Source organism: Trachurus trachurus (genome assembly GCF_905171665.1).
Source record: "Trachurus trachurus genome assembly, chromosome: 1".
Classification (NCBI taxonomy): Eukaryota; Metazoa; Chordata; class Actinopteri; order Carangiformes; family Carangidae; genus Trachurus; species Trachurus trachurus.
The window spans coordinates 36,444,799-36,516,887 of record NC_139891.1 but is presented as its reverse complement, the minus strand read 5'-3'; the positions used below and the strand labels follow the sequence as shown (position 1 = coordinate 36,516,887).

Below are 72,089 nucleotides of genomic sequence, written 5' to 3'. Positions count from 1 at the left end.
TCCACATGTCACAGTTTGTTCTCCCATAATAAAGTTTGTGACTTGTCTGCGTGATGCAGCTGCTGACAGATGCAGCTGACAGTGACGTTTCCTCATCACTAAACCTGTGAGCCACCCTCTGGTCCTCCCTTGCTCACGTCGTGAGGACAGGACAACGTCTCCTGAACAGGCTACATGTCTATTCTTTCTGTTTTTCTCTCTTCATTTCTCACCACCTTGTTTCAGGTTTTGCTCGTAGCCACGTGAAACGGTGCGCCCTGTGTCTATTCTCTCGCTCGCTCTCTCTCTTTCGCTCGCTCACTCCGCATAAAAACGAACGTCATGAAAACAATAACTAGTGAGAAGAATACAGATGCGTAAAAACCATGTAATGGAAACATTGTTAAATTTCTCCTGTGAGCACAGCTGGCCCACAGCCACAGTGGTCTAGTGTTAACCTGTCCAGGCAGGTCGGTCCTGTCTACTTTTTTAATGTTAGAGTCATTAAAGCTACAGTTGGTAAGTTGACGAAAGTGAAAGTAAACTCCGCAAATTAGCCATAAACGCACCCACAGAAGACATACCGTATCCATAGCAACCGGAGACTCCATAACGATCTCGCCTCTCTCTCACCCAACACAGGGGGAGGGGGGTTGACAGAAGTGAAAAGAGGGAGCTGAAGGTGTATCGTCTTGAAATTTCTGACCAAATCGCGGACTTTACTTTCACTTTCGTCAGCTTACTACGACGTGTACGAGCTGCGATTGGCCGCTCCTCCTGCTCCCTCTACCTGATTGGAGGAGAATCGTCGGTCGCGGTGGATTCTGGCAAATACGATTACAGGCTGTAGGTGGAGCCAGAGGAGTTGGATTTTGCCCTAAATTACCCATTTAATGTCCAACTATCAGAATATAGTGACAGTTCCAGCAAATATGACTGAATAATTGTTACCAACTGAAGCTTTAATGCAGTGTTTTCAACCTTTGGGTTGGGATCCCATGTGGGGTCACCTGGAATTCAAATGGGATCGCCTTAAATGTCTAGTAATTGATAATAAAAAAATTATTAATTAAATAAACTAATTAGGTATTTTTCTTTTTAAAATTATGATTAAAAACACCACAGACAATCTTTGTTTGTGATGTCAAAATGGGGTCATGAGCCAAAAAAGGTTGGGAACCACTGCATTAATGCAAACAAACCCATCTGTCTTTTATTCCCTCGCCCAATGAGAATCAATAAGAGAATCGATAAGGAATCAAATCGATAAGCAATATCGATAATGGAATCAGAATCGCAAAATTCTTCAATCAATTCAATTCAATTAAATTCAATTCCCATCCCTAATCATACTATGAAGTCATGCTGTTCATGTATTATAATGTTGCATATTTACTTGACCACAGGTAGATGATGGGATGTTTCATTTCTTTCTTTTTATACATATTTATATATATTTTTTTTTGTTTTTGGCTTTTTCAAGAGAAGTTAACAGCTCAACATAAAGGGACTATGCACGAAAAACACACACAAAAATAGACATGGTAAAAAGAAGAAAAACAACAAAAAACAGACAAAGATTTACATTTTGCAGTTGCATAAAAAGAAAAAGATTAGTACATTATGATGGGCTGTGAGGCAGATGGATACATGATATGACGGAGTAAAGGTCCATTTCATCTGGGATGCATTAAGGAAAGAGGCCATCGCTCCACTGTCAAGGTCTGGGATGTTTCACTTCTAACCCAGCTTGTAGCTGAAACATCATGAATCAGTTTCTCCACGGCACATTTTAGTTATTTAGTTTTAGTTTTTAAACTCAAATCTCCTCCAACTATAAATGTCACAGTCAGAAGCCGACTGATGCTGGAGTTATTTTATACAGATTGTATTTTATTTTGTATTTTTTATTATGTTTTGCATTTACTGTACAGTAATCAGCAAACTGATCAAATATCTGAAACATGATTCTCTCTGACGTTGAATCAACTGATTTCTGAAGATAAGATAAGATAAGATAAGATAAGATAAGATAAGATAAGATAAGATAAGAAGACTTTATTGTCCAATGGTTTAAAAACACAGTGGAAATTTGCCTTTGGCATCTTGGTAGTCAGCCAACAATAACAGCAGGACACATCTAGCACAGTAACAACAAAATAAATAAACACATGAAATACAATAAACACATGAAATACAACAATACAGTATCATACAACAGCTGCGGTTTCACTGTAGCTCAGAGTTCACCTGAAGATGCTCTGGTTCAGGGTATCCACTGCAGACGGCACAAATGACTTTTTGTACCCTGCTTTTTTAGCTAAGGGAACTCTGAGCCTCCTTCCCGATGGCCTCAAAACAAATGCAGAGGTTTTTTTTATTTATTAAGTGATGCCAATACAAGACAAATGGAGGACTACAAAAACATACCAAGACAGAGCAAAACGAAATGAGAAAAAAAAAAAAGCAGAAACAAAACAAACCAACAAGAACAACCAAAAATCCAAAGACAAGTGTTAAACTGGTGCAAACAGTGCTGTACATATATGGATACGTATATGGTGGAGGATAGTAAACGTGTATGTGTGCGCATCCATGTGAGTGTGTATGTGTGTGTGTGTGTGTGTGGAAGTCGATGTTTTGAAACTGGAGCAACTAGTGTTGCTCAAGACAGAGCATAAGCAAGGAGAAATAGAAAGATGTGAGATGGAGAAGAAAAGAAAGTTAAAGTGCTGCTCTATGATGAGGGAAAGAGAGAAGAAGAAGAGAAAGAAAAGTGAGAAAAGTAGTAGTAGTAGTTTTATTTGTCCCCGTAGGGAAATTGAGTGGAGATAACGGGGAAGGTGAGGAAAAAGAGAGCATTAAAAAAAGGGAGGGAGGGAAAACAAATGCGGAGTTGAGAGGGTGGGTGGTGTCACTGTAAATTTGAATGGCTTTTTTGGCCATAGAACGATTGTATATTTCCTGAAGCTGCATTTTCTTGTCTCCTGTTATCTTACTGGCCTGGTTAACTACCTGGGCCAACTTATTCCTGTGTCTGACTGGGAGGTTCCCATACCAGGAGATGATATTAAAGGAGAGAACACTCTCAGTGAGTGACCGGTAGACCAGGGTTTGCTTACTGGCGTTAAAGCTCTTCAATTGTCTGAGAAGATGCAGCCGCTGTCTTGCTTTTTTGTAAATGTTGTCTGCATTTCCCTGGAAGGTGAGGTTGTTGCCTATGGTTGTGCCAAGATATTTAAACTCACTGACCTGCACCACACCCTCCCCTCTCATGCTAACAGGCCTGAAGATAGACCCTGTGCATTCTGCTGCTGCCCTCTCTCCCAAACACATCTCCTTGGTTTTACTGACATTAAAGGGATAGTTCACCCAAAATTCAAATTGCACTCATTATCTCCTCCCCCTCATGTGGACTAAGTGCTGGGAGAAGTTTCAGAGTCCTCCGTGGCTTCTCTGAGTTACAGGGGGTCTCGGCGTAGCAGTGCATGTCCATATAACGGTTGCAAATGGAACTGTCTTCGTAACAAAAAGACACACCAAAAAACATCCAAATACCTCCATGCTGCTCGTATGTAATGTCCGTCTTGTATTGAAGCCCTGAAATGCGAAATTGTCCAGAAAAAAATTAAATAAGTCTATATTTCAAGCTTGTTTTGTAGCGGAAGCTTCTCGAAGCGCCTATAATATAGACTTATTTAATTTTTTTCGGGACAATTTCGCATTTCAACAGTGCCACTGTTACAACCTACCCCACTACCGGGGTAGGTTGTAACCATAGGGTTGTAACACAACCTGGGGTAAATTGTAACAGTGAGATTAAAAACTAAAAACTAAAAACTAAAACAACACTAAAGCATCTTCCTGTGGTTCAGTATGAACAAAAAAAAACCCATCACTGACGGCTAAATAAGCAGTGACAGTGGTGTGGATCCTAACAAGAACATATTCTGATAATACCAATGAAGGGTGTGTATGAATGGAAACCTTCAGCAGGAGGTCAGAAGCAGCTCATAATCCGGGTAAAATTCCAGGAAAGATGGTGACACTTAATGACACTTAAAGCAGATATCAGTGGAATGTTTTTGTTAATATAAGTCCTAAATAGTCCTATTTTCCGTCAGCAATCACTTACATGAAGTATTTCAGCCTAAACACGAGTCTCTCCGTCACTCTGCTCTGCTGTAACCCGAGGAGAAAATTTTCCTTGTGGGATACAAGTGTTATCCAATGAGGAGAGAGAACGGCATGAAGGGCTGTGTGTGCAGCCAAGGGATGCGCGTGAATGTGGTGACGTAGCACGAGGACCAATTGATGCCTGACAAGGGCGGGGGCTGCTAACTCATGGTGCGTTCAAGGAAACTCGTACTTTGTGTTTTTCCTTCCTGTGAAGTCATACCAGTTCGATCTGGTACGAGTTCACGGGTCAGAAGTTACGAGTGGCCGTTATAGGGAACTTTCACAGACAACAGGATGGTAAAAACACGAGCTACGGGTTACCTGGAACGCTACCAAGTCGTAGTTGTGACTTGAAGCTGTAACTTACGGTTTCAAAAGCCTGCCTTGAACGCAGCATTAGCCGAAACGGCCGTGAAGCTGATATCTGCTTTAATAAAACAACAAAGATAAAAGGTGTAACAACCATCCCCACCCCTGTCAGCCATTGTGTGACCAGCTGGACCAGCATGGTGGTTTGATAAACATTGATTAAATGACTCACATTTTACCTAAGAACCTGCTCTTTCATCTTATACAAGTTACCTAATTGACCTCTGGCTAAGCCCCGCCCCCTCCACTCACTCGGACAAACAGTCAACATTCGGTGACAGTTGCTATGGCAACAGCTGTCACAGTAGGAGACTTCACAGGAGACAGAAAGATTAAATATCATCTGGAAGTCACCAAAACTTCACTTAGCTTTACTGCTATGGCTGTCGGTTGCCGCGAAACACCGATAGCGACGGGCTAATTAGTGTTAGCCTGTCTATGGAGTTTTACATTATACGTTAGCATTAAGCTAGCGGACTTTATGCTTAGTTGTGATGCTGGCTAACATCTAAACATCTCTGACAATATGTTGCCTCAAATACGTTGTTGACTTAACTTAGAACAGATGTAGACATCCTTGTTAAGTTTATCCACGTTTAGTTGGTGTTGTGGTCTACTGCATAACTTTATCCAGAGCAGACACTTCTCTCGGTTGAGATGTGGCTTGGGAAAAGGTAAAAAAAAATCCACCCCGTCGCCTCTCAGGATACCTAGTGTCAGAGTTACATGTACCCCATGCACACCGTTTGACCATTTTAAACTTAAAATGTCAAGAAAAAACATATAAAAACGAATGAAAACTGACTAACTGCAATGTATTTCAATGGACGTGGAAGCAGAGAATGTCAGAGTGTATGGGCTAGCTATGTGCACTGTGATTGGCTCGTCGCGTTTGGGGGCGTGGCTTAGCCATAGGTCAATTCAAACGCCAACGGTATCGATACTAGTCACAACCTGGATTTGGTCTAAAAGCTTAGTTTCTGACCTAAAAAAAATGTTTTGGGGCTGGGCTGGGCCGGGCTCCTTTACTGTGGAACCAGCTCTCTCCATGGGTCAAAGAGGCAGACACTCTAACTACATTTAAGTCTAGACTTAAGACCTTCCTCTATGACAGGGCTTTTAGTTAGGGCTGGTTCAGGTAGCTCTGAACCATTTTATAGCTACGCTGCTATAGGCTTAGATTGCTGGGGACACATCTGGTTACACAGAGCCCTCTCCTCTCCTCTCCTCTCCTCTCCTCTCCTCTCCTCTCCTCTCCTCTCCTCTCCTCTCCCCTTCTCTCCTCTCCTCTCCTCCCCTCCCCTCCCCTCCTCTCCTCTCCTCTCCTCAGTATATTTTTGAACTGTCATTTTCTGTTGTACTTTGTAGTTTGGCCTTGGTGTCTCGCACTCTCTCTGTGTTTCCGCAGATCCACCGGAGCTCCATCTCTCTGCACCAGCCGCCGCCTACATCGCCCCCCTCCCACCCCTTCCCCTGCCGTTAGACCAGCCTCCCCTCCCTTCCCATGGACCAGTCTGCCACCCAGTCCTCCCATCGAGCTGACCGGCTCTCCCTGCCCCCCCCCCTCCCCGCACTAGAGACTGCCTTCATCAACCCCTGCTAACATTTCCATATTCCGCACATTCTGTGACAAACTGTAAACTGTTTTCTTGTCTGTAACAACATCTATTGCACGTCTGTCCGTCCTGGGTGAGGGATCCCTCCTCTGTTGCTCACCCTGAGGTTTCTCCTGTTTTTCCCTGTTAAAAGGGTTTCCATGGAGTTTTTCCTCAGTCGATGTGAGGGTCTAAGGACAGAGGATGTTGTTACGATGCCATGTAAAGCCCTTTGAGACAAACTGTTTGTAAAAACGGGCTATACAAATAAAATTGCCTTGCCTTGCCTTGCCTGTAAAACCTACACACTTCTTCATAGAGCCATTCAAATTCATATGCAATATCAGTGAGGGAGTGATAACACATGATATTGATCACATCACTCTAATGTTATCCCTTGTTGGTAAAAGTGATGCTGTTACAACAATCCCTTTGTTACAGCCATCCCCGGTCTCCCCTAGTGGAAAAACTACTTGAGCTCACCCTACCAAATCATGTATGATGTGAATGGCGTCACTGTCACCAAACTTCTTCACACCTTGAACAGCGTGAACAGCAGCTCCTTCACTTAGACTCTTAGAGCATCACACTCTTCAATGTTCAACACGTCACACAGAAACCTGAACCAGTGAGTTGCATCCAAAGACTGGACAAACCCCAACCAGCTGTTTAAAGCAGGATTCTCCACAGATCCAAACAACGGCTCTTCAGTACGTGGACATTAGATTCCTCTCGTCTCTAAAATGTGTATTTTTGACGGAGGGGCCAGGAAAGGCAACAACAACAGGAGCAGAGCCAACATTCATCTATCCCAGCCTCCATGGAGCCTTCATGGAGAAAAAACACAATTAGAAACACATTTCAGAATAAATTACCTCTTGATGGCTGAGCGTGTTATTTATCTAAAAACAAAGAAGACTTTCTGCTTGAAGACCAGAGGACCAGATGTTCCGACCACGAGGAAGTGGCCGATGCCTCACAGGCTGTGGAGAAACCAGCTGATGACAACTCTCAAAGGAATTTTAAGCCGAAAGCAACTTGACTTGGAAGACGTTTCACCTCTCATCCAAGAGGCTTCATCAGTTCATCAGTAGCTACATGAACTGATGAAGCCTCTTGGATGAGAGGAGAAACGTCTTCCAAGTCCAGTTGCTTTTGATTTAGAATTCCCTTTGAGATACTATGACCTGGACAAATGAGAATATGCACAGTCCCCCAGCTGATGACAACAAACTGGACCACAACTGTTTAAAGGAGTCATCACCTGGTTTTCTTACGTATCCAATCCCCCTTAAATTGCTTTGAATCAATTCTTAAAACCTATAGGAAACATAAAAAAAAAAAAAAATCAAACATAGAGCTTGTTCTGACACTTTTTCATACGGCAACTTTCTCTCGTGAGAGTGAGCGCGAGGTTTTGACTGGTCCGGATGTTCATTGTATTAATATGTAATGAGGCGCGCATTGATTGGACGCAGGAAGGACAGAGCCGGAATGGTGGCTGGCCCAGTGGGTTACATGCAGGCTGTATTGGAAACCGCATATGCTGCTCTGTCGTGTACCGTAACCATGTTATATAACTTCATACAATAAAAGAAAATGTTATTGTTTCATTGTAAAACATGTATTTATTGATGCAAATGTGGTGATTTCTGTATGTAGGCTACAGAGCCCCGGGGCAAAGCTGCTGCTGCTCTGTGTGAAGCTTCACTTTTCATTCAAATAGTTAGATTTCATCAATGAGACCAACATTTATCTCCTAAAAAGAATTTAACCAGTCGGCGGTAAACCTCTACAAACCTGCGGGTAAGTTAATTAACGATTGTTTCCTCCCCCGGCATGACGACGTAGGTCGGCCGGCTAAACGAGTCACTCTCCGCTCCTCTGGTGCTCGCTGCAGCTCGCTGCAGCTTCACTTCTCCCAACGCGGAACAAACTTCTAAACAGCCGTCATTTGGATAAACTAACCGCACATTGGGGATCTAAACCCTTACTTTCTCACATGAAAAAATATTAAAACTTAAAGGGACAACGAGGAGTTTCTATTTGGTTATAAAAAAGTCTCACGTTAATGTGGATGAATCTACGTTAGAGACAAAACGATATCTTTATCGAAAATGGACCATTAACAAGTGGTGTCTCTATGGTTATTTTGTTATTATTAGTGGTGGTGGAAATGCTGGTCGAGCCGACCAGCGTTTCTTTACTTTCGGTTTCGTGGCGAGTCATGAGAATAACGCCGCCGAATCTCCGTTTATGGTGGGAACTACGACGGTATGTGATCGTCTTCCAACCTCTGACTTTAATTCTTGATGAATGAGGCTCATAAATGTAGTGTGGAAACACTTTGCTTTTCCAAAACTCCTTGTTGTCCCTTTAATAAAGTGACGAAATAACAGAGCTACAGTGGGCCACTTTCAAACCCTCAGGCAAGTTTCCACTGAGGTCCAACACCAGTATACATGTTTTGGGAAGGAAGGAAAAATGTGATTTCCGGGTGATGACTCCTTTAAAAGAAGCAGCTGTGTCTGTTGTGAGTTACATTTCTAACCATTTTGTTTTATCTGGTTCAGTTCCTAAAGTTTGGTAACTCTCTCTTTACATGAGGGCAGAGGAACAGCCGAGCTCCATCACTACAGGCCCGCCTTCAGATCAGACTGCAATGGTTTAAGTCCAACTGGAAATAGTTTTGTGGAGCTGCACTCTGTCCAAACACAGAGCAGCTGCTTATCAGATTCAGAGTCAGAGTCAGAGAGCGGGAAGCAAAACTAGTAACAACTCCATGGCAACACACAGTTCACATCATCCATGGCAAATTATTCACAGGTGGTTTTGCAGTTGTGCGTTCAGCAGCCTGATGGCAGACGGGATAACAGAGGTTGTTGCGTAACGGTTTGTTTTCTGCGCCGGCATCAAATGGCCGGCCTGAAGGTACAGTATGATCAGAGTGAGGGGACAGTCTGTCTGCTTTCTGGACCACCCAAAGAAAACCAAGGTCCTTAAAGGGATAGTTCACCCAAAATTGAAGTTTCAGAGTCCTCCGTGGCTTCTCTGAGTTACAGCGGGGCTCCGTGCAGCACTGCATGTCCATATGACGGTTGAGAACGGAGCTCACTTTTCTTCGTCCAAAAAGACACACCAAAAAACATCAAAATACCTCCATACTGCTCGTCTGTAATGTCCCTCTTGTATTGAAGCCCCGACATGAGAAATTGTTCCGCCGGTCAGTGCAAATCACGAGAGATTTGCACTGACACAGGTAGAGCAGTGAACCGAGACACTGGGAGCTTCCGCTACAAACAAGCTTAAAATATAGACTTATTTAATTTTTTTCGGAACAATTTCTCATGTCGGGGCTTCAATACAAGACGGACATTACAGACGAGCAGCATGGAGGTATTTGGATGTTTTTTGGTGTGTCTTTTTGGGCGAAGAAAGTTGGTATCCATTGACAACCGTGGACCCCCCCCGTAACTCAGAGAAGGCACAGAGGACTCTGAAAATTCTCACAACTCTTGTTGTTGACATGAGGGTGAGTAGATAATGACTGAAATTTGAATTTTGGGTGAACTATCCCTTTAACTTTAGTATATATATATTTGTACGTCTGTACTATTTGAACCTCTTCACCGTGAGTGGTGTTCGGTTTGGGGTCGACACTGGATTTCCTGAGATCTATGAAAATTTGTCCTGAAGTGGGTTTACGTGGAGCTTTCAGACTTTTTAGAGACAAAGATGAAAAATGTTGGCAACAATAAACAAATCATCTCCAATGACAACGGTACAACTCAGGATATAAACATCTCAGAATTTGTGAATTTGATTGTGTTGATTGTCCTGATTTCTTCCTTTTTTCCCCCCACATAAGTCACTTCAATGTTTAAGATTATCAAACAATTTGTAGTAAGTAAGTAAGTTAAAAAAAAAAAAAAAATTTAGTTTTCAAATGATGATTTAATTTATTAGGGGAATGCAGCTCCAGGTCTCCCTTCTTGGAGACTGAGATGGACTGAGATGTTTTCGGACTCTCGTCAGACCTGCCGTCCCCTGGTTATCATGAACTAACTGTGATAAAACACATTTTTGTTGCTCAGTGTCACTGTCCACACCCAATAAACCAATAGAAGCCAGGGGCGGATCTAGGTTTATGGGCGATCCGAGGCTTAGCCCAAAGGGAGGAAAGACAAATATCTGCCTTTTTTTTTTTTGCTGTGATAGGCCTACTGGACATTTCAACATATCAACTTTAGGTGGACAAAAGCGTTGTCCTGACCTGAAGGATCCACAAACAGGTGTTACATCATAAAAAAATTAAATATAAAACAAAAAAAGTGTTAAAACTGACCATAAGCTAATCATAAACTACTCAAATAAAAATGATATGGCAGTGCATGTAATCCTGATTGACATCAGCCTCCCTACCCACAGCATTACGCTTTAAAAAAAGAAAAGAATCTGAATTTAAACTCAATTTGTCTGACGTACATTTTACACAACTCACAAAAAGTTAGGGATATTTGAGAAGAACATCCCTATAAAAAGTCCATGCTACAGTGATATTCTATCATGAGGCCTTTTAAGTAGAAGGATGCAATGGTCATTTCTGTGTTCCTCCAACATTCAACCTGAGCCCGGTGAGAAGAGAAGAACCGGTTCTGTCACGCTGCCTAGCTGTTACCATGGCGACAGGCGGGTGTCAGGTTCAGTTAATCTCTTTGATTACAAGTTATCCTGAGTGGGTTCAAGTGGGTTCACGCGCTCTGAGACGATCGATCTGGATCAATACTCAGCTCATCACATGGTTTCTATCTGTTGGTTTGTTTATCTCAATCAATCAGACTTTATTCATAGAGCCACAAAGTGCTTTACATCATAACAGCAGATAAAACAAAGCAAAACTAAAACCCAAAGTCACACAACTACACACACACACACACACACACACACACACACACACACACTTTCTGTCATTTACTGTACAGAGCTTGAATGAATGCAACTAGATTTTCTTTCTACTGTCTCCTGTTCTGCAGTAGTTCTGTCTGTCCCTGCATCGCCACAGCAACGTAGAATGTTTAGGCAGTTTACATCCCATAAACCAGACACTATACTACTTATTTCCTACAAAAAATTGTAAACTTTCTTTCTTCTTTTTTCCCACTTTTTTCTAGAAACGTTTTTGGAGAAATTGTACCACTCTTTTTTCCAGAAATTTCTCTACAATATTTTCACAAATGCACACCATTGGCCCTAATGTGAATGTACATTGACTAAAAATGTAACGTTTATTTTTAGGGTCCTTGATGTAAAAAGGTTTGAGAACCACTGGTTTAGGCTGTTTACATCCCATAAACCAGACAACGTCAGATGTCTTCAAACAGACACCGAGGGGTTTGTTCTTGTCTTCCAGCTCCGTTTACCAACATGTCGTCTTTCTAGAAGTGAACAAACCCCTCGGAGTCTGTTTGAAGACATCTGACGTTGTCTGGTTTATGGGATGTAAAACAGCCTAAACCAATGGTTCTCAAACTTTTTACATCAAGGACGCTAAATTGACATTTAATTAGACCACGGACCACGGAAACACCAGAAATACACAGATATTTGTTCTGAGACTGAAGAACGTTTCATTTTTAGTCAATGTACGTTCAAATTAGGGCCAATGGCGTGAATTTGTGAAAATATTGTAGAGAAATTTCTGGAAAAAAGTGGTACAATTTCTCCAAAGACGTATAAACATTTCTAGAAAAAAGTGGTAAAAATTAAAAAAAAAAAAAAAAAAAAGTTTACAATTTTTTGTAGGAAAGAAGTAGCCTAAGATTTCTAAAAAAAAAAAAAAAAATCTCAAAAACAATTCTAGAAAAAAGTTGTAAAAATTATATATACAGTATATAAAAAAGTTAATTTGTTTTTAGGAAAAAAAAATGTTTCTAAAAAAAAACGTTTAACATTTTTTTCAGGAAAGAAGTGGCAAGATACTAAAAAAAATACTAAAAAAGAAAAGTCTCAAAAACAATTCTAATTCTAATAAAAATTCCAAAAACAATTCCAGAAAATAGTGGTAAAAATTCTAAAAAAAAAAAAAAAAAAAGGTTTAATATTTTTTTTAGGAAAGAAGTGGTAAGATTTCTAAAGAAAAAAATCTCAAAAACTGGGTCTCTTATTTCACGTAGCCTACATAGACATCTTTGCAAAAAATGTTTCTATGTATTATGTGTTGTGGTTGTATTTTTTGCTTTTTTTTTGGCACAGCATTATGTGGGTGTCCATTAGATTTCTATACATGTTTTGTATTATTGTTGTTGCATTCATTGCCACTTGGATGGGGTTAATTATCCTGTTTACTGATGTTGTCTTGGCTCGACTCCCTTTGTTTGTGGATGGACACGCCCCCCTCCAGTCCCACACACCTGTATCTACTTATCCCTCATCAGTGTTTTGTGTCACCATACCCTGAGGAAGACCTGTGTGAGGTCGAAACGTCGGTCCTATTTTAATAAATTATATTTTTCTACATCAAGGCTATGAGTTGAGCGACTGCTTTTTTCTTCCTTCACTCCTTTACTGTCTGTGGCTCAACAGGGACGTGGACGGAGGACGGAGAGTCTGGTGCATGAAGAGACCTGCAGCTGCACAACAGCTGGAATGTGAAGAATCCCTCAGGTGTGTGTGGGCGGAGCTTCACTGCTCTGTCATACAGTATACTACTATATACTCACAGTATATATATCTATATATATATCTATACTACTCCTCTCCGCTGAAGACTAAGGTGAGAGAGGTCAGAGGTCATTCCTGTCTTCAGTCACCAGGGCCGTTGTATAGGGGAGAAAGGTGATGGGCCCAGCGCCCAGTGGGGCCCATAAAAAACCCCAGTAGTCTAATCTTTGTATGACTGAATTATTCTGCGTAAGACCCTGACTAATACTCATAGTACACTGTAAAAACTCAACATCTTTCCAAGAATATTTGTCTTATTTCTTGTCCAAATGTCTTATTTCTAGTCAAAACTAATCTCTTTCCACTTAAAATAAGACTCATCACCTAAAAATGAACTTGTTTTTAGATCATTTTCACTTAAATTCACAATACATTGAAAAATCTGCCAGTGAAAGTAAGTTTTTTGTGCTTGTAATAAGGAAGAAAAACTTGCTCCACTATCAGATTTTTTCTACTTATTCCAAGTGAAAATCTGCTTGAAAGAAGTAAAAAGTGTCTAAAAACAAGCTACTTTTAATATGACGTGTCTTATTTTAAGTAGAATGAGATTTGTTTGGACTAGAATTTACATTTTGACTAGAAATAAGACAAATATTCTTACTAAGATACTTGAGTTTTTGCAGTGTAATGCTGCATTAGCATCAAAACAAAGAAGGCTAAAGAAAAAACGATAATACATACGTAGTCTAAGAAAAAAAAAGGAAAAGTTAGGTGGAGGGGCCCACTTTAGTATTCTTTAAGGGGGCCCAGAATTCCTAGCAACGGCCCTGTCAGTCACTACGGAGGCTCAGAGGGCTCAACCCACTGCACCGGTAAAACAGGATGAGAAAAAAACAACTTCTCTCCTCCTCTCAGCCACTCCTCCTTCTCTCTCTCTCTTCTCTTACTCTCTTTTTTTCTTTTTTTTTATTGTAAATTGATTGTGGTTGACAAACATAATATAAACACATGGGCTGAGGGGAGAATAGGGTCAGCAAAATGAAGTTACATAACATCACAGAGAGCAGGAGAAGACAAAAAATAAATACATTTCAGGTTATAGGCAAACACAAAGTCATTTCAAAAACATGAAAACAAAGAAGATAAAACTAATACTAGAGTCTTTATGGCTTTCTTATTTTCAGACTGACTAATTATGTTGATGTATTGCTTGATTTCCTTTTAGAGACAGTGATTATTTGATTAGTGAATTTGTGGTAATGGATATGAGCTTTGGCTAAAAATAATATTAAATTAATTATATAATATTGGTCTAATTGGGAAGACGGGACTGAAAAGAAACCAAACAATACTTTGATAGTCCAGTTTTTGTCAATGCCTTCTCTTAACATATCTTTATTGACAACAAGAGTATATACACAGGACTGAATACAGAGATGAAATGAGTGTATACAGCATTAATACACAACCAAACCATCATAAATCATAACATTTTTTTTTTTGCACACTGGAAGGCCAATGGGAGACTAAGGTGCCATCATATGCAGACAGTTCCAGGAAGTTTGGCTTCTTAGATAAAATAATTAACAAATGAATCATATAAAACTGGGAGGTTTTTTTTGTTTTTTTTAATCATATTCAGTGTAGCCAAATAAAACATTTTTCCAGCATGAAATAAACTGGGGGTAATAATGCGTTCTCCTCTCTCTCTCTCTCTTCTCTCTCTATTCAATTCAATTCAAATTAGCTTTATTGGCATGAATGTTACAAGAACTATGTTGCTAAAGCATCAAGAATCAGTGAAACAAAACAAATACAACTCACAGAATCAAATATATACAAATAAAAATAAATAAATAAAAAGTATACTGAATACCCTATGCATGTGTGTGCTGATGAAGTGTTGTCTCTCTCACAACAACACAGATTGGGTGTCATTAGGTAAGTTGTTATATGAAAAATATACACTAAGTTCATATTAAATGATCATGATATATATTGTAGAAGCTAAAATATATTTTCCCTGCCATTTGCTGTAGGCTTGACGTCATTGCGTTGATGATGTCATTTGCATTCACACATTGAGGGGGTGTGGTTATTTTCTTTACTTAGTGAGTGTGTGTGTGTGGTGGCGGGAGTTTTGAACACAAAGAGAGAGAGAGAACTAAGCTCATATTTTTTTGTTGACCGTCAATTTACCATCATTTTCACCTTATCATCTCACCAGTATCATTATTATTATTTATTGAAAGGGCACGTATTAATTTCCCTTTTTGATATAACTGCTTGTTGGCTCTTTTTGATTTTTGTCACAATAAACACTTTAAATTCATCGTGGACCCATGGAGTTTTTGGACGCGTCACAAAAGAGCTTTAAGTTCCTCAGCGGCTGAAGTTTATTGAAAGACAGCCACAACATATATAATAATACATAAAATAAAGAAATGAAAAACAACAATACACGTAGTACCATATTAAAGCAGAAGTAAGCGATCCGGTGGTTTTTGACACGAGTGAAGTGTCACACAAATTAAATGAACTGAGAGTTTAGAGAATGTGATTTCTGTTTCAACAAATGAGCCAAAACAGTGGAGAAAAACTCTAATGTTGATGTCAATAATTATGATGTAACCCTGACAACCAGCCACATTAAAAAAAAACCACCTGACTATATTTGATATTATTTAGACTAATGCACATACCAGTTTTAATATCTGCATCCTGTCTTAAATAAATATTTTGTAAAGCTTACAGACAGAGGTCATAGCTACCTTTTAACGGCTTTTTTATTTTCACAATCACAGTGACCAACATATGCAGACAGTTCCAGGAAGTTTGGCTTCTTAGATAAAATAATTAACAAATGAATCATATACAACTGGGAGTTTAGTTTTTTTTAAAATCATATTCAGTGTAGCCAAATAAAACATTTTTCCAGCATGAAATAAACTGGGGGTAACAATGAGTTCTCTTCTCTCTCTCTCTTTCTTTTTTCAATTTCAATTTGTTCAATTTCAATTTGTTCAATATAACAAATATACAATATGAAACATTTCTACATATACACATACAGTATTAGACATTTCAATATTAGATAGTATATATATACAATATTACATATTTCAATATAACAAACAAACAATATTAGCCTACATATACACAGGGCCGTTGTATAGGGGAGAAAGGTGATGATAACTCTAGGGGCCCAGCGCCCAGTGGGGCCCACAAAAAAAACCCAGTAGTCTAATGTTTGTATGACTGATTTATTCTGCATAAGACCCTGACTAATACTCATAGTAATGCTGCATTAGCATCAAAACAAAGTAGGCTAAATAAAAAAAAAAGATAACCGTAGTCTAAGAAAAAAAGCGGAAAAGTCAGGGGCCCACTTTAGTATTCTTTCAGGGGGCCCAGAATTCCTAGCAACGGCCCTGCATAACATTATACAATAGGTATAAATCAGGTAAAAAGAGGCAGAGGCTCTCTCTCTCTCTGTCTCTCCCTCCCCCTCTCTCTCTCAGCCCCGCCCAGCAGCAGTCATCAGTGTGTAGTTGTAGTCAGTTACTAGTAGCCTATAATTGTCAGTCCTGTCCTCTCTCTGTGCTGTCGGAGCTCCGCCAGGCTCCGCAGCAGCAGCAGCGGGTGTAGATGCAGTGTCATGCCGGGGCCGTGTCCTCTCTGAGCGGGGCGCTGCTGCTCGGCGCTCCGCTCTACCTGTGGCACCAGACCCGGAACACGGCGCCCTACGGCCGCTACGTGCCGCCGGTGGCCCGGTCCCGCTGCTGCTCCGCCCGGCTGGGCTGGTTCCTCCAGGAGCTGCCGAGCTTCGCGCTGCCGCTGCTGCTGCTGCTGCTGCTGCCGCCGGAGGAGCAGCAAGGGGCCGGTTCGAGCACCGGGAGGACGCTGCTGCTCTGCACCTTCATGCTGCACTACTTCCACAGGTAAGAAGAAGAGAAACACACTGAGCAAAGAGCCAATCAGCTGCTGCGGTCTGAGTGACAACTACAGGAAGTCACTGTGTGTAGTGTTGTTGGATCAATAGGTTATAATTTATTTTATTTTATTAGAGTTAAATATTGTTGTATTAATGTGAAGACAGAGATAAAGCGTTAATGTTCTGTGACCACTGGACAACTGCGCCTCCTCCCCCTCCTCTTATTCCCTCTTTTTATTCCCCCCCTCCTCCTTCTCCTCTTCTTCCTCCTTCCTCTTCCTCCTCCTCCTCTTCTTCCTCCTCATCCTCCTCTTATTCCCTCTTCTTCTTTCTCCTCCTCCCCCTCCTTTTCCTCTTCTTCCTCCTCCTCCTTCTTACTCCCCCCTCCTCTTTCTTCTCCTCCTTCTCCTTGTTCCTTCTCCTCCTTCTATTCGTATTCCCTCTTCTTCCTCCTCCTCCTCCTCCTTCTCCTCCTCTTCTTCCTCCTCCTTCTCTTCTTACTCCTTCCTCTTCCTTCTCCTCCTGCCCCTTCTCCTCTTCCTCCTCCTCCTTCTCCTCTTCCTCTTCCTCCTCCTCCTTCTCCTCTTCCTCTTCCTCCTTCTCCTCTTCCTCCTCCTCCTTCTCCTCTTCATCTTCCTCCTCCTCCTGCTCCTTCTCCTCTTCCTCCTCCTCCTTCTATTCTTATTCCCTCTTCTTCTTCTTCCTCCTCCTCCTCTTCTCGCCTACTACTCCTCCTCTTATTCCCTCTTCTCCCCCTCCTCCTCCTCCTCCTCCTCCTTCTCATTCCCTCCTCCTCCTCCTCCTCTCTCACGGGTCTTAACCACCTGTGTGACACCTGAGCCTCATTACAAAGTGTTTTGACAAACAGGCCGAGGAACAGCTTTTTCCCCAGAGCACGCACACACACACACACACACACACACACACACACACACACACACACGCACACACACACACACACACACACCGACTGAAGGCTAAAGTGAAACCTCATCACTCTCTTCTCACCTAAACACCTTTTAAACATCTTGTTTTTAATTTAGTTTTAACGAAACAGTAAACGTCCTGGTGACCTTTGACCTCCAGTCACCCGGTCGGTAACGTGGTGATGCTTGTCGCTACCCGATCTGCGACGCTACCGGATCCGTGACAAAACTGGTCTGCGCATGCGCAGACCGGCCGCCATCTTGGACAGCTGCCTACGGCAACTCCACTTGGACAAACTTCATTTGGGCACTGCCCGATTTGCGTACATGCTTTAAGTTCTGTGAATTTAAAATACGGTACTGTGAAAATGATTAAAAAATAAAATAAAATAAAATAAAAACCGCGTAGGTCCGTCATAAGACAGCCGCGGCAGACTCGTTTATTCAGTGAGTGTTGTGGTAGTTGTGATTGTTTGTGGTTGTCATGGTGATGAGGCCGGCGAGAATAGAGGACAGTAAACATTAAAAAGTCCGCCTGTGTTCCTGTTTTCTGAGCATCAAGATCCTATTACCACCACAACCAACCCTCAATTTACATTACTAATAAAGTATTTAAAAAATAAATAATAGATAAACCGTCTGTGGCGACGCACATAGGGCAGTGATCCTAAGTCAATTCAACTAAGTTTGTCCAAGTGGAGTTGCCGTACGTGGCTGTCACGGATCCGGTAGCATCGCGGATCGGGTAGCGACAATGCTCTCTGTCTGAACAGTGGCTCTGCTGTGGTGAACCTAACGACATCCCTGTGACAGGCTGTGAAATACCAGCCGTTGCCATTGGTTACACTGCAAAAATTCAAACTCTTACAAAGATCATTTGTCTTATTTCTAGTCAAAACAAATCTCATTCTACTTAAAATAAGACTCATCACATCAAAAGCATCTTATTTTTAGACACTTTTTACTTATTTCAAGTCTATTTTCACTTGAAATAAGTAGAAAAATCTGACAGTGGATCAAGTTTTTCTTTCTTATTACAAGCACAAAAAACTTACTTTCACTGGCAGATTTTTCTACTTATTTCAAGTGAAAATTAGTTTGAAACAAGTGAAATGATCTAAAAACAAGTTCATTTTTAGGTGATTAGTCTCATTTAAAGTGGAAAGAGGTTAGTATTGAGTAGAAATGAGACATTTTGACAAGAAATAAGACAAATATTCTTGGAAAAATGTGGGGTTTTTGCAGTGTACTGTGACATGAATGCCGCTGAGTCAGCAGAGCCTGTTGTTGTAAACCTATCAGGGATTAAGCTGGGACATGTGGTTATCCTGTTGGGGGGGGGCTGTTTGTTATGCAGCTCCACTGCCTGAACTTAACGCTGCTCCTTTGTTTGCTGTCTCACATTACTGGACAACCTAATTAATCCAGGTGTGTCTGACTCTGACCATTGTGATGACTCAGACACACCTGGATTAATCAGTTTGTCCAGTAATGTGAGACAGGAAACAAAGGAGCAGCATTAATGCTGCGTTCCAGGCAGGCTGTTGAAACCGTAAGTTACAGCTTCAAGTCACGACTTATGACTTTGTAGCGTTCCAGGCAACCCGTAAAGGCCTTTGCACACCGAGTCCGTTTTTTTCGTCCGATATTGCCACACGTCAAAAAAGAAATTCAACCTCATGTTGTGTGTGTCGATCATGTTTACACACCGAGTCCGAAACTCAGTGTGCAAAGACCTTAACTCGTGTTTTTCCGACCTGTTTTACCCGTGAAAGTCACTATAACGGCCGTCAAACTCGTAACTTCTGACCCGTGAACTCGTACCAGTTCGAACTGGCACGAGTTCACGGGTCGGAAAAACACGTGTTACGGGTTGCCTTGAACGCACCATTAGTTCAGGCAGTAGTGGAGCTGTGCATAACCAGGATATGGACTATTAGCCCTATTCGCACGGGATTAGTATTACCTGGGGACGTGATTTGTAAATTACTCCCCTACGTCTGTGTTTCTTGCGGTACATTTGCGCAGGATAAGTGAAGTCTGTATTTTTACTCTAATTTACTGACATTAAGGCTCCGATATGACGTCAAAGCTGCACGTTGTAACATCCGCTGCTGTCACATCCATGTGCGAAGCAAATGTAAATAAAATGCAGAAGCAGCAACGTGACTTCGCAACAGTGCAGTTGTTGTCACAGTAACGGGCCGTCACGGCATCTGTATTAAAAAGCCGCCGTCATCCATCTCAATATCCTCCGAAATTTTGCTCTTTTTATGGATCTGAGCTGTTTCTTCAAATGGGTCTCCAGCACCGATACCAGCCCGTGTTTGCACCTAAAACGGTGTCAAAATTGCCGCACATAATTTCCACTGCAGCCTCCATGTTTCAACCAGGAAAGAAGTAGAAAAAGGCGCACAATAAAAAAAAAAAAAGCCCCTCAATTACTGAGATGCAGATTCGCACAGGACTAGTTTCACCACGGGACGCCGGTCTTTGGTGAAATATAGTAGGTCATTTGTGGGGGAATTTTTACTTTACAAATTACTGACATGGCGCATTCGCACGGGATTAAGATCACAGACGTCCTCCGTGATTATTACAAATTACCAGAGGTCCCCAGGTAAAACTTATCCCGTGCGAATAGGGATTAACTGTGCGTTCACACCAAAAGCTTCCAAAGCGTCAAAACAAAAAAAAGTCAATTCATTTTCAATGAGAGCCCAGCGACACTGAGCGTCCAAAGCGTCACCAGACGAGAAGTTGAGCCCTGGTTAATTTTAGGGTAATTAGCTATGGCGGCAACCTGTCAGAATAGAGAGGTCCTTCGGCTCCATTTTTTGTAAATGGAGCTGGAATACAAGTTAGTTAGACCTATAGTTACTTTCCCCCATAACTAGTAACTGAATTAATTATAAAAGTAATTAATTATCAGGAACTATTGCGTCACTTTTCTTTAAAATAAAATGCACAAATATGTCATATTACTTGGACTCGCCCCCCTAACCTCCTGTTTATCTCCTCCAGAGTTTTTTTTTGGTTACTGTTACTGATAAAAGTCGGCTAGTGTCGTTGTTCCCATCACAGTGATCGGTGTTTGTTAACGCTGTGTTTCAGGACTTTCATCTACTCCTTCCTGACCCGAGGACGGCCCCTCCCCCTCTCCATCCTGCTCTACAGCGCCATCTTCTGCTCGCTCAACGGCTTCCTGCAGGGACACCACCTGCTGCACTGTGCACGGTTCGACGACACCTGGATGACCAGAGCTCGTCTGGCTGCAGGTGAGTCACAGCAACAGGTCATATCACACTCTGTACCAAACATTGGGACATTTTAAAGCATCTACAAAGAACTTTCCTGTTGTGTTGATTTTGGCGACCCCTGTGGACAACAGCGGTAGTGTTTTGCATTCACCATGAGCTCTAGCGCGTAGTCGTAACGGTGCTTTCACACCATAGACTGTAAAAAGAATGGACGTAGCATCTGTGACGTGACCCATTGGTTTTGGGGAGTCGTTTTTGTGACTCAAATATGGCGGCCTGAACAGCGCCATGTTGGATTGGCCGGCCGAGAACCCGCCCACTGGCCTCGAAGCAGCTGTCCACGGAGCTGCTCGGACCTGTCACTCAACGTTTCCGCGCCCTAATTGGCCAGAGTTTTAACCTAATAACAGTAAAACGGTAGAGTTAAAAAAAAAATTCACCCCCCTCAGAGTGTGTGCGGGGGTAGAAACTATCGATTGAGACGAAAAAACGTTCTGACACCAGGCTTTTAACATGTTTGTTGAGGATGTAAAGTCGGCGATTTTAACATGGGGGTCTATGGAGAATGCTGCTTTCTGACACCAGCCCCCAGAGGAAGAAGAGGGGATTGCAGTTTTTTGAACGCAGAAGTGAGCTTCACTTCTCAGACCGACAACTGCCCCCTTGACCAGAACGTATTCTTGATGTTGCATTCACATGAAATCGGGCAGACGTCAGACAGACAACAGACGCTGCATGTAACAGGATAAACAAGTGGTCCGCCAGCACGAGGCAAAACAATACAGGCCTGACAACATGTTGTCATGGTGATGTGGTATTGTTTTACCGTCTTTCTCTGGTGGAGTAAAATGACATCCGGTTGGTTTGCCGACGGCCGTCTGCCTGACTGCACCTGAATGCAACACCAGAGCCTCCGTCCTTCCTCACACTACACAGTGGTGACAGTTTTAACAGGCCGAGCCCACAGCTCCGCTCAGTTTCCGTGGTTACCTACGGTCACGATGCAACATGGCCGCCTCGGTTCGGTGCGTCGCCCACTTATGTATTTGTAACGACTTGTAACAACTCATTCTAACGAACCAGAAAGCTTTCATTTGGATGCAGCTGTGATTCACCTTCAGTGAAATACGGATTTATGAAAGACATGTTTGATTTTTGCTAATAAAAAGCCAAATAAGTTACATACTGGGGCTTTAAAGGGATAGTTCAACATTTTGGCAAATTGGCCGTAATCCCTATAGTCATAGCAGTAGGTTTGTTACCTTTAATTGTTGGTGCAAGCTATTTTTAGAATGGCGGAGCAGAGCCGTGAGCTGCTCAGAGCTACGCTACGGAGGCTCATTATGGGATTTCTTGGTTTCCCTCATCAAACACACAATCCAACAACTCCACAACGCTCTGGTGGACAAGTTGTGAGCTGCACATTCACCACGCTATGAGATAATAACACAACGTTACCACACAGAGTTGTTTTAGAGGGAAATTCAGAGGTAACGCCAAAACCCTGCCAACAACGTGACACTGAAAAAACATAAAATTGAAAATGAAAACCAGTAGACAGTGTAAAAAAACAGACAACTTTTATTACAATGCCAAATTCAGTTTTCAATGCCAAATTTTCATGTCAGGTTCAGAGTTTTTTTTTACTATTTAGAAACAGCTGTGGCCTCATCCCCTGTTGTAGGTCAAACAGAGACATCGGCAGAAAGCAGAGACGTTTACATAACCAGTTAAAAGTTCTTTGTAGCTGCTTTAACAGAACAAGTTGATTAAGTTCACACAAATGATGAATTCTGTATTTTAGCAGCTAATGGTGACGTGATTATAAACACATCTGTGCAGCTGTAATAGAGCAATTTTAGTCATGAAACTGAAGGATTCAAATATAGTAAAACCACACGCACACACATCAGAGAGCTGACTGTTGGTTTACTTCATAAGAAGCTTCCTCAGGCCAGTTAGCAGCTTATTGACTCAGCTACTCATCTGTTTGCCAACGAGCTAACGAGCTAACAAGCTAACGAGCTAACAAGCCTGCAGCCATCCAGGTGCCTGAACTCACCGTCTTCTCTGTGGAGTCCTTCTGGTGTTGGTGAACCGCAGCCTTTGAATACGACCGCTCTAATCACTCTAATAGCTTTAATAATTATAATAGGCCTACCTGTAATAATAACCATCAACTCCATTGATTTGCACTTTAGCCAGGTTCAGGCGGCGTCGGAGCTGGTGAAGTCTCCTGTCAGGAGCACAGTGTTGGGGAGTAACGAATTACATGTAACGCCGTTACGTAGTCTAATTTAAAGCAGAAGTAAGCGATCCGGTTGTTTTGGCTAATGCTGCGTTCCAGGCAGGCTTTTGAAACCGTAAATTACAGCTTCACGTCATGTCTTACGACTTTGTAGCGTTTCAGGCAACCCACTCGTGTTTTTCCGACCTGTTTTACCTGTGAAAGTCACTATAACGGCCACTCGTAACTTCCGACCCGTGAACTCGCACCAGATCGAACTGGTACGACTTCACAAGTCGGAAAAACACAAGTTACGGGCTGCCTTGAACGCACCATAACGTCTTGTCAGCCAACGGAGTTAGCAGCCCCCGCCCCCGCCCTCGCCCTCGTCATGGATCTATTGGTCCTCGTCCCTACGTCACCACATTCAGGCGCATCCCTTGGCTGCACACACAGCCCTTCATGCCGTTCTCTCTCCTCATTGGATAAAACTTGTAGGATACGAGGAAAGTTTTCTCCTCGGCTCAGAGCAGAGCAGAGGGACTGACAGACCCGTGTTTCAGACCAAACACTCTATGTAAGTGATTGCTGTCGGAAGATATAACTATTTAAGACTTATATTAACACAAAAATATCGCTTACTTCTGCTTTAATTACAAAATGTACGTAATTGTAATCCGTTACATTACTGTGGGAAAATGTGTAATTAAATTACAGTTGCTTTTATAAATTTCCATGATTACAATAGTTACATTTGAAAAATCATCACAAAAACTCGGATTTATCAAATACTTTTTTCATGTCAACGTCCTCCTTTCAAAGCCGCAAGTTGGATACTGACACGTGTCTGACCCGCGATGATCCACACTGGCACTGTTGCACCTCTCCTAACGGTGCGTTCACGCCAAACGCGATGGACGCGATGAACGCCACAACTTTCCATTAAAAGTCAATGTAAATGACGCGATGAACGCCACAACTTTCCATTAAAAGTCAATGTAAATGGCGCGATGACACGCGATGGCGCGTCGGGCGGCGCGTTTCGGGCGATACGAGCGACGCGATGAAGCGATGACGCGTCCATCGCAGCCATCGCATCATCGCGTCCATCGCTTGAAGTTGAAAAATTTGAACTTTTCAAGCGACATCGCGTGACGCTGTGCCGCGACATCCAATCAGTGTTGATATTCAACCACGTCACCGACACAGCTGCAGACACACATTTCAAAACATGGTGGAGAAGAAGAAGATCACTGTGGCTGTAGTCTCTCACCAGACCCTCCTACAGAGAACCTGTGGCTGTGTTAACTCTTTCGCGACCACACTAATTCCTCAGCACATCCGCTCAGGACCACATGTTTTTGGCTATTTGTTTACCTTTTATCTCACGTCGAACCGAACTCTGTACATCACCTAGAAACAAACGGTCTTCACGTGATTGAAGAGTGACTTTACAACGTTTCGTTCGTGAGGACGAAGTAGAAGAAGAGAGCTGGGTTTCTCCAAAAACGGAGCTCCCGCTCTAGTTTCAGAGAAAAACGCACTTTTGTGTCAAGTGGCAATCTGCTCATTTTACCGCTACTCTGCAGTGTGGCATGTCTCCTAAATCATTTCTACGGCTAAATAAATATATTTGTAGGTAAATCTGGGGGGTGTGGCAGCTTGGAGAGCAGCGGTGCAGCGGTGCGGGTCTCTGGCCGCAGCGCAGCAGCTCCGTGACACTGCTGTGTGACTGGCCGGCGATGAGTGCTCTGGGGCGGGGGCGGCCGGTCACAGCACCCGCTGCAGAGCGCCCGCTCTGCTGCACAGCGCCGTGAAAACAGCCTTGATAACGGGCTTTCAGATCCGAGTCTCCAAACCATAAACGTTTGTAACAGCACCGGTAAAAGTCGCCACATTTGTCGTCGGTCGCTTTTGTCAAAAGACGGTTTGGAAAGTCGCCAGATTCAGCGAGAAAGTTGCAACACTGTAGCTGACAGCCGCACAGCGCTGCACGCTGTCCCCAGAGCAGCGTTCAAGGAGAACGATTACTCAAACAAAACCAAGATCACACAGTTTATAAAAAACATTATGTTTTGATTTTAGTTTAAAACAGTTTTACATATCAGAGGACTACCATATTCACACACAGGGTACCTCAGAGTGTCTATTATCGTAATCTGTAAAAAAACGGTTTTGACGAGTTTACTCGTCAATGGTCGTGAACGTTCGGCAGGCTGTGACGAGTTTACTCGTCAATGGTCGCGAAAGAGTTAAAAAAAAACAACAACAACCCCGGGGCTGTGTGTGTTTTCCTCAGATCAATAATACACATCCATGGCCGTTTCCCGGAGCTTTATGACACGACGTCGTACTTTTACCGCGGTCGTAATAAAAAAAGATATGCCTGCAGAGGGTCAGAGGACCTACAGCTTCCTCCTTGTGAATATTTCATATGTATTTATATTTATTATTATTTCTCAGCCATGGTTGACGAGAGAAAGAAAATAGCGGGAGGTGGGTTGCATCATAGCGCGATGAAGCGATGGTGAAAAATGTGACAAATATGTCAAACGACGCGATGCTCGTGTTACGGGCGATGGCATCGCGTCCATCGCGTTTGGTGTGAACGCACCGTAAGTGGGCAACATGAGAAACAAGGTGCGCACAGCTACATTATTTCGATGTCATCCCAGACTGTAGCCTACGTCGGCCATACGCTTGTGTAGAGAGCGCGTAAATGTGAAGATGTGCCGCGCAATGGAGATATAAAAAAGGAACATAGGCTACCGCGCGCACACCAGATGATCCGCCGGTCGCCAGAGTGGTAATATCCAAGTAAGTAAGCAAGCAAGTCAGATAATTAAAGAGCAACTAAACCCCTCAGTTTTGAATGACGTGCTCTAAGCTTGAAATTCAAAAAATGCCTTGATTATGGACGGGACTCAGGAGCACTCTCCGATCCCCCCTCCCCCCTGCGCCCCATTCACACCCGCGAAATCACACAAAGGAGAAAAAAAAGTAATAAACACACATCAACACTTATGCTACAGTGCTAACGAGCTACTAACGAGCTACTCTGACAGCACTAGTAGCGTGGACACTACTAGGAGAGGACGCCAGAGCCGTTAGCGGCTCGTTAGCGCCGGCCGGGGCAGAGCCGCTAATGATTCCCATCCAGGCAGCTGTTAGCAGCCGTTAGCGGCAGGCAGCAGCCGGTGCTGATTGGTCGGGGAGCTGGTGGACGGTGACGAAAGCTGCCTCCAAAACGTCATCGACCACCATCTCAGCCAATAGAAAAATTCAATTGTAATAGCCGTGTTTCAACCCATAGAGGGCAGTCACTCTACATTTTTACTACAAAATACACCAAATTGAGTATTTTGACTAAAATGTCAAAAGTTGGACCAGAATCAATCGACAACACTACCTTGTTACAATTGGATATGTTCTGGGACGTTACGTACTTTGTTTTTATACTTCAATGACGTTCTGAGATATCATGTATTCTAATTTAGTAGGCTTGAATGCACATAACCTGATATATGTGAACATGAAGCCAGATATTGTGACTCTAGCCTGATAAACAAGGACATAATGTAACTGCTGAGTTCTCTTAGTCTGTCAGTTAGGTTTGTTGCATTAGATACATGCCTGAACAACAACACACACATGTTGCTTATCACATTCTGAGAACATGCTGAGAACATCCAACCTGTGTACGGGGCAGGCCCAGCCCAAGAAGATAAATGTGACCCATTTCCTGAAATCTGGACTCACTCCTGACCGAGATCCTGCGAGAGCTCTGTCACTCTGAGTCCAGCGCTGATGTACTTTATCTGTGACCTGAGTAAACTCTACCACTTTTGTACGAAAGACTTCTCTGGTTTGTTCTTGGGCTTCCAATACAAAGAATCGGGACTAACAACCTTATACCCAAATATATTTGTTTTCAGCAGAAAAAAGTGGTTTAGGGGTTTGACATGGCCCGCACCAAAAGGTGGAAAAGTGACTATTTTATTTTACCGGACCATGCCGACGCTCTACGTATGTGACTCGGTCTCCGCTGGCTCTTGTTGAGGTGAAGGGTTGTACGGATGCTGCTGTAGTATTTGTGGACATTTTGCAGATATGCAACAATCTGCACTAATGGTATGGATGTCATAGCTGTGTGCCTCTTGCTATACTGTTAGTAGGCTAATACTTGCTTGTTGCTGTGAATATCAAATACCATTGTGGTGCAAAGAGTGTTTGCCAGAGGTGAAGATGTTGTTGACATCTTAAACTGTCAATGTTGAATCTGAAGAGTTACAACTATACCCTTATGTGTCTATAGGTCTAATGTAAAGTATAGCCTACAGCTGTTCTCACAGTAAAAAGAGTCTAGTATTAGCTGATACTGTCTTTATGTTGTCTTAAGTACTGCTGAAAGGTTAACCGTTAGGTCTGAAAGTGTGAAAATGGTTAAAAGTTGAGAGCATTCATTCAAAATTAAGAAAAGTTATTAAAATGTAATCAAATGTAATTAGTTACATTACTCTGATGATGTAATTGAAATAGTTACACTACTATTACATTTTCAACAGGGTAACTTGTAATTGTAACCAACTACATTTCCAAAGTAATCTTCCCAACACTGCAGGAGCATCAAGCCACGTTTGGGAAATGCCATTGAATACATTTAAATAAAATGAATTTGACTTCCTATCTATGACTTTTTAATCTCATATTTTATATTCTTTTATCTGGTATATGGTTTAGGTTGGTACCAGCTCCCAGTGTAACAGGCTCTTCCACCTTCAAACACGTCATATACTGTAATTGAACTCATCCTCACTCTAACGTTCTAACATTCAATAGATTTTGCAAAGTATGATGAACATTATATTTACTGGTTTGGAGAAAAAGAAGTTGGAGTTGCGCTCCAGAGTGAACAATGACACTCAGATGACATGATCTATCTATCTATCTATTTATCTATTTATCTATCTATCTATCTATCTATCTATCTATCTATCTATCTATCTATCTATCTATCTATCCATCTATCCATCTATCCATCTATCCATCTATCTATCTATCTATCTATCTATCTATCTATCTATCTATCTATCTATCTATCTATCTTCCCAGGTTTCCTCCTGTTCCTTGTGGGGATGATCATCAACATCCACAGCGACCACATCCTGCGCAACCTGAGGAAACCTGGAGAGATCGTCTACCGGATCCCCCGAGGTACCGGTCCACTTAGACCCAGATCCACTTAGATGAGAGTAGCAAGTGAGGCCACGCCCCCATTCCGGTGAAAACAAACTGCTGGCTTTGACTGGCGGTAAATACAAATCCCGCCGTAGTCCGTCTTGGTTTGGCCTGGAAACCTCCTGCAATAGCTAACGTTTGTCAGGCAGACAGCTATATCACCTCGTTTTACCGAAAAAAAAAAAATTTAAGGAATGTATGTCCATAAATCTTACCGGAGAATGAGCCCACTCAGCGGCGAGAGGTGCGGTATATAACGCTGAGTGAAACATGTCAATCAACTGTCGCCTTAAATCAGCGGTTAGAGCAGCTACCTCGGGTGCGGGCGGCCAGGGATCGAAGCCTGCACTATTTGAATTGTTTTTTTCCCCCTTGTATATTAGCCCACACATTGAATTTTAGAACGGACCTTCGGAAAATTTCGGAATAGCGGACCCTCGGCCATTTTTGTCCATTCTTCGTACGGCCTGAAGCCATAAATCTCTTCTTTTCCTGTCCCACTCTCTTAAGGGGAGGAGGGAAAATCTTATGTTTAGGTTCTTTTAAGTTGTTCAATGAACACTATACCACACAACAACTCTTTGGCATTGTGGTTTTTTGTATTAGCGCCTATGGAACACACTGAGGACTTCTCCTTTGTTTTCACCGGCGAGGGGGCGTGGCCTTTTACGTGACGTAGGGTTACTGTCTTCTATCAGATCCACATCCGATCAGACCCACTGACCCTGTTCTGACCCTGTCTCTGTCTCTGTCTCTGTGTCTGTCCCAGGCGGTGTGTTTGAGCTGGTGTCCGGCGCCAACTTCTTCGGGGAGATTGTGGAGTGGTGTGGCTACGCCGTGGCCGGCTGGTCCTTACCCACCTTCGCCTTCGCCCTCTTCACCGTCTGCTCCATCGGGCCCCGAGCCGTGCAGCACCACAGGTCCGTACAGACAGATACCACCACCACTACACACTCACTACAGGCTGTACTGCTTTGACCTGTGGCACTTAAAGGAGAATTCCGGTCATTTTTGAACCCTAAATCGTTGTCCTGATGGTCACCCAGTGTTGGTGGGAGCAAAAAAACGCGACTAAAATTGATGCAGGCAAACCAGAGTTACACCATGGCTACCCGGCGCTAGGGATAGCCACAACGCTAACCTATGGGGGCAATTGACCTATGGCTAAGCCACGCCCCCAAACGCGATGAGCCAATCACAGTGCCCATAGCTAGCCCATACACTCGGACATTCTCTGCTTCCACGTCCATTGAAATGCATTGCAGTTAGTCAGTTTTCATTCGTTTTTATATGTTTTTTCTTGACATTTTAAGTTTAAAATGGTCAAACGGTGTGCATGGGGTACATGCAACTCTGACACTAGGTATCCTGAGAGGCCACGGGGGGGATTTTTTTTACCTTTTCCCAAGCCACATCTCAACCGAGAGAAGTGTCTGCTCTGGATAAAGTTATGCAGTAGACCACAACACCAACTAAACGTGGATAAACTTAACAAGGATGTCTACATCTGTTCTAAGTTAAGTCAACAACGTATTTGAGGCAACATATTGTCATAGATGTTTAGATGTTAGCCAGCATCACAACTAAGCATAAAGTCCGCTAGCTTAATGCTAACGTATAATGTAAAACTCCATAGACAGGCTAACAGAAATTAGCCCGTCGCTATCGGAGTTTCACGGCAACCGACAGCCATAGCAGCAAAGCTACGTGAAGTTTTGGTGACTTCCAGATGATATTTAATCCTTCTGTCTCCTGTGAAATGTCTCTACGGTGACAGCTGTTGCCATAGCAACTGTCACCGAATGTTGACTGTTTGTCCGAGTGAGTGGAGGGGGCGGGGCTTAGCCAGAGGTCAATTCTTTCAACCACAACAAACACTCAAAAAAACGATCAAATATCTCTGGTACATGACTGGAATCCTTAGAGACACCACTGAACTCATATAGTGTACAGTATAAACAGTATAAACTTTGTGTTTTTGCATGTAGTCCCTCACATATTCCGGAACATGCGCTTCAACTGGGAGCAGCAAAGTCTGGTAGCTCTGAGTTTTTGAGTTTTTACTCAACATTTGTTTTATTTTTGTTGTGTTTTTTGTTATCTACTGATGGATGCTTCTCTGGGGAGAAGAGATTCTTCAGAGATGAGCTTCTTTCATTGAAAATGGACAGATCTGGAGGACACCACCATCCTGTCCTCAGATGATCTGAAGAGGTGCTTTTGTGGTGGTTGTTGTGCTGCTGCTGGTGCAAAGTTAAAGGCTTGGAGGTGGAGATGTCCTATCAGTCCTTTCTGAGGTCAGTCATCATTGGAAATATCAACTCTCTGCCCAACAAGAGTGATCAAGAGCTGGAGATATTGGTGAAGACTCAGAAAGTAGACATTTATTTTATTTTTTTCGAATCATAACAACACTTGTGTACATCCCACCTAATGGCAACTGCTTAAGTTCCATCTGAAGTTCTCCATGAAGTTGTTGCTAGGATACAGACTAAACATCCTGAGGCACTAGAGCACTGAAGAAGGAGGAGGCAATTCTGGACGGCCTGGATCATCCACTTCATGGCACCTTGACTGACCAGGAAAGCAGCGGTGGTGGACGGCTCCTTTCTCCTTGCTGCAAGATGGAGGAATATAGTAGTGGGGCAGATAAGCAAAATGATTTGGCCCCTCCACCAATGATCCTGATCCACCCAGCTGCCTCTTCACCATCGGTCCTGCTCCACCCGGCGGCCCTGCTCCACCCGGCGGTTCCTGCTCCACCCGGCGGCCCTGCTCCACTCGGCGGTTCCTGCTCCATCCGGCGGTTCCTGCTCCACCCGGCGGTTCCTGCTCCATCCGGCGGCCCTGCTCCATCCGGCGACCCTGCTCCATCTTTCTTTCTTTTTTGTGTCATTGTCGTGTGAGCTACTACACTAATATGAATTTCCCTCCTCGGGATGAATAAAGTATTCTCTACTCTACTCTACTCTACCTCAGATAGCCCAACTCTGAAACATCCTGGAAAGACATTACTATCCCATCACAGAGCGCCTGCTCTCCCCGCCACAGAAACTAACACTTTTTCCTTGTTGTGATGATTTCTTTTACAAAAATAAACGGTCAGAGATATTTTGGACATTACCACTGCACTGCTCCACCGTTTATTTTAGTAAAGAAATCATCACAACAAGGACAAAAGTGTTTGTTTCTGTGGCGGGAAGAGCAGGCGCTCTGTGATCAGATAGTAATGTCTTTCCAGGATGTTTCAGAGTTCAGCTATCTGAGGTACATGCAAAAACACAAAGTTTATACTGTTGTATACATGGATTCCAGTCATGTACCATAGATATTTGATTGTTTTCTGAGTGTTTGTTGTGGTTAAAAGAATTGCCCCCATAGGTTAGCGTTGTGGCTATCCCTAGCGCCGGGTAGCCATGGTAACTCTGGTTTGCCTGCATCAATTTTAGTCGCGCTTTTTGCTCCAACCAACACTGGGTGACCATCAAGACAACGATTTAGGGGTCAAAAATGACCGGAATTCTCCTTTAATATGTTTGTTACTGGACCATTTGCTGCCAAGCAGTATTTTCTATATATTTACGTTTTTTTGTGTGTACTCAATAAACATTTATTAGCTACTCTTAGGCACTGTATGTTTTCTTGATATTGGTCTATTTACAGTTTCTCTCCACTGGTTTGGCTCATTTTTTCTCTAAACAGAAATTCTCTAAACTCTCAGATCATTTGGTAAAACAGTCTCACGGTTCAACACAACACCACAGCTCTTCTCTTCTCTCTCCATTTAAACACTTCACTTCACATGAGTCAAAACGAAACCCCTTTCTTATATAAATAGTCGGTTTACCCAGAATGCATCGTCCCTTTGGCGTCGTGTGAGCGCTGCAAGTCAAAATGTTTATATTGTAGCGAGTAGCGACCAGAAATAAACCTCTCATGTTATGGTTTCGCTTTTTTTTTCAATTACAAAACGCAGGCTACCGTGGGCCGTAGCCAACGGCAACAGAACCAATACCGAAACAAAACATCCGCTGCTTTCTTCTAGCTTTCCTCTCCTTTTTCCTCTTCCTCTCAGCTCACACACACACACAGACAGACACATCCCACGGCAGTTCCCGCTCCTCTCCTCCAAAACAACAGCACATAAAAATATATTTTTTAAAGGGATAGTTCACCCAAAATTCAAATGTCACTCATTATCTCCTCCCCCTCATGTGGACTAAGGGCTGGGAGAAGTTTCAGAGTCCTCCGTGGCTTCTCTGAGTTACAGGGGGTCTCGGCGTAGCAGTGCATGTCCATATAACGGTTGTGAATGGATACCACTTTTCTTCGTCCAAAAAGACACACCAAAAAACATCCAAATACCTCCATGCCGCTCGTCTGTAATGTCCCTCTTGTATTGAAGCCCCGACATGAGAAATTGTTCCAAAAAAAATTAAAGAAGTCTATATTTTAAGCTTGTTTGTAGCGGAAGCTCCCAGTGTCTCAGTTCACTGCTCTTCCTGTGATTCGCACTGACTGGCGGAACAATTTCTCATGTCGGGGCTTCAATACAAGAGGGACATTACATACGAGCAGTATGGAGGTATTTGGATGTTTTTTGGTGTGTATTTTTGGACGAAGAAAAGTGGTATCCATTGACAACCATTATATGGACAAATACTGCTGCACGGACCCCCCCGTAACTCAGAGAAGCCACGGAGGACTCTGAAACTTCTCACAGCTCTTAGTCGACATGAGGGTGAGTAGATAATGAGTGAAATTTGAATTTTGGGTGAACTATCACTTTAACTGATTATTTTTCTTTTTTAAATAATGATTAAAAACACCACACACAATCGTAAACAACTATATTCTATACTTTCACTTTCTCGAATATAAATCGAGGTCAAATAAACGCAGCATTTAAAAATATCTGAGCTGGCGGTCGTGGTCGCGGGGTCGCCAGATATTTGTGATGTCAGAATGGGGTCACGAGCCAAAAAAGGTTGGAAACCACTGGTCTAGATAACAGAATACAACTGTGTATAAACTGAAAAAAACTAAAATGAATTTTAGGGTAAGGGCAGTATAACATCACACATTGCACTCATACTGTCAAGGAAAGGCAGCCATTTTTATTCACATGTAAACTTTAGTAACTTCCATTCAGTAGAGTAAAAAGAAAATACAGCATAATATACTGTAATATAAACTATCTAAAGATCTATTCATGGACATTGTGCTACTGCAGCCACCTGTATTTAATCATTTATAAAGATGTACGAAGACATTTGCAATGTGATGAAATGAATGAGAAATACAATTTTGTTGTGAACAGTCACCAAGTAGTTTGGAGGTTTGTCCATGTTGTTTAGAGAAATGAGCCAAACCAATGGAGAACAACTGTAACATGATGTTGTACTGCTTTGACCTGTGGCACTTTATATGTTTTTTATGGACCATTTGCTGCCAATCAGTATTTTGTATATATTTCAATTTTTTGGTGTCGCTACTCAGTAAATATTTATTACTCATAGGCACTTTATATTGTAGATATGTTTTCTTGATATTGGTCTATTTAATACCTACTGATACATGTTTTGTACTTTTTTAAAATCCTAATGCCATGCAGCTGTAGGATTGGGAATGCAGGGTGTTTTTTTGCATGTCTCACCCTGTTTTCTGTCATTTCACACACTGAGGAAGACTCTTGTGATCGCCTCGACCCAGTGAGGTATTAACAGTGTAGTGGCTGTCTTACGTTCTTTTCTTCATTCTTCGTTTCTTATTCTTTTAACCACTCATGAGAAATGACAGGAGACCGTCTACCGCAGACGGTAAAACGACTTTGTCGCTCCGCCGTTATTCTCATTTATTCAACACATTCAACACGCTCTTTACAACAACACGGAAGCCGCATCAGCCCAAACCGTAACACAGATAGGTCAAAACTCAAAGCATATTACTCAAAACGTATTCCTAGTCAATATAAATCAGTGCAAATAGCAAAACAATAATAAATGGTGCTTACAAACAGTTTGTAACGGCGGACACCGAGTGTTGCTGGCCAGATTAACTTTGTGTGTGTGTGTGTGTGTGTGTGTGTGTGTGTGTGTGTGTGTGTGTGTGTGTGTGTGTGTGTGTGTGTGTGTGTGTGTGTGTGTGTGTGTGTGTGTGTGTGTGTGTGTGTGTGTGTGTGTGTGTGTGTGTGTGTGTGTGTGTGTGTTGTCCGAAACAGGATGAATAAAGTTTATTGAAGTGAAGTGTGGTGTGTTTTAGAGACTACCAGGAGAGGTTCGAGGACTACCCTCGCTCCAGGAAAGCTGTGCTTCCTTTTCTACTGTGATGACATCATCAGCTCCTGACTGTTCCATCACACAAGGTCACCAGGGCAACCGTCACCATGGTGATGAAGACGACGACGGTGATGAAGACAGTGATGAAGACGGTGATGTCAGTTCCTGAAGTTTTTTTTTTATTTTTATTTTTTTTATTTAAGTGTTCAAAGTGTACAAAAAGTGTCAAACACTGACACATAACACAACACGAGAGCTGTTTCATATTCAGAAAGACAATGAATAATATAAATAAATACAGCAAGGATCTCATTCAAATAAGTAGAAAATGAAGAAAATTAAACAAACAGAAACAAAACACAAATAAATAAATATTGTCATGTCAATACATAGGTGTGTAATAATCACTGTTAACAAATTCCATTAAATGTCAGGAAGTACAATAAATACCTTTTCATAGTTTTCTAAAAAGTTGTGTTCTTCTTATTTTTAACTAAGGCTAGGGATTTATAGAGAATTGAATTCAATTAAAAAATGAGAAAATGTTGGTTTGGAGGTTGCAAACTTTTGCTTATGAATAAAGTATTTACCAAATAAAATGAAAAAATTAACTAAATACTGAAGACACCTGTTCTTCTTATTTTCATAATAACATATAACATCTTTAAGGGAGAAGCAGTATGACATGTTTACATGGGAGAAAATATAAGAACACAAGTCTGACCAAAATTTCATTGTTACATTACATTCAAAAAACAGATGATTTAAAGTTTCTTCAGTATGGCCACAGAAAACACAGGAGCTGTCCAAATCTATAAATTTTGAAATGAGGGAGTTAACAGGATATATTTTGTGGAGAATTTTAAAATTAGTTTCTTTAACTTTGTTATGAATACAGTATTTGTGAGGCAAAAGCCATGCTTTTTCCCAGTCTATGTCTTCTATATGAGAGCGCCAATAAAACTTTCCTCGTGGAGAAAGCCTCTTTTTACCATGAAAAAAATTTCTTATATGCTTATTGTTACATTTCTTGTCTTTTATGTTGATACCATTCACAAGCAAAACAGATTTACCCTCTGGTCTAATTTCTTCACAAAAAGATAAGTGACTTTTCATTAAACTAAGTAAGCCAGAGGGGATTGCTCTTATCACAGAGTTGTATTCTTTGAAAGGTATAGGGAAATTATGACGCAATAAAAAACTCTCATAGGAGAGGACAAGACCATGTTCATCCAAAACAGACAAAATATTATTTATACCTCTCTCAAACCATTTGGAATAAAAAAGAGACTTATTCCTAATAGTAATACATTCATTATTCCATAACAAAGTTTTGTGAGGAGAAAAATTGTGACTGAAACATAGCTTCCCAGAAAGAAGTGATTGCTTATGAAATTTGGACAGCGTGACCGGAAGCTTGTCAGGTGAGTAGTTGCAGGTTAAAATGAAAGCAAGTCCACCCATTTTTCCAAAAATATGATTGGGGATGAAGAACCACAATGAATTTTGATGTGCCAAACATCTTTTTAACCAGTTAATTTTAAAAGTATTTATAATATCAATGAAATTCAGCATTTCAAGACCACCTTCCGCTCTGCTGTTAGATAGAACTGCATTTTTAAGTTTGTGTGTTTTGTTTCTCCAGACAAAGTTCAGAAAAAGCTTGTTAATTTCATTAGCAGTGGCATCTGTTTGTGAATGATGCGCCTTATCTTCTTATCTTCAAGCGACATCATGCTGTCGCTCTGTGATGTCATCGTTTGAGTAAATTAATATTTCTGTCGTCATAGAAACGTTTTAACAAATGTATATTTAATGAATGTATTTTATAAACTAACAGAATAATAATCATTTAATAAAACACACTTTTTATGAACAAACTTTCATCGGTGTCTTGGTCCTCCATCCGTTCTGTTTCTTATGTTGATATTCTGATATTGATTATTGATCATGATATTGATTCATGACCTATGTCACTGAGACACATCCTAATGAGCTCAGACTGGCTTATTGATAATCAACATGTGTGTTGTTGATGTTATCAAACTGTTCACAGGATAAACAAAGTCCAGGTCCAGATCCAGGTCCAAGTTAAGGTTTTGTGTTATTTGTATTTAATCTATTCACGGGAAATTCCTCATTTACTAAAAGACTAATGTCAAAATTACATCATGATGACATGTAAAACTGAAGTAGGCCACTTCCTTGAAATGTACATGTGGTTGTTTTATGTTCCTGTCTTCACTCTTATAAATAATAAAATAAATCTTGTTATATTTATATTTATATTTATATTTAATTGTCAGGTTTAATATCCGCTCTGAACATTTCTTTCTTTTGTTTCGTAAACATAAACTTTCGTAATGGACCGCAGTGAAGTTAGTTTTAAGTTGGATATTTGACAGACATTCGCTCCTTCTCAAACCTACATTAAAAATTCATAAAATATTACATGAGTTTAAATGCAATAAAAACAGGTGTGTGTCATAGAGGAGGCTTAGCCCCACCATCCTGTGTTGATTTTGAGCCAACAGGTTCATTTTTTATGTATTTTATACAGTAAATATGAGCGTTAGAGCTCAATAACTCCCAGGTCATGCGACCTGTTGACCCAAAATCAACACAGGACAGAAGATCTAAGTCCCCTCTATGACACACACCTGTTTTTATTGCATTTAAACGAATGTAGTATTTTATATGAATTTTTAATGTATTTTATACTGTAAGCGTTAGAGCTCAATAACTCCCAGGTCATGTGTTGACTCAAAATCAACACAGGATGGTAGGGCTAAGCCTCCTCTATGACACACACCTGTTTTTATTGCATTTAAACTCATGTAATATTTTATTAATTTTTAATGTATTGAGAAGGAGCGAATGTCTGTCAAATATCCAACTTAAAACTAACTTCACTGCGGTTCGTAAAGGGACAAAACCGTAGCACAAAACCATACAACGCTTTCCTCGGCTTTTATTTTGAAGCACACAGAAACCGGAAGCTGCGGTGTGACGCTGCGCTGCGGCCGTAACCTTAAAGCGGAATCTACGTAGCCTACGTCAGTTTTCTTACGTAGAAGACGTTCACAACAAACATGGCGGACGGTGAGTTCATTGTTGGTGATCGGTGCCGTTTTTTCTCCGTTTTACCGCGAAACCGTTTCCGTGTCGCGACTTTGGGCTCCGGTTTAACGAACTCTTCCACTCGGTCCGAACAGCCGCGCGCCGGTTCGCCCGTTAATGACGTCACTTTACCGGACAGAGCCCCGTTAATGCGATGCTAAGCTAAGTTACCGCCGTTTAACGTTACACAGAGCGAAGGAGAAACACAGAGAGACAGAAACACAACTAAAACCAGAACTAAAACCAGGACTAAAACCAGGACCAGGACTGACTGAGACCGGTTCAGACCGGAGGAAACTACCGGTTGATCCGAGGCTTTAACGTTTAGTTCTGTGGTTATTGATCTCTAATCGATCCCCGGTGATCGGAGCTCGGGCTCATGCAGCTACAGATCGATAACTTACCGGTAGACAGAGAAACAGTCACAACTTTATTCATCCTGAAGGAAACTGTTCTGCCAGGTCGCTGCAAAAGAAATATAAAATACAAAGATTAAATATGTGATCAAATATATCCTACAATGTCTAAAACAATAAAATATACACAACTAGTGCAAAAGGAACAACCTGGACATAAGATAAATACAGTGTTACCTAATTTAAATACAATATTAAAATATGATATAGCCTAATATTAGTGCAAAGAGTCAAAACCTGGTTTAAAAACGAGGTTTGTTGTTGTGTTTTGAACATATTACTGATGTGAGTCAGTAATATTTTACTCAACATTCATCATGTTTTTGTTATTCATTAAAATAATTGATTGTTCATACAAGAATTAAAAGTTGATAAAGTTCTACTCTGTTGAAATGTTTTTTAATTGTATTATTTTGCATGGATGTCTGCTTATGACAAAACAAAATATTTGCATTTATGTTTGGACATGATAAAGTTTGTTTAAATTACCCCCAATTTCCAGTTAATTCCCATAAATTCCCATAAATCGCAAGGAAAGTTTCCAATTTGGAATATTTCTAAAATTCCCCAGTTTAATTTCCCATGGAAAGTTTCTGGAAATATTCTGGAAAATTACTGGAAATTTTCCACCCTTTTGCAACCCTAATAAGGACACATGAAGCCGGAGCTGAAACACAACATGTAGAAGTGACTCTGTGAATCAACCTGTGAAGTAAATCTTCACATCTGATCCTCACACACACACACACACTGACCTGAGACCTGTTAGCGACTCCGTCTCACCTGTGTTAACAACATTTACCTGCTCTGTCTCCACCTGCAGCGTCACACTGAGCTGTGACACCACGAAGGCTTCATGAACACAACATTTAGAGTAGGAATCTGTAAAATCGGTTTCATTTTAACCCAGATTTTTTTCCTCCTTTTACTCTTATTTTCCAACCCAAAAGAGTGTGTTTTTAATGTTAATGACTAAAATGTTCACAAATTAAATAGAAATGAGACTTTCCCTCCAGACCTTCAGAACAAACACTGTATGACTCTCTGCACATTTCCCAGTAATTGGAATCACTTTGGATGGAAACATGGCTACTGTGCCGTGGTATATGCTCATTATACCACGGCTAACAACCAATCAGATTGTCGGATTTCACCTTTCCGTTTTATAATGCAACATAACACTGCACTGTGAGGACTTCATGTACCAATTAAATATTAATGCTGATGAGCTTTAAACAGTTTCCAGTCAAATGGAAACGGTGCCACTCAGATTTGCTTCTCTCTGCAGTTTTCCTCAGACAAACGTTCCTCTTCCACCCGAGAAACAGCGTTTCAGTCAAATCATGAAAATAAATTCACGTTAAAAACAGATTTTCCGTGATTCCGTGATGGCAGAATTCCTAGAGTCCTAGTGAAGAGAGAAGTGAAATGTAAAGGTGCAGGACACTGAAGTGAAGCAGCTCTGTTGTTTTTCAGATCACACAGACGCTGAGCAGTCGATGGAGGGACACACTCCAGTGAGTCTCACACACACACACACACACACACACACTGTTCACTGTTTAGTTTGATTGATAACTGCTAGATGTGATCAGTGTAGTTATTGATCAGTGTAGTTATTGATCTGCTGTGTTAGTGATGGTGAATCCTCCTCAGGTGTCTGAAAACCCTCACGCAGACTACGGCCTGACAGACAACATCCAGGTAACACACACACACACACACACAGACATAGAGACTGAGTGGAGGTGTAGCTGGAGGTGTAGCTCCCATGATGACTTGTGTTTTAGCTCCCATGATGCCTTGTGTTTTAGCTCCCATGATGCCTTGTGTTTTTGTCCAGAGGACGGTGGAGAACGAGAAGGCGGGCGGAGAGAAGCTGAAGCAGAAGGTGGACCTGCAGGCGCTGCCCACCAGAGCCTACCTGGACCAGACCGTGGTGCCCATCCTGCTGCAGGGGCTGTCGGTGCTGGCCAAGGACCGGTGAGGGGGGACGGGGGGGGGAGAGGGGGGGGCAAGGACCGGTGAGGGGGGGGAGAGGGGGGGGGGCAAGGACCGGTGAGGGGGGGGCAGATCCACTCTGACTGGAGCAGCTTAGCTAAACTAGAGCCGTGTTTCCACTGCAGGAACTCTGGGGTAATTTTACGGGGCCAGTCCCATTGGTGCGTGTCTCCGCTTACAGGAACCTTTATGGGGCCGAACGGAGTCCCTGCCTGGGGATTAGGGATGGGCATTTCGAATAATTTTCTAACCAAGTAACCTAACCTGGTGTTACCCGGGTAACCGATTACTGTAATAAAAAATAAAAGACGTCATGTCCGACGGACATTGCGCAGCCGGGGGAAATAAATGTCTCTGTCTGTCAGACAGTCGCATCACTGACACACAGCGTCGTCAGACTAAATATCAGGTGGATAATAGAGTAGAGATGGAGTTTAAGATGCATCTTTATGCCGGGGAATAAATTTAATTTATGCTGCGGCTGCCTCGGAGGAGAAAACTTTTTTTTTTTTTTTTAAACCATTAGCGGTGTTTATTTATTAGTCCACACTACATGTTGGTGCCTTCGGTCCTCTCTGCCTCGCATCGTCTCAGGAAATAACTGGGAAGGTTTCAGAATGTTTGTAAACTGAAAGTAGATTCTCTAACAGACTTGATGACACCTGTCGTCGCCGAGGGAACCACCACAGATTATTGTAAAAGGTTTGAAAGTTCGAGGCTCGATCCAAAACACTTTTACACAGCAGAAAATCACGTTGCTTGATCCAAAACTGTTGAACACGACAAAAAGCCGAACCACGGCATAATGATGTAGTTTGATCCGACACTAGACTGTTGCTCTAACGTGCCGTTTTTTTAATCCTAGGTTAACCGGATAATACATTCATAACCGAGTAGCAGATTGCTACTCGAGTACTCGGGTACTCAGATTTACTCCTGTTTGATGACGTTGTGTGCAACCATGGTGACAGGCACCTGCGTGAAGAACAACAACAAACGTGGCGGAAGGCAGAGCTGAGAGCGAGGAGCTGGTTGCTAAACGAGGCTCCAGTGTTTTAATAAATGTTGACTCTGTGTTGACTCTCACATTTCAAACTTGTTTGATTTGAGTCATTACAGTTTTGCAGTACAATTGATTTTGATTTGATTAATTCATGTTTTCAGTGGAGCCCGAAAAACTGCAGAACTTTACAAAAACAAACATTTAAAAAGAAGCTAAGAAGCAGTGAGCAAAGACAGTTAGCTATCATTTGTAGCCATACTGCAGCCTATGGTTTTTAAAGTCTAACTATTATATAACCTGACTGCAGTGTGCTATTCGCCATCGGTTCAGCCAGCTTGTGCTGGTTCCTCAGCGTCTCAGCTGTGCAGTTGCCTCGTGTTGGAGGTAGCAGGTCATGCAGAGGGAGTTTCTCGTCGTGCATGTCCCTGACCAACTTCCCTGCAGCCTCCTCCCTCCTGGTCTGGAGTGGTGGTAGGGGTTGTGAGATGCTGCCAGCTAAGGCATGTGTCTGAACCCGCTCTAGCTCTGCCTGTTGTTTTTTTTGAGCAACCTACGAAGAGCACTGAGCTATATTCAAGACACGGCCTGATGAGAGTGGTGGAGATGGTGGTGAGGTCGTCTGCAGGTATCTGCATATCCGTAGCTCAACCGTAGCTTTTTCCCATTTAGCATCATGTTGTTCTTTGCTGCCCGTTCGTCAGCCTTGGTGCTTCCAGGCGCATTGACGTGTCTGTCTTGATGTCACATATGGGAACTGCTCTGGACAGCCCGATGTCATCCGCATATCCCACATCAAGGGTGTCCTCAAACACAGCATCCCGGGTGGCCATAGAGAGGAGGAAGACATATGGGGAAGCTACCCCCCCTTGTGGCACCCCAGTACATGTGAATTGCTATTTTTTATCGTCACTTTTATCGTTACCGGGATAAATAGCAGAAATTATCGTGACTAATTTTGTTGTCCATATTGCCATATCCCTACCATGGATAAGTTCATGGAAAAAAGAGCTGTGTGTGTACTGTGATGAAGGCGCAGCTGAAAAAACAGACAATTAAAAAAACAGAAACCACAACAACTGGGCTCGTACCGGCTCTAGTCGCACACAACAACAACAACAACTTACCTGACAACACACGTAGCGCCGGGGGAAACTGGGGGTTAAAAACAGCAGGTCTGATTAAAAACTCAGCGGCAACGAAACCTGCCTTGCTTTTCAGTCTGGTTACCACCGGTTACGGCGGCAGCGGTTCCATTATGGCACCGAGTATCGGTGATCGGCCCCGTAACGGTTCCTGCAGGGGAGACTCACTGAGGTAACCATGGTAACTCACCTCGCTGAGCCGGGAATCCAGATTCCAGAAAGCCAGAGTTAACCCTTTAGTGACCTCGCTAAGACGGTGATGCTGCTTCAGTCACAACACATGTTTATGTTACTGTACACCTGTGTGTGATTGATTGATTGATTGAAAACTTTATTGTGTGTGTGTGTTGACATTGACCTGATGATCTTCTCCCCCCCCCCTCAGGCCCCCCAACCCCATCGAGTACCTGGCTGCGTTCCTGCTCAAGAACAAATCTCAGTTTGAGGAGAGAAGTTAAAGTGAAGCTCTGTTTGTTGATTAACTGTTCACTGTTTTTTATTTGGTCACAATAAACATGTTGATGTGAAAGGGCGGCGGCCTCGGGGGCTTTTATTCTGAAAGGGTGTGTGTGTTTTATTGTGACAGACCGACACAAAGTAGAGCATCGATGTGAAGTGGAGGGAAAACGAATGAAAAGTTCAAGGGAGATTATTTTTGCTCTATTTCTTTATTTCTTTCAACAACCACTGAGGCGGATGGATATGGTGGAGAAGACAGGAAGTAGTTCCAGCTCAGAGCGACTGTGTCATACTGAATTAAGTATTACATCACTATTTAAATGTCAAAGATAAATATTATTTCATATTTCTAGGATGAAGTCTGGATTTTCAAAATAAAACTGTTCTGATAGGCTATAAACACCCTGAATAAAAAATTGCATTTGCATTTGTCAATTATAATCAATTATTTCTGGGCTGTATTTTTCTTGACATTACTATGAAATTGACTGTTATTTCTAGACATTATGACGTAATTAGTGGCCTGTAAATTGAGTTACGAGTTACCCAACACGGTCCTACTGTAGTGTTACTTCTGGCCGTCGCATTAAGCTTCAGTTACGGTAGAAAAGGAGTTCATATGTGAAGATTATCTCACTGAACTCAACTTGGAAGGATCAGAAACTGGTGTTTTAGTCACAGAGCTGATTTTCATCCAAAACACAACGCAGAAATGAAATGAATTCACTTTCTTTACTGGAACCAGCGCCGCGATGAACTTTAGCCCTGGTACACTGCAAAAATCTAAATCTTTCCAAGAATATTTGCCTTATTTCTCGTCAAAATGTCTCAATTTTAGTCAAAACTAATCTCTTTCCACTTAAAATAAGTCTAATCACCTAAAAATTTACTTGTTTTTAGATCATTTTCAATTGTTTCAAACTAATTTTCAATTTAAATAAGTAGAAAAATCTGCCAGTCAAAGCAAGTTTTTTTGTGCTTGTAATAAGAAAGAAAAACTTGATCCACTATCAGATTTTCTTTTTACTTTAAAAGTAAAAAAGTGCCTAAAAACAAGCAACTTTTTAATATTTTGAGTCGTATTTTTAGTATAATTAAATTTGTTTTAATTAGAAATGACATTTTGACTAGAAATAAGACAAATATTGTTGGTAAGGTTTTGAGTTTTTGCAGTGTAGCACTGTATTTATGTTTGGAGAAATGTTTTCAATCCAAATGAAACTGTTGCTCTGTTAAAACCAACCAGGGAGCAGCTGTGAGGCGTTTGTGGGCGTGGCCTGAGCAGACAGGAAGTGTCCAGTTCAGTATAAAGAGACGACGACGATGTCATTGGTTCAGCTCGTGACAGAAGTTTGACTTTATTGCACAGAACAATGAAATAAAACTGAATCTCACAAAAACCACTCCCTACAAAATATATTGTATTTATTTATATAAAGACCCCCCTCCCCTCCCCCTGGCCCCTCCCCCTCCTGGTGTTGGTTTTTAGTTTTTACAGGATGAAAACAGGCAGCAGCAGCTTGTTTGTCCTCGTCAGCCACCGTACTCACCTCACCCAGCCTTTAACCCTTTAATGAACATTAGAAATCAACTCGCTGATTAAAACTGAATGAAATCAAAGTTTATCTGATCAAAGTTAATCATTAATTTCCTACATTAAAAAAAAAGTTAAAGGGATAGTTCACCCAAAATTCAAATTTCTTACTTACTCATTATCTCCTCACCCTCATGTCGACTAAGGGCTGGGAGAAGTTTCAGAGTCCTCCATGCCTTCTCTGAGACACAGGAAGAGCAGTGAACTGAGACACTGGGAGCTTCCGCTACAAACAAGCTTAAAATATAGACTTATTAAATTCTTTTCGGAACAATTTCTCACGTCGGGGCTTCAATTCAAGAGGGACATTACAGACGAGCAGCATGGAGGTATTTGGATGTTTTTTGGTGTGTCTTTTTGTTACGAAGAAAAAAGTGAGCTCCGTTCTCAACCGTCATATGGACATGCAGTGCTGCACGGAGCCCCGCTGTAACTCAGAGAAGCCACGGAGGACTCTGAAACTTCTCCCAGCCCTTAGTCCACATGAGGGGGAGGAGATAATGAGTGAAATTATTTGAATTTTGGGGGAACTATCCCTTTAAAACTGATCAGAGAACTGAGGGAATTGAACGTTGTGACCTTAAAAATAAAAAAAATCCACCTTAAACACCAACTCATCAGGCGTGAAGTCATGTGACAACGTGCTACAGGATTTAAGGTGGATCTCAACCCCTCCCCCTCAGGTCCCTCTGTCTGTGACATCACTTCCTGTGGTCGTCGGGGCAGGAAGGCTTTGTCTTTGTGCGTTACATCACCAGGAGGAGGAGGAGGAGGAGGAGGGGGGAGGGGGGACAGGTGGGGGACAGGTGTGTCTCAGATGTAGAACTGGTGAGCTGCCAGGTTGTCCATGAAGGGCTGCACCAGGAAGTCGGTGGAGAAGTAGAAGACGAGGCCGAAGGTGATGGAGATGGGCAGCGCCGGCAGAGCCTTCTTAAAGATGGCCAGCAGCAGCAGAGTCAGACACAGGCCCTGGGACGGGGGGGACAGGTAGGACAGGTGATTGATTGAGTACTTTATTGTCAGAATTACTTCTGAAATTTTTCTTGCGTCCAAGACACTTGATTCCTTGTGACAAAGAAACATTACAAATATAGAGAATGTGAAGCTGACGTCACGCTGCTTTGCGTTGTGGGACGTCGGCGCCATCTTTGGAGGAACGCAAACGTAAACAGAGAGTGGGGAAAACGGAGGAAAACGAGCAAGAAGAAAAAGAGATGTGAGGAAGACGGACAAAAAGAAAAAAGAAATTATTGATTGATTGATTGATTTTATTTAATTCATGCTGGCTCCACTGAAAAACTGCAGAACTTTACAAAAACATTTAAAAAGAAGCTACATACAAACAAACAAATAATTTCAGAGTTAAAAGAAAATATTTGGAGAAGGGGAAGGGAAACGAAGGAGGAACGTATCGTGATAAACTCAAATTTAACGAGAAACAAAGGTTCACAGAAAAACTACAACTTATTAACGGTGTCGATCCCTAACTTACGTTTTGCCATTAAGGGACTGGATTCAAGACCCAGATTTACTCTCCACTGACTTATCCAGACATCGTGAACTATCTGGTTTTTGGTATTAGTGCATATACGACTGTGGCAGCAGCACTGTCCCACCATGATTACTTTTAAGCGACTTTGGGGAACTTTTTTTAGGGAGACGAGCAAGTGTTTACATCCGCGATCCTCCAAAGATGGCGCCCAACGACGTCCCACAATGCAAAGCGGCGTGAGGTAACTTCACATTCTCTATAGACACCATATAGTAGCACCAAAAACAAAAACACCAAACAACCATCAAACAAGATATCACATCAAACAATGCACAAAAAACAGACAGCAGACATGTGACGTGCTATACGTAGCATCAAAGTGGCTGCAGAGCCTCCAAGTCCCTACCCTACTGTAAGTTATTCAGGCCCTACTTCAGGCCCCGCTGATTCAACGTTTTAACTGATTGAGGGATGAAAGAGTTCCTCAGTCTATTTAATCTAGCCATAGGGACTCTACATCTCCTGTTGGATGGCAGCAACTGATATTCTACAAATAAAACATGTGTCCGGTCGGACAAAACATTGTCTGCCAGAGAATGGACAGCATTCGTCTAGCAGTCATTCCCAAACTGTGGGCCGCGGCCCCCTGGTGGGCCGCAACGGTATTGCAAGTGGGCCGCCAAATCATTTTCAAAATAGTATGATTTTTGTGGAAACATTAAAAATATATATATTATATGTTATAGGCCTGGGCGATAAAACAATCTCCAATCTGGACCGCGATTACGATTATCGGCTATGGACATTGATCACACGGCAGAAATAAATGCGACAGCAGCCTGTCAGTCTGCCGTCGGGGCTGTGAACGCGCTCGAGCGAGTAGAGCGAGTATTTTACTCACACCCGGTGTGAACGCTGTCGTTTGAGCTGCAGCAGCTAAAGCTAAAGTGAAGAAGGAAACGGTGAAAGTTGGAAACGAGTGGAAGTGGAGCAACTAGAAGTGGAAACTAAAGTGACGAACGTGTGGAGCGGTTCAGTCCGACCCGCCGTCCATTCGCCTGTGTCGGGTCGTCATGCGTTTTAAGCCTCGAACCGGCGACCCAGCAAAGTACCGTAGGCTACGCCTGCTTTCATTAGTGTCGGAGGCGGAGGGTTGAGTGTCCAGTAGAGCAGCGGGCCAGTGAGGAGACAGAGGAGGCTCCAGCAGCTTCATGTTGCTGCTGTGAGGAGCAGAGTGCAGTCAGAGCAACGCGATGATACTCCGGTAAGAAAGTGGAGGAAAAAACCCCGACTTTGGAAACACGGAGCTGCTTGTGTCGTTTATTCTGCGGTAACACGTTTCATATGCTGACTGGTCAACGGCGTGAAGAACAGGCTCTTGTAGGCTAGATGCAGGGTTACAGTGTGTGTGTATGTCAGCGCTGTACACAGACACACACACACGGGAGCGTCGGCAGTGAAGTGAAACAATAACCTGCTGATCACCTGAGCTGACGTGAACTGTGAGTCAGAGCACTAAAACTTTCAGAGTAAAAAAGCTAAATATTCATCAAGATCCATAGAAGGAGATCCTATTTTACCAAAATAACAGATGTAGTAGATGTACAACTGCCTATCCCTCTCACTGCAGGTAGCCTAGTCCTAACTAATGCAGTCTAACATTGAACAGAGAGGCATGAACGTCTTTATAATGAAAATATTATAATACAAAAAATATGATAAAATAAATAAAATAGGCCTATTAATATTCTTTAAAATGAAATGGACAGAATGGTGTTTCTGGAGAGTTATAGGAAAACAACAATTTAAATCAAACCAAACTGTGGTCCGTCTCACTCTCAGTGAACATGAAAGTGAACTCATGTCATCCTCCCAAACTGAAGCCTTCTCTGTTATTCAGGATTTAGTCAGGATGCTCCTCCAACTGGCAGCATCAGCTGTGTTACAGTAGTGACTGTGGAGCTTACATGCCCCCTGCTTTCAGTTCAGTCCTCAATCTTTATCATTCAATTAAAAAAAAAAAAAAAAAAAAGCTCTGAGAATGCATCATTTGGTCGAAGGTGGGCCTCGAAAATTTTTTAGATTGTCAAGTGGGCCCTGAGTTGGAAAAGTTTGGGAACCCCTGGTCTAGTGTATGCAGCTCAAGTGTTTGGCCTACAATCTTTGAGCAGCTTTAAGTTGCACTGAGAGACAACTACACCATGCACTGACTCCATACTGCATAACACTAAGAACAATAGATTGAAAAGAACAATAACAGAATAGGCTTACTAGTACCGAACAACCTTATAGTCTCCTAAGAAAATAAATACGTTGCTGTAACATTACAACAAATATCAATATCAATGTGTGCGCTCCATGATAGAGCGCAGGGGCAGGATAGGACAGGTAGGACAGGACAGGACAGGACAGGTAAGACATGGATAGGTGAGACAGAACAGGACAGGTGAGATAGGTTCCCTTCTGCTTCTCTCAGAAAATCTCTGTATTAGAGTCAGTAGTAGCATTTCCATCCACCTGTTCTCATTCACAATTTGTGCAAAAAAACAGCAGAAATTCGAAAATAGGCAGACAATTCACAAAAAAAATGTTACGCTTGTAGGTGGAGGATTCGTCAGCGTCTCGATAAAAGGAAAATGCAACTTTTTGCTATGGAAACAGGTTTTGTGAATAAATGACGACCAACGCCGTTCACACTGCAGTATACGGTATACAGTATACACGTTTCCCAGAATGCAGCAGTATATGCAGCTGTAAAACAGGCGGAAAGCTGTGGTTATTACGTTTTAATATTTTTTCATGTGAGAAAGTAACTGTTTAGATCTCCAATGTGCACTCAGTTTATCCAAATGAGGCTGTTTAGAAGTTTGCTGTGATGTTTTTTAGAGAAGTGAAGCTCGGTCGTCTCAGAGGCAGCAGCTCCGTCTGCTGAGCTGCTCGGCCGGTCAACCTGCGTCGTCATCCCGGGGGGGAAAACGATCTCTAATGAACTTACCCGCAGGTCTCCTCTCAATAATCGCAAAACGATAACCAAAGCGAAACGGGCAGAAACTCACATTTTCACAAATTTCGCTCAAAAATTTTGATACATTTGGATGAAAACCTGACTAATGAGGACGGAGCAGGGAGAGACGAAGCCGCACTAAGAGGCTCACAGTTTAAATTCTGTAAGTCTCTCTGCTTTGTTGAACACATTGTTAGAGAGAGGACAAGTTTGTCTACAACTGTGGAAAAAATCATGTGTGTAGAGTGTAAATTGTGACCGTGAGCAGCGTGGAAAGAGAAAAGTTTCAGACAATTTCAGGCAACTCCTCCCACTCTAGCTGATGATGTCACCCACTCTGCTATGAACATTCCGTGCAATACACACCCATTATAATCTCAACATTTCTCCAGAAATGATCATGGTCATTGAACAGGGATTGATCAAAAACTATAATACCTATCAACACGTAGATTAACACACTAATAGACAAGACTTGTGTCTACATTTTACAGTTTAAATGGAGTCTCTAGGTGAAAGTATGCCAGAGTAGTAGACGTTTGAAAAACTCCAATAATCAGTCTTTTTTTTGACTCGTCCCATTCACTTCAATGCAAAAAATTTTGCGACCTATGTTTGCTTTCGTAATCTGTAGAGAAAAGTAATAACACACCGATCCGCATGTTCAATGGAGTTGTAGGATGAGTTGTGAATTGAAAATTCACATGTAAGATGAAAAATAATAAGAAGAAAGAAAAGTGACACGGGTTGAGAGTTTCCACTTACGATGAGGATGGCGACGAAGCAGGCGATCGTCGTGTTCCAGTCGCCGCCGGTCGCTGCAGCCTTTCCAACCAGAACACTGTAGAAGATGAAGTCACCGAGGCCGAGCTTCACGCCCCCTACACACACACACACACACACACAGACACACACACACTCTTAATCTGTGTGTTGACGCTGGTTAAACACGCTGGTGTGTTGTTGGTGTGAACTCACTGTCCTCCTCCAGCTCGTCGTCTGGAGGAAACGTCCTGGCCGGTCTCCTCTCAGGCTCCGCCCCTCTGCCGCTCTGCTCCGCCTCCTCATCTAATCAACACCAACAACATGTGATGTGACGAGACTGAGCTCCAACATTTCTGTCTAATTGACCTCTGGCTAAGCCCCGCCCCCTCCACTCACTCGGACAAACAGTCAACATTCGGTGACGGTTGCTATGGCAACAACTGTCACAGTAGAGACATTTCACAGGAGACAGAAAGATGAAATATCATCTTGAAGTCACCAAAACTTCACTTAGCTTTACTGCTATGGCTGTCGGTTGCCGCGAAACGCAGATAGCGACGGGCTAACTTCTGTTAGCCTGTCTATGGAGTTTTGCATTATACGTTAGCATTAAGCTAGCGGGCTTTATGCTGAGTTGTGATGCTGGCTAACATCTAAACATCTCTGACAATATGTTGCCTCAAATACGTTGTTGACTTAACTTAGAACAGATGTAGACATCCTTGTTAAGTTTATCCACGTTTAGTTGGTGTTGTGGTCTACCGCATAACTTTATCCAGAGCAGACACTTCTCTCGGTTGAGATGTGGCTTGGGAAAAGGTAAAAAAAAATCCACCCCGTCGCCTCTCAGGATACCTAGTGTTGGAGTTGCATGTACCCCATGAACACCGTTTGACCATTTTAAACTTAAAATGTCAAGAAAAAACATATAAAAACGAATGAAAACTGATCAACTGCAATGCATTTCAATGGACGTGGAAGCAGAGAATGTCAGAGTGTATGGGCTAGCTATGCGCACTGTGATTGGCTCATCGCGTTTGGGGGCGTGGCTTAACCATAGGTCAATTGTTGACAACCCCTCCACCACCACCACCCATTTCCCATGATTCCCAGCTGCCGGACCTGTTTCCTGTTCGGAGCGCTGAGCGTCCGCCGGGCTCGCCATCCCCACGGTCCACATCATGGCCGCTGAGCAAAGGAACAGGTGTGTTACAGCTACAGTTAGCAGCATTAATTCGTTTGATTGATTGATGGGTTGATGACATCACAGGGGAGGGGGGGGAGGGGCTTACAGGAGTAGATGAGGGCGGGGAAGATGGGCTCGTTACGTTCCTGAGCCGTCTCCACCAACATCCTGAGAGGACCCTTCGGAGACAGGACGGCCACCAGGTCTACACACACACACACACACACACACACACACACACACACACACACACACACACACACACACACACACCGAGAGCAATGCATGATGGGAATCCAATCCAATCCACTTTAAATATATAGCACATTTCCAAAACATAAAAGTTTACTGCACAGTGATTAACATACAGGACACAAAATGGATTAAGAAAATACGCTCGGCCACCTCCTGGTTTTAGTCTTTAGTACTTAAAGGGATAGTTCAACATTTTGGCAAATTGGCCCATTGCCATAATCCCTATAGTCATAGCAGTAGGTTCGTTACCTTTAATTGTCGGTGCAAGCTGTTGGGAAATTCATGCAAAACCACTGATGCACGTTGCCTTCAGGGACAGTGTTCATCAAGCAGTCACTGTATTTCCCTCTAAAACAACTCTGTGTGGTAACGTTGTGTTATTATCTCATAGCGTGGTGAATGTGCAGCTCACAACTTGTCCACCAGAGCGTTGTGGAGTTGTTGGATTGTGTATTTGATGAGTTTGATGAGGGAAACCAAGAAATCCCATGAGCCTCCGTAGCGTAGCTCTGAGCAGCTCACGGCTCTGCTCCGCCGTTCTAAAAACAGCTTGCACCGACAATTAAAGGTAACGAACCTACTGCTATGACTATAGGGGTTATGGCAATGGGACAATTTGCCAAAAATGTTGAACTATCCCTTTAAGATGAGCTGATCAGCTGAAATCAGGGCTTGTGAGGGATGTCGATATGTAAGATCTAAGAAATGCATTGATGAGCTGTTTTAGGCTTTAGAAACAGATTTCATCCTGGATAAAAGCCTCAGGTGATAAAAACTGGTTTAGTTAAAACCACAGTCAGGCTTTACTCCAGGATCTGAGACTGGGTTTAAAACGAGGGACGGCCGACTGACCGTAGACGGAGATGGCGCCCAGGATGACCCAGGCGGACCACTCGGGCAGGTACTTGATGAAGACGAGGGCCATGAGGGCGCTGATGAGGATGAGGTAGGCCTGCTGCAGCTGCAGCGGCCCCTTCCAGTGGATGCAGATCATCCCCACCGCGCCGAAGTTCCAGATCACTACGCCCACCGTGGGGTAGTCCACCGCCAGGTTGTACGTCTTAAACACCTCCCTGTCACAGAGGGGGGGGGGGGTGAGGCCACGCCCACTTCCACAGCACCTGTGTGTGTGTGTATGTGTGTGTGTGTGTGTGTTAGTGTTGTTTTTGGCGGCCTGTTTTAATTTTAGTTTTAGTCTAGTCTTTGTGCCAAACTGTCATTTTAGTTTTTATTAGTTTTAGTCAGGTTCATGCTCCTTTTTGTTGAGTCAAGTTTTAGTCGACTAAAAGTCTGATCATTTTAGTCTTATTTTAGTCAGAATAACCCATGACTATTTTCGTCTAGTTTTAGTCGACGAAAACTGATGACATTTTAGTCTAGTTTAGTCAATTATTTTTATCTCGTTCTAGTAATGTAATTCTATTTAACCCAGTTAAAGCAGAAGTGAGTGATCCGGTCGTTTTGGCTAATGCTGCGTTCCAGGCAGGCTTTTGAAATCGTAAATTACAGCTTCAAGTCACAACTTACAACTTTGTAGCGTTTCAGGCAACCCACTCGTGTTTTTCCGACCTGTTTTACCTGTGAAAGTCACTATAACGGCCACTCGTAACTTCTGACCCGTGAACTCGTACCAGATCGAACTGGTACGACTTCACAGGTCGGAAAAACACAAGTTACGGGTTGCCTTGAACGCACCATAACGTCTTGTCAGCAGATGGAGTTAGCAGCCCCCGCCCTCGTCATGGATCTATTGGTCCTCGTCCCTACGTCACCACATTCACGCGCATCCCTTGGCTGCACACACAGAGAGGACTGCCCCTTTATGCCGTTCTCTCTCCTCATTGGATAAAGGTTGTAGGATACAAGGAAAGTTTTCTCCTGGGCTCAGAGCAGAGCAGAGTGACTGACAGACCCGTGTTTCAGACCAAACACTCTATAGAAGTGATTGCTGTCAGAAGATATAACTATTTAAGACTTATATTAACACAAAAATATCGCTTACTTCTGCTTTAATATAGTATAATTACCTAGTATAGTAGCCTAACTATAGACGAAACCAAATTTTTCTTTTAGTCAAACCAATTCCACAATTCAAACATGGTTATCTTATTTTGATATTATTGTTACCTTATAGAATACATCCATTCCAGACATGGAAGATGCTGCTCAACATATTTATTTTCAGTTCCCTCACACTATACTAGACTTAGCAGATATTTTGGAGAAACCCACTTTACACTGTCTCTCACACACACAAACCAATAGCTACATACACGCTAGTCATACACACACTGTAATGGAAATGTCTATGTTTATGACCCTCGATTGAACTTTGAAGATGTACGTTCATGAACCTTGAATAAAGTGCAAGTTGCACTTCCTGCTGTGCATGAGGCAGCATACAGGTGTCTGACTGGGTTCCTGTTATTTTGTGATGATTACGCTTAAGCCAGCAGTTGTCTCCATATCCAAAACCACAGTGAGATGTCAAAGAGATGTCGACTTGCTGAGGTGTGAAAAAACCACAACAGACCCTCGGTTACAGACAACCACGAGCTTCCTGCCTTTACATATGAGCTGATTTTATAATAATAACCCAAGATATGCCAAAAGCGCTTAATGCAAACTATGCAAACTTATTCTGCAAGAATGCAATAATGTTATTGGACGATGTTTGATGCCGCCTCCAAGGAGGAGCACGTGGCTCCTTCCTGCTCTTGTGCCTATGTAACCTGATGAAACCACATCTCAGTGTGCACTCTCTTACAGACTTTTGTGTGTGTGACAGTCCACCTCTTGCAAGATCAAATAAAGTACTTAAAGGGATAGTAGCATTTTTTTAAAGTGGGGTTGTATGATCTACAAATAGCCCCTAAGTACTTTAATTGCAGTAGAAGACTCTCTGCACTCCTCCCGTTAGCAACGCCAGCCCATAATAGCCCTGCCCAGAGATTTACAACATACAGTGTTGTGAACAGACCCAAAGAAACGGCCTATTTTCACGGCCTAAAAGCCAACTCACGTATCCCTCCGCCCAGGGTTAGCGCCCGCCGATCAGCAGTTGGTTAGGTTCAAATAAAAACTGTTTTTTTCTGCACTTTGAAGGGCTGGAAAAAATAATATTATAGCGAACAATGGAACTGTGTATTTTTTTCTCAGGTAAAACCTCTTTTAGGCCGTGAAAATAGGCCGTTTCTTTGGGTCTGTTCACAACACTGTATGTTGTAAATCTCTGGGCAGGGCTATTATGGGCTGGCATTGCTAACGGGAGGAGTGCAGAGAGTCTTCTACTGCAATTAAAGTACTTAGGGGCTATTTGTAGATCATACAACCACACTTTTAAAAAATGCTACTATCCCTTTAAGTGAAACCCTTCTTTGCTGGACTTATGATTTTCTCTCTCACAAGTTAAAGGAAATTTCCACAACAACACGCACACACACACACACACTAGACTAGTCACACACGTAGTGTTAACGACAGGGAAAGGGGCCGACGGCCGGCAGCCGCGGATCGTCAGACCACCCAGCGCAGCTGCATCTTCTAAATAACGCGGCGAGTGGGGATTGAGGAAGTGACGTCGCTGCCTAGGAAACAGAAATACTGCTAAATAATAATAATTTCGTCTCGTCTTGTTTTGGTCAACGAAAATGAAGAGACATTTTAGTTTAGAGTTTTTGTTTTGTGAACCACATTTAGTCTCGTTTTTATTCGTCAACAATATTGCATTATAGATTTTATTATAGTTATCGTCACATGGCCACTGGTCACGTTTCCTCTCGTTTTCGTCACGTGATAAAGGGTCGTTGACAGTGATATTTCGTCATAATTTTCGTTGACGAAAGCAACACTAGTGTGTGTGTGTGTGTGTGTGTGTGTGTGTGTATATGTGTGTGTGTGTGTGTGTGTGTGTGTGTGTGTGTGTGTGTGTGTGTGTGTGTGTACGGACTCACCCGAGATACATGAAGCTGAACCAGAAGAGCAGCATGAGGGAGGAGAGGATGAGCCAGCCGTGGATGAACTAAACAACACACACACACATCATCATCATCATCATCATCATCATCATCATCATCATCTTCATCATCAACGACAGTGATAACCACCCAGTCTGTTTAAGGACCGCCCACTCTACTGAAGCGGTGTTTCTCAACCTTGTCGCATGGAATTCAAATGGGGTCGCCTGAAATGTCTAGTAATTGAAAAAAATTACTAAGAAAAACATTTTTTAAACTAATTATTATTCTTTTTAAATAAAAAAAAACACCACACTCAATCTTAAAGCCCCAGTATGTAACTTATTTGGCTTTTTATTATCAAAAATCAAACATGTCTTTCATAAATACGTATTTCACTGAAGGTGAATCACAGCTTGAACAAATGAAAGCTTTCTGGTTCCTTAGAATGAGTTGTTACAAGTCGTTACAAATACATAAGTGGGCGACGCACCGAACCGAGGCGGCCATGTTGCATCGTGACCGTAGGTAACCACGGAAACGGCCTGTTAAAACTGTCACCACTGTGTAGTGTGAGGAAGGACGGAGGCACTGGTGTTGCATTCAGGTGCAGTCAGGCAGACGGCCGTCGGCAAACCAACCGGATGTCATTTTACTCCACCAGAGAAAGACGGTAAAACAATACCACATCACCATGACAACATGTTGTCACGCCTGTATTGTTTTGCCTCGTGCTGGCGGACCACTTGTTTACATAGACGCTTGTTTATCCTGTTACATGCACGGCTGTTGTCTGTCTGACGTCTGCCCCATTTCAGGTGAATGCAACATCAAGAATACGTTCAGATATGCAACCGCACCGCTAGATGGGGGGAATTCCTACACACTGAGGCTTTAAACAACTGTATTCTATACGGCCGCGATCATGTGACTGCACATCCGTGGACATCCGATGGTCACTAACCAAAGCAAGGTATCCCATCATGCATTGTGGTTGGCATTGATCTGCAACGTTTTAAAGGGATAGTAGCATTTTTTTAAAGTGGGGTTGTATGATCTCCAAATAGCCCATAAGTACTTTAATTGCAGTAGAAGACTCTCTGCACTCCTCCCGTTAGCAACGCCAGCCCATAATAGCCCTGCCCAGAGATTTACAACATACAGTGTTGTGAACAGACCCAAAGAAACGGCCTATTTTCACGGCCTAAAAGAGGTTTTACCTGAAAAAATAATACACAGTTCCATTGTTCACTATAATATAATTTTTTCCAGCCCCTCAAAGTGCAGGAGGGATACGTGAGTTGGTTTGGTCCAAATAAAAACTGTGTTTTTCCTGCACTTTGAAGGGCTGGAAAAAATTATATTATAGAAAATATCGAAAATAGGCCGTTTCTTTGGGTCTGTTCACAACACTGTATGTTGTAAATCTCTGGGCAGGGCTATTATGGGCTGGCGTTGCTAACGGGAGGAGTGCAGAGAGTCTTCTACTGCAATTAAAGTACTTAGGGGCTATTTGTAGATCATACAACCCCACTTTTTAAAAAAATGCTACTATCCCTTTAATTACTCGACGTAATAATGTAATTAACTGAGCGGCGGAGTCGTGGCCGAAAGTGTTTTTCATTTGACCAGTGAGTTCACTAGATAGAATTCACTATGTAGAGAGGAGGAGGGAAGACACACAACCCTTATAACCCCGAGTCACATGGTGATGACATCACAGGGGGGCGGACCCACCGGAGCAGATGGGAGCGGGGAAGATGGCGGTGGCGGCGGCGGCGGCTCACCTTGTAGCAGCGGTACTTGTAGAGGACGACCAGGAAGATCGTCATGACCACGATGACGCTGATCATGATGATGGTGTTGAGGACGGAGTTGAGGAGGCGGCGGCCGACCGACGCCGTGTTCTCCGTGAACGGCGTGTAGATCCTGGGGGACAAACATGGCGGTTAGCACTCAGGTATACTTTTTTTTCTCCTAAATGTTATCACTTTTTTAAATTATTTTTTGACTTTTTTTTTTTTTTATAGAAATTTTACCACTTTTCCTAGATTTCTTTTGAGAAATTTTACAAGTTTCTTCTCAATTTTTCTTTTTTACTTGTTATTATTTTTTCAAGAAATTTTACCCTTTTTTGTATTATTGTTTGCCCCTTTTTGAGAGAGAAATTGTACCACTTTTTTTTGCGAAATCTTACCACTTTTTCTAGAATTCTTTTGAGAAATTTTACCAGTTTTTTCTAAATTTTTAAAAAAACTTTTGACTTTTTTTTTTTCTTAGAAATTTTACCACTTTTTTCTAGAAAATCTGAAACTTTTTCTTTTTTTCTTTTTAAAGCTTACCATTTTTTCTAGAAATGTTTCAACTTTTTTTTGAGAAATTTTACCACTTTTTTGCAGAAATTTCTCTATAATCTTTCAAAAATGTATTGCCTAATTTAAACGTACATTGATGTTTGTGTATTTCTGGTGTTCGCTTCAAATTTTTGTCCAATGGGGGTCCGTGGTCTAATTTCTGTCAATTTTGGGGTTCCTTGATGTAAAAACTGTTTGAGAACCAACAGTGATACAAGTATGAACAGTTAAAAAGCAGTATACCCACTAAAAAAAATTACTACATCACTGGCTGAGGGGAAGGCGGGGCAGTTTGGGGGCGTGGCGTGGCGTAGCGTTCAAAGCGTGGACTTACCAGGGCCGTAACCATGGAATCAACATTGGGGGGGACCAAATCTCTCTCTTTCGTTGTAGACAAATGCACATGGCTGAGAGGAGCGTAACCAAAACAGCGGAAAAGCGAGCGGACTTCCACAGTTCCCTACTGTCTTTCTGTGTAAATATCTCATGTTACAACATGAAAACCTGCGGCTTATATTCAAGTGCGGCCTATATATGGATTTTCTTTTCAAATTTAGCTGGTGCTGCTTATACTCAGGTGTGCTGTATAGACCGGAAAGTACGGTAAATTCGCTTACACATGGGATACTTTTTTATTTGTTCATTTTTATTTTTTAATCAGATAGTTATATATTGGGGGGGGGGGGTATTTTGAGCATATCTGAATATTGGGGGGGATGTGTCCCCCCGAATGTATATGGTAATTACGGCCTTGGGACTTACAGCTGCTGGTCGGTCTTCTCGGTGTAGAAGCTGACGGACTTGATGGTGGCAACCACGACCACCATGCAGAGCGTGACGGGGACGAAGAGCATGATGACGTGTTTGGCTCCGTACTTCAGAGTCAGCTCCTCATCGTCCATATCCACTTCCTGATCCGAACCTCCACCGCCGCCGCCGCCGCCACCGCCATCCACGGCCGCCGGACCGGCCCTCCGGCTCAACGCGGGCTGCACGGACAGAGAGACAGAACATCACAGCATCATCATCATCACCGAGGCGGGAGCGTGCCTATGTTCCCTCAGCCCTTTGTTCCCTGATTTCTAAGGTTTCTTTTTTCTTTCCAAAATGAGGCCCTATGTTCCCACATTTCCTTTATCATCAATTTGCATCAGATTTTATCCCCATTTCTCCCAATTTGGTCGTCAATTACACCTGACCCAACCTATTATCCAGTAGCAGTTGACTACAGATGTGATGTAGCTTTCAGCTAAATCTGGGAACACAGGGCCCTGGGAACACAGGGCAACTTAGACAACAAACTTCTACAGTAGTACAAATAGTGTAAGTAGTAGTAAATGAAGCATTAGAAAGTTTGTACAGTCAGTACACCAGGAATTCTGGACATTATTAGTGGGGTAATTTAAGATAGAGCTGCTTGGTAACGTTAGCGCCATGAAATTACTCTGAATCATCCCTTTAAATGCGGTATAAAAATAAAAATGACTTGATTTAGAGTTTCATTTTGACAAAATTCTTAGAAATCAGAAAAATCTTAGAAATGAGGGAACATAGGGCTGAGGGAACATAGGATTGTGGGAACATAGGGCCTAATTTTCAACATTTTCAGTAGGAAAAAAAATTCTTAGAAATGAGGGAACATTGGGCTGTGGGAACATAGGATTGTGGGAACATTGGGCTGTGGGAACATAGGATTGTGGGAACATAGGGCTGTGGGAACATAGGGCTGACCCCACCGAGGCAACACGAGCCGGCGAGAGACTTGTATTGGACCTTTACCCGTTTGGGCACCGGGTCCTCGGGCGGCGCTGGGTCCAGGTCCGGTCTGTAGGACGGCAGCGCCGGGTTCTCCGACGGCACCAACGCCGTCCGCTCGTTGTACAGGTCCTCGTCGCTGTCCGAGGTGTTCATGGCAACGACTGCAACGAACAGAGAGATTAGAGACTAGAACCAGGACCAGGACCAGAACAGTCCTCCTACAGACGTTCTACTGACCAGAGAGACTGAAAGACAAGACACAACTGCAAACCAAGTCCTTAGGAACACCAGTTCAAACTAAGCTGGTCTGATCCGGATCCAACTGGTTCTGATCCTGGTCTTCATCAAACTCATCAAATACACAATCCAACAACTCCACAACGCTCTGGTGGACAAGTTGTGACCTGCACATTCACCACGCTATGACTATAACATTACGACACGTGAAGCAAATACTCTGAACTACTTTCTCTTCTGATATCCCTCCGCCCAGCAGCCGTGTCTGGAATGTAGTTCCGGCTGCATTTCCCTCTAAACAACTCTGTCTCTGATGTTACATGATTATCTCATAGCGTGGTGAAGCAGACCACCACCAGAGCGTTGTGGAGTTGTTGGATTGTGTATTTGATGAGTCTGATGAGGGACAGGGGACCTGTACCGTTCACTGAGCAGCTCACGTCTCTGCCCCGCCGATCTCAAAACAACATGCACCGATAATTAAAGGTGATGATGAACCTGCTGCTATGACGAACGAATCTCCTTGTTGTTTACAACTACTTCGGGTAGAAAACCAGCATCAGAACAATAGTGACGGACGAGAGTTTCGCTATATATATCTAATTTTTCATGTCACTATATCACCGTTTAGACTAATCTGATGTTTGTAAAGTCTATAAAACCAATGATTGGACAAATATTACTATTTCTGTGTGCACGTTTTTGTAATTAGTCATGGTTATCATAGATTAGCAGGGCTAACGGTTAGCTACCTGTTTAACTTTAATAACTCAGTGACTCTATAAACGGTCCATGAAAAAATATTTTCTCCAGCGGATATCTGAGTTCCAACATGACTGAGCTAACTGGAGTAGTTTCATGTCGTGTCCCACAACGGGAGGGTTTTAACAGCTGACGTCCTGCTGTTAGCTTAGCTACTGCTGTTAGCTTAGCTACCGTTAGCTTAGCTACCGCCGTTAGCTTAGCTACCGTTAGCAGCCACTGATGCTTTCTAGACACCGTGATTCCCCCAAACTGAATAAATACAACACATAGCAACACAAAACACACACACAGAAATATGAATGTTTCTTCAATCATTTGAGATTTGTCTAAACGGTGATAGGGCGTGAAAAATATGATATAGCCTAGCTAAACTCTCGTTCGTTACTATTGATCTCATTCAAATTACGTGCTGGTTTTCTACCCGGAAGTAGAATGTAAACAACAAGGCGACTCGGTCTATTGCTGAGAGGAAGATCTGACTAAATGTTGAACTGTCCCTTTATTAAATAAACACTAATGTTAGCAGGCACCTCAGGGGCCCCGTGCCCCAGTGCGGCCCCCACTTCTCTAACTCCGCCCCTGCTACACAGCCCGAGATTAAACCGAACTTCCTCATTCTGAAGGATCGATCAACTATTGATTATCAGCCACTGATTGATTGATTATCTGGACTGAACGGAACCGTCGTCCTCGGTGAAGTCTCTGAACAGCTGACTGTTTATTTACGTCACGACATCTCTCCACAACATCTCTTCGTTTTCTGTTTTGTTTTGTTTCGTTTCTTTTATGATTCTTCCGCTGCGCTCGTGAGCGAAGAGACCGGAAGTGAAGCGGCGCGTGTTTAAGGAAAAACATCAAAGTTTAGTTTAGTTTTTTTTACCTCAAGGATTTAAGCGAAGTAAAGTCAAACACACAGGCGATGAGACGAACCCGGAACACACACACACACAGTCAGCTGACACACACACCACGTGACCCCCCCCGCTGACGTCACCAGGTCACGTGGTGTTTCTGGCTCGGTTCATATTATTTATTTGTTGAATAATGTAAATACACGACGGAGAGAATTATTAATCACACTTTTCAATAATAATAATGTTCAGCTAATGGTAAAAAAAAAAAAAAAAAAAAAAGAACAAATGAAGTCTGGATCTTTTCCAGGTTTTATTTGGAAAAGATCCATCCAAAAACCTATTTATTTAGGATGGCTTTTAATACCCAGTAGCACGATGGCACTTTTTATCTTATTTTATTTTATTTTAACTTATTTGACTTTGCCGTATTTTATTGCTTTCACTGTTTTTATTGTTTTTAAATAGTTTTTATTTCTGCTTCTTTCTTTTTTATTATTACACTATGTAAAGCACTTAGGTACACCGAAAGGATTGTTGTAAAGGGCTGTATAAATAAAGTACATTTACATTTACATTTATTGTAAAAAAAAATATATATCATTTAATTTTTAAACACTATTTGTTTATTAGCCTATCATTGCCTCAGCAGCGACTATTCCTGGGGTCCACATTTTAAAGTTAATATACTCAATCTAAGTATACACATACACATAGGCTACATATAAATATACATGCCCAAATATTTAACAAAGCCCTATGTTTTTTAAATGGTTAAATCAAATGTGTTGATGCCTTTAAAACAGCTTTTTTTTTTGTTTATTATGAAATTCTCCATTATTTCTTTGATCAATTGACAGATTAGTTTATAAAATGCCAATTAGAATTTTTATTATCATTTATTGAAGCCTAATTTTAAACAAGCCAGATGAAACATGTGTGAATAAAGCAGCAACAACCAGAAACAACGCACTGAACTAAACACTATGAGGCATTCATTTATAGAATAACCATAAACAGTTCATTATAACTGACTGATTCCATTTCCATTATTTCCCATATTCTGTGTTGTAAACTGTTTTCTTGTCTGTAGCCTATACAGCATCTAATTTCATTTACCTTTATTTGTTATAGACGCAGGGAAAATGTACATTAATGAACATTTTTATAATAAAATGTAAATGCACCCGGTTATAGACCAAAAGGCTCGTTTCCATCGGCAGAAGGAGCATGGCAATGTGACCTGGTAGTAAAGGCAACAAATTACAGTAAAAACAAATACATGTTATAAATATACAATAGTTAAAAACAGCAACATTACACATAACTATAATATATTTATTGAGGATTGTACCAGGGCTATACAGATAAACTCTGCCTTGTCATCACAGATCAGATCGGTAGAAACCTGAGGTTTTATTTATAACGTGTGACAGTCAGAACAATGATGTGTTACTGTGACTGTGCAGCATAAAAAGAACAGATGTTTTCATTAGTTCGTTTATTCGTTTTTTTTTTTATATAGTTATTATTTATTGACTGAGAATTCAATGTTGTTTAATAAAGAGGCAGCAGGGGGCAGCAGAGGCAGGACAATAGAAACCACTCAATCAAACCAACATCAGTGGAAGAGGCTCAATGAAATGGTGCCATAATATAATCATCATCAGAAATAATACATTTTTTAAACAAAAACTCTCAAAGTGCTACAAAAGCAATCAAAAAGAAGTTAAAAATATTTATCAAGAATAAAACAAGAAACATCATCCTCTTCTACTTCTTCATCATCGAAGTATGGCATGATCCTGATGATGGAAGAGAAGAAGGGGATGATGATGTTTCTTCTTGATAAATGTTTTAACTTCTTTTTGATTTTTTTTTGTAGCACTTTGAGAGTTTTTGTTAAAATATAAAGTGCGTTACAAATAAAATGTAATAATATTATAATGATGATGAAGATGATGATGATCAATAGAAGTATTAATTTGTGAAACGTGTACAGTAATTAACCTGTCAGTGACGTCATTCTGACATTATCCAATCCATAACGAGCTTCATGCTTTTTTTCTTTTTCTTTTTCTTTGAGAATCTGAAACTTGGTGTTGAGTTGATCGCAGCTCAACACGTCATCACGTTTCTACTGATGATGATGATGATGACGTCGATGTGAACCTGTTTAGTTGTCACGGTGAAGTTCCCACCTGTCAGTGACGTCAGCACCTGGACCAGCAGCAGCAGCAGGTGTTTATTTTTATTTTTATTTATCCTTATTTTTACTGTCATTATTTTTTATTGACATTGTCATTTTTGTTTCCTTTTCTCATCCTCCCCCTGTCTGTCTGCTCTGTCCACCTATATCTCTCTGTATGATGCATAATGTCAACATGCTGTGTTATGTGCAGGGCCGTTGTAGCCTATAGGGGAGAAAGGTGATGATAACTCTAGGGGCCCAGCGCCCAGTGGGGCCCATAAAAAACCCCAGTAGTCTGATCTTTGTATGACTGATTTATTCTGCATAAGACCCTGACTAATACTCATAGTAATGCTGCATTTTGTTACTGTCTCATTTATGGTTGTCTAGTATCACTGTTTTTACTTTTAGTGTCTCTGTCCTTACTTTTTTTTTTTTTTTTTTCAAATTTTTATTGAAAAAGTACAAAAATAAACAACACTGGCATTTTTCATAGTGCATATACCATAAGTGTCAAGGGAATGCCAGATGAACATCATTCAACATTAGTGCAAGTTAATTCACAATAGGAACATACACATTAGTGCTTCAATAGAATACATTTAGAGCAGTTGAAATAAAAGTAAAATTAAAATAAACATCTCAAAATAAATAGTCAAAAAACAAATTAAATATAAAATAGAATAAACATTGATTTCATAAGGGGGATTCAAATCAATTTTAGTTATTAATTTCAGTGGGAGTCTCTGTCCTTACTTAACTTGTTGTATGTCACTGTACGTCAAACTAACTGTCATTCTGTGGTATGTCATTGCATTATGTCTTTATTATTTCTTCTTTTGTGTCACTGTTGTTGTATGTGCTTTTATTGTCTATATTTTAATGTTACTCCCCCTCTCCCTTCCCCTTAGGAGGTCTTTCACCTCCTACCAGGCCATTGCCTTAAAGGTGTACAGAAATGGCCGTTTGTCCTGTTTGTCGCGCCGAGTTGTCACGATCTGCAACATGAGTTTACCCGAGTAAGGAAAACGAATTTGATTGGTCGTTATCGAGCGGGCGGGATATTCAAAGCTTGGGGCGAGACCGAGCTCCGTGTGTGTGTGCGTGTCTCAGACGTTGAATGACGGATGACGGATCCAATATCAGTGGCTGGTGAATCGTGTACAGGCTGACGTATAATCCGTGCGCCTGCATTATCCAATGCGAAAAAAAAAATACACTTTCATCCCGGATTTACTCAAAAATAGAATTTTGCACAAAGTTTGGCCTACAACGTCTGAAAGATGAGTTATCACATTAATTTTATGACCCAAAGTGGGCTCAAATTCAATTTTCTTTTCTGTACACCTTTAATAAGAATGTATTCTTAGCAATTCTTGCCTGGTAAAATAAAGGTTTACTACTACTACTACTACTACTACATTAGCATCAAAACAAAGTAGGCTAAATAAAAAATGATAATACATACGTAGTCTAAGAAAAAAAAAGTGGAAAAGTCAGGGGGTAGGGGCCCACTTCCTATTCTTTAAGGGGGCCCAGAATTCCTAGCAACGGCCCTGGTTATGTGCTTAGATACCGGTAGGCTAATGCTATTCTGCTGTTCTGCTTATCTCACGTCAATAAAGCACAAAAAAAAAAAAAAAAAAAAGGTGCAGGACGGTGGTGGTCTGGTCTCTATGGATGTATTATATTGGTGGTCTCTCTGTGTCCAGGTGGACTCACTGACTGATCCGGGATCAGCCTGGTCCTCCCCCCTCGGCCCCGCCCCTCCTCCTCCTCCTCCAGCCGGCTCGTGAGGCTCAGCGCGCGGAGCAGCGGAGCAGCAGAGACCTGATGGCGGCGGTGGAGCTCGCGGTGGGTCCGGATCCCGGTGCCGGTCCCGGTGCCGGCGGCGGGGAACCGGACGGACGAGTCCCGGTGCCGATGAACCTGTTCGCCACCTGGGAGGTCGACCGCTGCTCTCCGAGCTGCGTGCCCAGGTAAGAGGATCAGAGCCCCGCGCACCTGGACCTGGACCTGGTCTGGTACCGGACCTGGTCCCGGACAGCGCGTCTCATCAGAACCGGGTCTGGTCCTAATGATGCTGCACCTTTAAATCTGTACACACACACACATACACACACAGGTGTACGATAAACATGTGTAGAGCAGCTTCACATGTAGAACTGAACTCTCTGTCAGAGCTTTGTCTTTAGGCAAGGCATCTTTATTTATACAGCGCATTTCATACCAAGGCAACTCAATGTGCTTTACATAAAGACAAAACATTTAATTTTAATTTTAAAGAGAAGCATAAAACAGAATAAAAACAGTAAACCCAGAATAAAAGAGTTGTTCTGTAGGGGAGACTGGGGTTGGTTGGAACACTTTTCACTCTCTGCCGTATCACTCTGGCATCATTTAGCTATGTGAGAATATTCAAACCAGCATTAAATAGAAGGTTAAGGTCTCAGCTTTAAGTAAACACATTTCAATGTCCACAGTTACAGTTATATTCTAAAATCAATGTATTTATGAATAAAATCATACTGCACCCCGACACAGGGTTGGTTAGTTGGCACAATGTAAAAATGAATGGATGAAGCAACCAATATTAAATAAATTGGAAATTTAATTCTAATAATAAAGAGAAATATTCAAATTGAAGAAGATTGCATGTATATTCATGTATATATTTGCATGTATAACACTAAAACAGGGCCACGAACAAGATAAAACGTACACAGAACATCCAACAGTACATCTAACAGTTTTTCTTTTTTTTTTAAAGAGAAAATATTCAATGAACATAGAATTTATTCTTAAACATAGCATATCACCTCTTTGTATCTTTATTTCTTCCCATCTCACTTGTGTGTTTTTACCTTTAGGCCTATATAGAATCACAGTGTTGGCCTCTGTGGCTTTGTGGCCGTTTCAGTGCATAACTCATGTGGCCACTTTGCACTGAATTGTATGAAATTATGTGTAATCACATTTAATATGTAAACTACATGTGACCTGGTGACCTCATCATGTCTCAGAGTCCTCGCCACACTGGACTTCATCTCCCATGATGCTCTGGGGGAGAGAGAGAGCAGGAGCTTTGACCTGGTCCACTGACCCAGGGTCAGATCACCGTGTCACGGTGACATCACACGGCAGCAGCCAATCAGAACGCAGACACGTTAAAGAACAGGTTGATCCTGCAGATTAACAGCAGGGTGTAAATACACTGTTAACACCTCGACCAATCAGAGTAATCCCCTTATCTGTCGCATGGACTCAGCCTCTTCTTCTAATCTACACACACACACACACACACACACACACACACACACACACACACACACACACACACACAGAGGTGTTATTATTAGCCTGTAAACACCTTGAGCTGGTCCTGACAGGAAGCTGCTGCGTGATCCTGGTCTAATGAGGTCTGCAGCTCCACCTGGACTCACCTGGACTTAAGGGATAGTTCACCCAAAATTCAAATTGCACTCATTATCTCCTCCCCCTCATGTGGACTAAGGGCTGGGAGAAGTTTCAGAGTCCTCCGTGGCTTCTCTGAGTTACAGGGGGTCTCGGCGTAGCAGTGCATGTCCATATAACGGTTGCAAATGGATACCAACTGTCTTCGTAACAAAAAGACACACCAAAAAACATCCAAATACCTCCATGCTGCTCGTATGTAATGTCCCTCTTGTATTGACGCCCCGAAATGTGAAATTGTCCCGAAAAAAATTAAATGAGTCTATATTTCAAGCTTGTTTTGTAGTGGAAGCTTCTCGAAGCTCCTCTTCCCAGTTCGTCTAATTTGGACGAACTGGGAAGAGGAGCTTCCGCTACAAACAATACAAGAGGGACATTACATACGAGCAGCATGGAGGTATTTGGATGTTTTTTGGTGTGTCTTTTTGTTACGAAGACAGTTGGTATCCATTTGCAACCGTTATATGGACATGCAGGTGGAGCTGCAGACACAGGAGAGGTCTCTGAGTTCTCCAGCTGTGAAGAACCATGTAGGAACATCTGGCTTCTTCTTCACAGCCGTGAAGCCACGCCCCCTCTCTGTGTCACTGACCTTATAAGGCAAAGACAGGAAGTCCCTATCTTCCGATAAAAAGATTTTAAAAAGACATTGACGTGAAATGTACTTTCTGTTCTGTACATACTGAAACTGTGACCCATTTGTTTTGGCTCTGCCCTATTGTGCAAAAACTATGGAGTGATATTTGTAATTTTGTTGCTATCAGTGTTGATGAAGATTTTATTTTGTTTTGGAGGAATGTACTGTTTGGGTTCCCTGACCTGAAGAAAAAGAAGGAAAAAGCCAATATAACTTTTATTATCAACCTTATTATTTTAATGGCAAAATTTCATATTCACAAATGTAAGTTCATTAAAAAAAAACCTTCCTTTATTGCTCTTAGCGGTGAGTTCAAGCAATACATAACCTCCATCAAATTTTCAAGCAACCAGAAAGCGATTAAGACTTTACATTTACATTTTTTTGTAAACTTGTAAAAAATCCCCCTGGCATATAATATAATATACAGTAAATGTGCTTTATAGATTGCATTTTATTCTGAAAAACTGTTTTGTAATGTGAAAATAAAATAAAAACTGCTGTTTCCTGTGTGACCTCTGACCTCTGACCTCTGACCTCGGCCCTGCAGGCTGTGCAGTCTGACAGTGAAGAAGCTGCTGGTCCTCAGGGAACTGGACCGGGAGCTGAACTCTGTGGTCATCGCTGTGAAGATCCAGGTGAGCTGGTCTGGTCTGATGTGGTCTAACGTGGTCTAACGTGGTCTAATGTGGTCTAATGTGGTCTAACATGGTCTAATGTGGTTTCATGTGGTCTAATGTGGTCCAATGTGGTCTAATGTGGTCTGATGTGGTCTACTGTGGTCTAACGTGGTCTAACGTGGTCTAACGTGGTCTAACGTGGTCTCATGTGGTTTCATGTGGTCTAATGTGGTCTAATGTGGTTTCATGTGGTCTAATGTGGTTTCATGTGGTCTAATGTGGTTTCATGTGGTCTAATGTGGTCTAATGTGGTTTCATGTGGTCTAATGTGGTTTCATGTGGTCTAATGTGGTCTGATGTGGTCTGATGTGGTCTAATGTGGTCTAATGTGGTCTAACGTGGTCTAACGTGGTCTCATGTGGTTTCATGTGGTCTGATGTGGTCTGATGTGGTCTGATGTGGTCTCATGTGGTCTAACGTGGTCTCATGTGGTCTCATGTGGTCTGATGTGGTCTCATGTGGTGGTCTAATGTGGTTTAATGTGGTCTAATGTGGTCTCATATGGTCTGATGTGGTCTCATGTGGTGGTCTAATGTGGTTTCATGTGGTCTAATGTGGTCTAATGTGGTTTAATGTGGTCTAATGTGGTTTAATGTGGTCTAATGTGGTCTCATATGGTCTGATGTGGTCTCATGTGGTGGTCTAATGTGGTTTCATGTGGTCTAATGTGGTCTAATGTGGTCTAATGTGGTCTCATGTGGTGGTCTAATGTGGTTTCATGTGGTCTAATGTGGTTTCATGTGGTCTAATGTGGTCTCATGTGGTCTAATGTGGTCTAACGTGGTCTAATGTGGTCTCATGTGGTCTAATGTGGTCTCATATGGTCTAATGTGGTCTAATGTGGTCTCATGTGGTCTAATGTGGTCTCATGTGGTGGTCTAATGTGGTTTCATGTGGTCTAATGTGGTTTCATGTGGTCTGATGTGGTCTCATGTGGTCTAATGTGGTCTCATATGGTCTAATGTGGTCTAATGTGGTCTCATGTGGTCTAATGTGGTCTCATGTGGTGGTCTAATGTGGTTTCATGTGGTCTAATGTGGTTTAATGTGGTCTAACGTGGTCTAATGTGGTCTCATGTGGTCTCATGTGGTCTAACGTGGTCTCATGTGGTCTCATGTGGTCTCATGTGGTCTCATGTGGTGGTCTAATGTGGTTTAATGTGGTCTAATGTGGTCTCATATGGTCTGATGTGGTCTCATGTGGTGGTCTAATGTGGTTTCATGTGGTCTAATGTGGTCTAATGTGGTCTAATGTGGTTTAATGTGGTCTAATGTGGTTTAATGTGGTCTAATGTGGTCTCATATGGTCTGATGTGGTCTCATGTGGTGGTCTAATGTGGTTTCATGTGGTCTAATGTGGTCTAATGTGGTCTAATGTGGTCTCATGTGGTGGTCTAATGTGGTTTCATGTGGTCTAATGTGGTTTCATGTGGTCTAATGTGGTCTCATGTGGTCTAATGTGGTCTAACGTGGTCTAATGTGGTCTCATGTGGTCTAATGTGGTCTCATATGGTCTAATGTGGTCTAATGTGGTCTCATGTGGTCTAATGTGGTCTCATGTGGTGGTCTAATGTGGTTTCATGTGGTCTAATGTGGTTTAATGTGGTCTAACGTGGTCTAATGTGGTCTCATGTGGTCTCATGTGGTCTAACGTGGTCTCATGTGGTCTCATGTGGTCTCATGTGGTGGTCTAATGTGGTTTAATGTGGTCTAATGTGGTCTCATATGGTCTGATGTGGTCTAATGTGGTTTAATGTGGTCTAATGTGGTCTAATGTGGTTTAATGTGGTCTAATGTGGTCTAATGTGGTCTCATATGGTCTGATGTGGTCTCATGTGGTGGTCTAATGTGGTTTCATGTGGTCTAATGTGGTCTCATGTGGTCTCATATGGTCTGATGTGGTCTCATGTGGTGGTCTAATGTGGTTTCATGTGGTCTAATGTGGTTTAATGTGGTCTAATGTGGTCTCATGTGGTCTAACGTGGTCTGGTCTCTGCTCCTCAGGGCTCCAAGAGGACTCTGCGGTCCAGTGAGTACCAGCTTCCTGCTGACGGCCTGATGGAGACGGAGCTGGAGCTCACCTTCTCCCTGCAGGTCCACACAGCTCCACAGCTCCACTTCTCCCTGTAGCCGGTCCACATGGGCCTGTTTCCACCATAGATAGATACACGTAGACGTAGATGCTGCATTCAGGCGCGTCAGGCACGTCAACACGGCCGCCATCTTGGATCGGGGTTTCTGACCATAGACATACAGTAATATACGTCTGACAAGCAGTCAGACCCTCGTAGAACAGATTTCAGTGTATGTATGCAAGTGGGTGTGTGTCTGAGTATGTAAGTGTAAGTAAGATGTCATTTTAGTCACAGAAGTCCAGAGAAAGCCGGTAAAACGTGGGTCAGGTAAACAATACCACATCGCCATGACAACATATTGTCACGTGTATTGTTTTGCCTCGTGCTGACGGACCACTTGTTTACATGTTTATGCCGTTACGTGCAGCGGCTGTCGTCCGTCTGCCGTCTGCCCAATTTCAGGTGAATGCAGCATGAAAAATACGATGGAGTTGCTTGAGATATACAACCGCAACGCTAGATGGGAGGAATTCTTACACAATTTACCTTTAATATATATATATATATATATATATATAAAAATTATCAATCTATGTTGTATCATAAACATATGTCTGACATTTATAATAAACCAAACGGCTTGAAAATCGGTTGAATATTCAGTGAGTTATGGCGATTTTAACCGTTGATAGACCTCTAATGCAGGAAGTAGACACGGCTTCCCCCGTACCAAGATGGCCGCCGCGTTGACGTATCGTTCCAAAGGACAGCTGCGTCAGAGGCGGCATCTTTATATCTATGGTTTCTGCAGCCTGATAGAACCATTCTGATGAGAAACTACAGCTTGAGCTCTGTTGCTCACCCTGAGCTTTCTCCTGGTTTTCCGGATGTAAAAGCCCTTTGAGACAAACTGTTGGTAAAAATTAGTCTACTTGCCAGCCCATAGGGCCCCATTGTGAACCCGGAAATGTTGAGTACCCCAAAGTTTTATGTTAGAAATAGATAGTATGGGTCCCCAGTATTCAGAAACTGCCTGATGCTAACTTATATATATTGGGCAATTAGCATAACATACATAATTAGCATAAATTAGCATAATTGTCTATAGGCTATGGGCAATATTTCAACAAAATTGACTTGGCTGATCTGGGCAATATTGGAGTGGTTTTAGGGGTTATTGATGATGCTGAATCCATTTCTGACATTTTCAAAATTCAAAATGGCTGTCTAAACCGGAAGTGACCAGATTTTAACCACCAGTGGGCCGATTTTGATGGATTTCAAATGGTCACTTCCGGTTTAGACAGTAGACTAAATGGGCTATAGCCTACTAATAAAACTACAGTTTATGGATCTGGATCTGTAAACGTCCACCGGTATAAACCGCTCATCTGGATCAGACATTTCTTTCTGAATGAGCCGTTCAGATAACGTGTTTACATGACACAGGTTTATACAGATCGTCTTTTACTCTGACTCTCTGTGTCCATGGAAACGATGCTGTGTCCTCGGTCTGACGTCCTCCTCCTCTGTCCTCAGTATCCTCACTTCCTGAAGAGGGACTCGAACCGTCTGCACGTGATGCTGCAGAGGAGGAAGAGGTACAAGAACCGCACCATCCTGGGCTACAAGACGCTGGCGGTGGGCGTCATCAACATGGCCCAGGTACATAGGGAGAGAGAGTGTGTGTGTGTGTGTGTGTATCCACCACTCCTTCTTTTTTCCTTCCTCCGTCTTCAGATTCAGATTCAGTAGATTCAGATTTTAACAATAAATGTTAATGTTAATTATTACACACTGGACCTTATTTCTAGCATAAAATCCGATCATTTCCTCCCCCAGATAACTTTGGTGTCATTACAAGTGGTTGTGATGAAATGAGCTCCAGCCGAGAGCCGCGTATATCCGTATAATGGAGTCTACAGGGCAGCAGAATGCAGCCTCTAAATAACACATTATCTGCAGAGAAACTCCTTCATTTCACCAATATTTAGTTGTGATAGGCTAGTGCTATTCCCCTCTGAGTCCGG

At 42.2% G+C, this 72,089-nt stretch overlaps 4 protein-coding genes across 4 annotated transcripts in view; 3 read left to right on the top strand and 1 right to left on the bottom strand.

Annotated features, from left to right (window-relative positions):
* Positions 1 to 16,430: 16,430 nt before the first annotated feature.
* srd5a2a (steroid-5-alpha-reductase, alpha polypeptide 2a) lies at positions 16,431 to 34,695 on the top strand (the record flags this gene model as incomplete). The annotated part of the gene is made up of 5 exons (XM_083979825.1): positions 16,431 to 16,723; positions 20,757 to 20,920; positions 28,242 to 28,343; positions 29,137 to 29,287; positions 34,629 to 34,695. 5 exons carry the CDS (start codon positions 16,431 to 16,433, stop codon positions 34,693 to 34,695), a joined length of 777 nt encoding a protein of 258 aa, XP_083835951.1.
* Positions 34,696 to 37,710: 3,015 nt separating this feature from the next.
* Positions 37,711 to 42,859, top strand: dpy30 (dpy-30 histone methyltransferase complex regulatory subunit). Its single transcript, XM_083991737.1, has 5 exons — positions 37,711 to 37,747; positions 39,658 to 39,698; positions 39,838 to 39,885; positions 40,025 to 40,164; positions 42,713 to 42,859. The coding sequence occupies exons 1-5, from the start codon at positions 37,738 to 37,740 to the stop codon at positions 42,783 to 42,785; spliced, it is 312 nt and encodes a 103-aa protein (XP_083847863.1). The 5' UTR covers positions 37,711 to 37,737; the 3' UTR covers positions 42,786 to 42,859.
* Positions 42,860 to 45,055: 2,196 nt separating this feature from the next.
* Positions 45,056 to 61,135, bottom strand: psen2 (presenilin 2). Its single transcript, XM_083970873.1, has 11 exons — positions 61,033 to 61,135; positions 59,172 to 59,311; positions 58,155 to 58,381; positions 56,826 to 56,967; positions 55,036 to 55,103; positions 51,935 to 52,155; positions 50,934 to 51,032; positions 50,764 to 50,829; positions 49,855 to 49,944; positions 49,642 to 49,757; positions 45,056 to 45,349 (listed from the first exon to the last, which is right to left on the bottom strand). Exons 2-11 carry the CDS (start codon positions 59,301 to 59,303, stop codon positions 45,194 to 45,196), a joined length of 1,317 nt encoding a protein of 438 aa, XP_083826999.1. The 5' UTR covers positions 59,304 to 59,311; positions 61,033 to 61,135; the 3' UTR covers positions 45,056 to 45,193.
* Positions 61,136 to 65,027: 3,892 nt separating this feature from the next.
* The window catches only part of LOC310991785 (phosphofurin acidic cluster sorting protein 1-like), a gene marked incomplete at both ends in the record, with an annotated part of 23,537 nt that continues 16,475 nt past the window's right edge, over positions 65,028 to 72,089 (top strand). The window contains 4 exons of the mRNA XM_083979715.1: positions 65,028 to 65,173; positions 67,856 to 67,943; positions 69,989 to 70,078; positions 71,599 to 71,724. Of these exons, the coding sequence (XP_083835841.1) occupies positions 65,028 to 65,173; positions 67,856 to 67,943; positions 69,989 to 70,078; positions 71,599 to 71,724 (450 nt within the window). The remainder of the gene's footprint in view (positions 65,174 to 67,855; positions 67,944 to 69,988; positions 70,079 to 71,598; positions 71,725 to 72,089) is intronic.

What these genes read in the sequence shown, in the direction of transcription:
- dpy30 (XM_083991737.1), top strand. An exon ending in CGATGGAGGGACACACTCCA is followed by an intron (nt 39,699 to 39,837) that starts GTGAGTCTCACA and finishes AATCCTCCTCAG; the next exon opens with GTGTCTGAAAACCCTCACGC. An exon ending in GCCTGACAGACAACATCCAG is followed by an intron (nt 39,886 to 40,024) that starts GTAACACACACA and finishes GTTTTTGTCCAG; the next exon opens with AGGACGGTGGAGAACGAGAA.
- psen2 (XM_083970873.1), bottom strand. Translation starts at nt 59,303, where the DNA reads ATGAACACCTCGGACAGCGACGAGGACCTGTACAACGAGCGGACGGCG. An exon ending in TTCAGCTTCATGTATCTCGG is followed by an intron (nt 52,156 to 55,035) that starts GTGAGTCCGTAC and finishes CCTCTGTGACAG; the next exon opens with GGAGGTGTTTAAGACGTACA. An exon ending in GCGCTCCGAACAGGAAACAG is followed by an intron (nt 49,945 to 50,763) that starts GTCCGGCAGCTG and finishes GGTGTTGATTAG; the next exon opens with ATGAGGAGGCGGAGCAGAGC.